The sequence below is a fragment of the Neophocaena asiaeorientalis genome, unplaced genomic scaffold, assembly GCF_003031525.2.
Source record: "Neophocaena asiaeorientalis asiaeorientalis breed wild unplaced genomic scaffold, Neophocaena_asiaeorientalis_V1.1 scaffold65, whole genome shotgun sequence".
Taxonomy (NCBI): Eukaryota; Metazoa; Chordata; class Mammalia; order Artiodactyla; family Phocoenidae; genus Neophocaena; species Neophocaena asiaeorientalis.
In genome coordinates, this window is record NW_020173215.1 from 15387096 (window position 1) to 15459184 (window position 72089).

Here is a 72089-nt window from a genome sequence, read left to right on the forward strand (position 1 = left end):
CACAGAGGACATGAAAGCCTGTTGCAGGAAACAAAGTCATGAAGTGGTGAGGCCAAAATTTGAACCCAGGTCAGTCCAGAACCTGAGAGTTTAACCACCAACCCAGACTGTCTCTTATTATTTTAAAAAGAACTATTAATGGAGTTGTTTGTTCAGAGAGGGTGCAAAAATGAGATCTCAGTTGTCTCTTAACATGGTTTAATGAGTTCAACATAAAAGATCAAAGATGATTTTGAGTTCCATCAGATTCGTTTTCATAATAAAAATGTTAAAGCAATGGTAGGACTCACCGGCGGAAACTTGTGAAGCTAGTCTGCAAGGCCTCAGTTCAATTAACCTGCACTTACCCATCAGCTATGGTGCTTTAGGGCGAATATCCCAAGAGTTCTGTGTAGTACTTGCTTTCGATAAGCATATACTCTAATCAGGAAGGGCCTGCAATCCACACATGAAACGTGAAAGGATCAAAATTGGAAACAAACATCCTAACTTTACTAAGGAATTGGCTAAAAATAGGGACGATACTAACTTCCAAAACCACCCACCCACTGATGCAAAACTCTCGGTAAATTTTTATTTCAGAAGTAGATAAACAAGGGTGGTTTCTGTTTAGGAATTCATGAGGTTCCTGGGGAGCTGATTCTACCCCAGGGACAGAGCCTCAGGCATGGTCCACACCAATCAGCACCCTCCATCCCCCTGGTCAGAATGACAGACTCAGACATGAGCAGTGGAGGCCAGGCATGTCCACCCACCGGAGTGACTCTCAGGGCTTTGCTTGGATGTCTGGGATAAATTTCTTTTCTCTTCCTCTGAAAAGTGTGGACTAAAGTCATTTTTGTTATCATGAGGAAAGCCAGAGGGAAACAGAACTTGAAAATTTTTTTAAAAACAAAACAAAAAACATAGCTAGTGTCCCGTTGATTACGTGATGATGATGACATCTTTGGAGCAACCTCACGCGAAGCCCAGTTTACCCATAGACTAGTCAGTGGCATGGGCCAATAACACTTTTTATCATTTAAAAGAATTTGAGGAAATTTCTGTGGCCTGAAATCAAGACCTTCTCTGGAAATTTCATGAGAGTGTTAGTACTTGATTGGACCTGAAGGGCAAATGGGAATTTGATGATCTGTCGGGGATGAGGACACTCCAGAAAAGAAAAGTGATCTGAGCCAGGGCAGGAATGCCCCTGCAGTCCTTACCTCCTGGTCACCTAGTTGCCAATTAGTCATCTTTTTTTTTTTTTCCTGGCCGCGCTGCTCGGCTTGCAGGATCTTAGTTCCCCAACCAGGGATCGAACCAGAGGCCCCGACAGTGAAAGTGCTGAGTCCTAACCACTGCACCGCCAGGGAATTCCCTAGTCATCTCTTTTTCACATTGTCTCAAGTTATTGTAATCACCTAATATTTCTCTCTTTGCTCTCCTCCATTTTTGTGGATTCTCTTCATTGCTATTCTCTCTCCAACAAATGATGGCCTCCTGCATTTCCCTCAGGAATGAATCCAGACTCTCAGCTTCAAAATATGTCAATCACTTAACATGTAAACTCTCCAAAAGGGGCCAAGTGCACCGCGCTTGCATATTCCCCACCTTTGCCTGCTCTATGGGAACCTCTTCCTTTATCTAACCAAACAATCGTAATCTAATTTATAACTAGACCGAGTCTTTTTTTTTTTTGGGCTGCTTTTGGGTCTTCATTGCTGCACGCGGGCTTTCTCTAGTTGCGGCGAGGAGGGGCTACTCTTTGTTGCAGTGTGTGGGCTTCTCATTGCGGTGGCTTCTCTTGTTGCAGAGCACGGGCTCTAGGCATGTGGGCTTCAGTAGGTGTGGCACGTGGGCTCAGTAGTTGTGGCCTGCGGGCTTAGTTGCTCCTCGGCATGTGGGATCTTCCAGGACCAGGGATTGAACCCGTGTCCCCTGCACTGGCAGGCGGATTCTTAACCACTGCACCACCGGGGAAGTCCTAGACCCAGTCTTAAAACTGGTTACAATTAACTCCATAAGTTCAATTTCATTGCAGTTTATTTTCACTGTGTACCTAACTTTCAGATTTATTCTAAACAGAAAGCAAGTCCTGGGACTTCCCTGATGGCACAGTGGTTAAGAATCTGCCTGCCAATTCAGGGGACATGGGTTCGATCCCTGGTCTGGGAATATTCCCACATGCCGTGGAGCAACTAAGCCCATGCGCCACAACTACTGAGCCTGCGCTCTAGAGCCTGAGAGCTACAACTACTGAGCCCACGTGGTACAACTACTGAAGCCCGTGCGCCTAGAGCCTGTGCTCTGCAACAAGAGAAGCCGCTGCAATGAGAAGCCCGTGGACCGCAACGAAGAGTAGCCCCAGCTCGCCGCAACGAGAGAAAGTCCGCGTGCAGCAACAAAGACCCAAAGCAGCCAAAAGGAAAGAAAGAAAAGAAAAGAACAGAAAAGAAAAGAAAAGAAAGAAAGAAAGGTCCTATTCCAGACGGTCTGGCAAATTTGCCTTTAAGACCTTTAAGCTGGTACTGATTAAGCAGGAAAATTCATTCAGCTCATTAAAGAAGAAGTTCAGTTTTTGAGAGGTTGATGGAACAGAGAAGGAAGAAAAGAGGGATATAGTTTTGAGTGTTATCTATTACTGTGTAACGAAACTACCACAAACTTAGTAGCTTAAAAAAAAAAAGAACATACATTTGTTATCTCACATTTTCTGTGGCTCAGGAGTATGAGAACAGCTGAGCTGGGTCTTCTGCTTAGGGTCTCAGAAGGCTACAATCACGGTGTTGATTGGGGCTACAGTCTCATCTGAGACTCAGCTGGGAAAGGATCTGCTTTCAATCTCACTTATGTTATTGGCAAAATGCAACTCCTTGTGGTTGTAGGACTGTGGACTTCTGTTTTTTGCTGGATGTCGGTTGAAGGTAGCCCTCAGATTCTACACGCTGTCTGCATCTCCTTACCACATGGGGTTTCCCTACATGGATTCTTGCTTTTTCAAAGACAGCAAAGGAAAAAGAGAGACTCCAGCAAGATGGGAGTTACAATCCTATGTAACACAATCATGTAATCACATACACATAATCTCATACATCCTGTCACCTCTGCCATATTGTATTGGTTAGAAGAAAGTCACAGGTCCTGCCCACACTCAAGAGAAGAGAGTCATAGGGTCTGAACGCTAGGAGGTGGAGGTTATGGAGGGACCACCTTGAGAGTCTGTCTGCCACAAGGTGAGAGAAGACTTCATCTAAAATTAAAACCAAAAAAAAGTCTCCTTCTGGAGGGAAACCTGCAGTGACGGAGGTGGGGCAGAGCAAAGGAGAGGGGTAACTTGGCAGGTCACGCCCTTTGCCCCGAATTTTCTACATCTGTGAAGCGTGAGCTCCAGGAGTGTGGGTATCCCCAGGACCTAGAGCAGGGCTGGTGTTCGATAAATGTTGAGGGACGGAATGAAAAACAAATAAGTCTCCTTCTAAATATTCCAGCTTACTTAGTCTTGTGAATTGAGACATCTACTTTCCCATCAAGCTCCTAACTGAAATCAAATAATAACAGTATCAGTTCAATAACCCACCTTCACCAGATGCATCAATGTTTAACTCACCACAATCACGACTTTCAACATCTCAGCACTCATTGCAGTGGTAAGAAATGGGATTTGTTTGCAGGCATAGGGGAGAGAGTGGCTTTTTCTCCTGAGCACACTCACAGGGGATGCATTTCTGTGTGTCCCTGTGTGGTACACTCCAAGGCCTGGTAGCAGAGATGATGGATCCCCACTGAAGAAAAATGACAGTCAGAATAAGCAGACGGGGCTTCCCTGGTGGCGCAGTGGTTAAGAATCCGCCTGCCAACGCAGGGGACACGGGTTCAAGCCCCGATCTGGGAAGATCCCACATGCCTCAGAGCAACTAAGCCCGCGAGCCACAACTACTGAGCCCACGTGCCACAACTACTGAAGCCCACAAGCCTAGAACCCATGCTCCACAAGAGAAGCCACCGCAATGAGAAGCCCACGCACCGCACTGCAACGAAGAGTAGCCCCCGCTCGCCGCAACTAGAGAAAGCCCGCGCGCAGCAACAAAGACCCCAGGCGGCCAAAAAAAATAATAAAATAATGTTTTTTTAAAAACACCAAAAAAAAAAGAATAAGAAGACGAGGCCAATGTGTCACTTCATACAAAGTCTGTGTTGCAACAACAGTCTGGCACGGGGATTGATTACAAACAAGATGACACTTCCCTGTGGGCTGCCTCACGCGTTATTGTAAATAAATACCATGCGTTTTAGCATCTGCATGACTGCGAAGGGCAGATTAAAGCGCCTAGGTAGACAGTATATATCCCGGGGAGTACAACGGCCCTTCTCGCCCTGCGACAGGCGTTTTGCCTCCTGTGACACCGTTTCATAAATAAAACAGGGCTAGAGCACAGCCCGTGAGAACAGAGAAGGAGCGCAGAGCTTGGCTGATATCCGCCATTAAAGTATGCCCTGCATGGAAACGACCTAGGGCCCCTCGGCAGCTGGGCGGCGTTTTTGATTGTTTGCTGGTGGTGAGGCCCCAGCGAAGCACTCGATTCCCGGGAGCGTTTCCTGCAAATCAGAGCTGGGTTTTCAGGATGGAAATAGATCTGTTGGATTTTTCAAATCTCTCCTGACCCTTACCCTGTCGGTTCCAAATCTGCCGTCCTAGGGTTTTCAGATAAAGAAGGGACTTTAACCAAGGAATATAGAACAACTGTTTTCTCTTTATTTCCTTAGGCCTAGCTTCATACAGGGTTGAATTTGATCTCCCTGAGAAAAATTCGTTTTTTTCATTTCCGTGCCCATCCTCTCGTTTTCTATCTTCCTCTGCGCCTCTTCTTAACATTTTCCTATCTCTTGCATCTTTCTCGCCTTCGTAAACACACGACAGGCACCGGGAGGAGGGGGCGGGGTGGGGGAGGGGTGGTACCGACTCCCTTTTGATGTAACGCGAGCGCCCTCTGCTGTCCAGAGTGTGAACAACTCAGCATCCGGACAGGTTCAGACCTGATGAGCAGTTGGTTAGAAAACATACAGACGTTCTCCCCTCTCTGGGCAAACACTGGAAGTATTGTTGAAATGAATAATTTAGTAAACCACGATTGTTTATTGACTGCCCTTTCATTATTTGCTTTTCAGTTATTAAACACACGCGGCGGAGTGGCTGGTGTCAGCCCTTAGCCGACTGGCGGCTTCCTTCTGAGCCAGTGATGTTCCCAGCCCCCTCGCTCCTCTCCACACCAGACATTTTCGATCTCTTTTGTCAGGCCAGGGTCAAACTACAGTTGTTCTGTGATGACTTTATCAATTCTCGGTTGATGGACTCTAAATGAAAAACTGCCTACTGCTGCCTCGTCGCTGCTTAAGAAGGAGAGTTATTTGTGTAACGTTCTGTCAGTCCGTCAGGGTCTGTGACAGACACAAGGAGTCGAGTGAAATAAGGAAAAAGATGTATTGAATGCCTTTCATTAGTCTCCCTTCCTTCTATCAGGGAGCAGATGACATCCATCCTAGGCTGTCCTTCTAAACCCAAACAGGCAAGGGAGCAAACGTCTCCCATCCCATTCTGAATTGAGATAATAAGCCAGAGCTGCTTTAAGAAGGCATGCTAATGACTGCCCCTCACCTTGAGGCGATTCAAAGTCAAAAGCACCGGCTGCAGGTGGGAGGGAACCCTTTCCCCAAAAAGAAAATTCTCTGACTCTATTTGAAGGGACGCCTCGGTGTGTGCCTAGAGGAGCCCCTGCTTTGGAAGGGCAAACAGTTCCACCATCCAGAATTTCAGGAATATATGCCGTAACCCCTAAATAAACGAATCACTAAATAAGGCCCAAGGCAAAGAAGGAAGCAGAAACTCCCCAAAATGAATGGGAGATTTTATTCTAAAACACAAATTTTAAACATTTGATTGATATCGCTCCAGCACACAAGCACAAGAAACCCTCACACCTCCTCCCCACTTCACCTTCTTCTCTGTCCTCCTGAAATAAGGCAATGGTTTCCTTTCCAAATAACTCAGTAGAGATGTATGTTTGAATGCAGAGAGGCCTATTACCAGATGTGGGGGAGGGGCGGAAACCCTACCTGTAAATAATTAGAAATTTCATCAAATTATTCCTTTCCTCAAACTAAATACGACTTGCAAGGAAGACTCACATCTTGATACTTTGCCTCCCAACACTAGTATTTGCAGGCTTAAAATCTGAAGGTTATGAGGAGGGCCCGGCAGTAGAGGGGGAGGGGTCAGGGAGGGACCCTACCAGCAGGTTTGCATAAACCAAAGCACTGGGACACTTAGTCTGTAAGGTACAGTAGGTTTACTAGTTAGTTGCGTGAAATGTGAAGCGGCTCTGCCCTTCTGACCTGGGTCCCAGTGGCGGCTCTGCCGGCTAACTGGCTGTGCGACTTGAACATGTCTCATAAGCTGCCTCAGTTTCAGTTTCCCTGTTTGTAAAATAAAGCGACGCTGCCTCCTTCATGAAATTAAATACGAGCATTCATATGTGCCATGTACGTAAGTACTTAGCCCAGTTAGGGTGCAAGAAACATGCGATGTGTATAGGGGACCCTTAGCCTCCTATTTGCATTCCCTTATTTCCATTCCGAACACCAGTCAGGAGAAGGGTTGTCCCATTTTTAAGCTTCCTAAATCCTGCCTGCCTTCATTTATCCAGCAAACGTTTATTGAGCCCTTACTGTGTTCCCAGTACTATGCTAGGCTCTAGCTACTCAAATGTGAAAAGCAGAGTCTTCACCCTCTAGGAAGAGAACACATAAGTTAATTACCTATATAATAAAATTTGGTCTCTATTTGTAATGTCGAATAATCATCAGTATCAAGGCTGCAAAGATCAAAGAGCTTTATGTGCAGTCTTAAGAACTGCAATTTGGGCTTCACTGGTGGCGCAGTGGTTGGGAGTCCGCCTGCCGATGCAGGGGACACAGGTTCGTGACCCGGTCCGGGAAGATCCCACATGCCGCAGAGCGGCTGGGCCCGTCAGCCATAGCCGCTGGGCCTGCGCGTCCGGAGCCTGTGCTCCGCAATGGGAGAGGCCACAACAGTGAGAGGCCCGCGTACCGCAAAAAAAAAGAATTGCAATTTGGCAAACACAGATTTCGGTAAAACCGAAAGAGGTTCCAGGGAAGAGAAAGAGTCAGCAGCTTACAAAGGCAAAAGTCATGAGGTTGTACGCTGACACAAGAAAAGAAATATTTGTCCTTAAGGGGTGGTTGTCATGAGTTATTTTAGCAGAAGGGTCGGATAAGTATCTTGAGTTTCTGGCATTAAAAGATCAGATTCCATCCAGGCTGAGACGTGCATGAGTCACGCATTCTCAGTGGCCTCTCAGCTTCATTTTCAAGAGTTCTCTTAGCAACACCAACTCCATTTTCATTTTCCTTTCACAATTACTGGCACCAAGATAGTTGGTGTCATATATGGCAATGTGACATAGATAAAATCCACTTTGGGGGATTTAGGACTAGGAAGGAACAACATTTTTTTTTAATATATGCAAAGTAATATATCACATAATTCACTCAGAGTAACACAGAATGCTAAAAGTTTAAATTTATAAATCTATGTATTTTGAATGTTGCCACAATTTTACAAAAGGTATAGAAGCCCCAAAATGTTCATACATTTTTTTTGCAATCGTCCATTTTAATTTTCCTGTTTTCCCCCCTGTGCATTCATGTAAGAAAACATGCTAGGGAGGAAAAAAAAATGTCATCTTGAATATAAATAAACTTAGATCCTCACCAGCAAGAGCTTTTATGAAAATTTGAGAATTTTGAGAGTCCAAAAGTCCGAGTCTATCTTTTTCTCCGTTGTGTCCCCAATTCCTAGTTCAAAATCTGGCATGGAGTAGGTGCTCAATAGATCTTTTCTGACAGAAAGAGGTAACAACATGAGGAATGATCAAGGCTCTTTTGGGAAGTATCCACAAGGATGCGCGTTTAGCCTAGGCAAGAGAACCAGGGGCTCTTCTGAGCGCCCAAAGATGGGCAGCATCCCTGCCCAGTAGCTGAAACCCAGTGCAAGCAAACACCCAGGGGGGAACCCAAGGGATATACCTGGAGGCACCTGAAGAGACATGCCATGCATGCCACAGGGAGAAAACGCAAATAGAATTTCAAATGAGCCCCAAATTGATTATTGTAAATTTAAGATTTGTCCAAGGTCTGAAATTCATCTCAATGGTCAAGCCCTAAAATACAAAAGCTATAGTGTGTTCCAGTGATAAAGTCAGAACCAACTCTGACCTTACTGTCCAGAACCCAGGCATTTAAAAAAATAGCAACAGAGCCTAACGGTACATTTTTAAAAGGTGCAGACGAGAGAAAGCAGTAATTAGCCCTGGGATCCAGAGAGTCCCTCAAATTACCTCCATTTGTTTCCAAATGTCTGCAACGACCAAGTGTATTCTCTCTATACCAGCAAAGCAGGCACTCAGATTTGCACTCACTGATTTTTTGATCAAATCGCTTCCTACAGGGGTCTCCCCTTCCAATACAGATTTCTATGTGTTCTGGCCAACCTGAATGAAAAATGTAGCATGCAAGGAAGCTTTATTACTAAGTTGGAAATTATTATAGCTCTGAATTAATTACTATAATTTTAGAAAATGACTGCAACTGAAATATTTATTTCTAATCGTTCCATTAAACTTTAACAAAGATTAATAATTGCACTGGTAATGCCAGGTAATACAGTTACCAAAAAAAAAAGACAAATGCAGTGGTTGAGCTACATAAAGGTTATTATGGAAGAAGCAAAGAGAATCCCTAGGGCAGTTTGAGTTGGGGGGGGTGGGGAGAAGGAAGAGAGGTAGGTTTCTCGGAAGACTTAGCTGAGCCTGTAAAGTTTCCCTTCCCTCCACTGCAGCTCCACTCTCCTTTCCATTTGTATCTGGACACACACATATATGACCATTTTGAAAGGAATGAATAAATCTGGACCCTGAATACGCCCAAAGCCAAGGAAAGGACTTGGTAATTGAGACCTTCCAAACACTTCGAAAGACTGCTCTGTTGTCACATGGAAGCAAACTGAATGATTAAATCATCAATTTTCAAAAGATTTTTCTATTGTGAAATATTTCAAAATATTTTCAAAGCAAAACGAGAAAAAAGTTACTCAGCCATAAAAATAGAATGAAATAATGCCACTTGTAGCAATATGGATGGACCTAGAGATTGTCATACTGAGTAAAGTTAAGTCAGACAGAGAAAGACAAATATCATATGATATCACTTATATGTGGAATCTAAAAAAAAAAGGTACAAATTAACTTATTTACCAAACAGAAATAGGGTCACAGATGTAGAAAACAAATTTATGGTTACCGGGGGGCAAAGCTGGGGTCAGGGGAAGGGATAAATTGGAAGACTGGGATCGACATATACATACTACTATATATAAAACAGGTAACTAATAAGGACCTACTGTATAGCACAGGGAACTCTTCTCAATTCTCTGAAATGACCTGTATAGGAAAAGAATCTTAAAAAAGAGTGGATAGGGGACTTCCCTGGTGGCACAGTGGTTAAGAATCCGCCTGCCAATGCAGGGGACACGGGTTCAAGCCCTGGTCTGGGAAGATCCCACATGCCACGGAGCAACTAAGCCAGTGCGCCACAACTACTGAGCCTGCACTCTAGAGCCCACGGGCCACAACTACTGAGCCCACGCACCACAACTACTGAAGCCCGCGCGCCTAGAGCCCGTGCTCTGCAACAAGAGAAGCCACCGCAATGAGAACCCCGCGCACCACAACGAAGAGTAGCCCCCGCTCGCCGCAACTAGAGAAAGCCCGAGTGCAGCAACGAAGACCCAACGCAGCCAAAAATTAATTTATTTATTTATTTATTTCTTTTTTTAAAAAAAGAGTGGATATATGTATATTTATAACTGATTCAACTTGCTCTACAGCAGAAACTAACACAACTATACTTCAATTTAAAAAATATTTTTAAAGCATAGGAACAGAAAATTTTAAAAAAGGGGGGGAAGGGAGGGAGAGGGAGAAGAAGGAGACAATGAAGTCCTGCAGCAGAAAGGAGCTGGAAATATTTCTTTATTTTGATACAAAGAAACTTTCTTCCGATAAATGGATCTGTCCACCCTGATCAGAATTTACAGAGAGCCTATCATCCTAAACCCAAGCACTTTTCATTATTTTTATCAGAGAAATGGAGGATATTTACACTGGTAAGTGCTTCAAAATTTCCTGAGCAGTGATGCTAAGTGCAAGAAGGTGTTATTACGTCTCCGGCCTCCCTCCCTGATCCATAAGGGCTCTCAGGAGAATCGTGAACGTTGAGCACGGATCAGAATGATGTGAGGTCAAGGAAAATGGTGGCTGAATGTTGGTAAGAGATCTACAAACAAGACCCATGTCATACTTTCAAAAATACGGTTCACTCTAGCAAGCAGAATGCTTGATGAGCTGGGAGAGAGTGAAGGAATACGATTGTCTGACAATAGCCTGAGCTTTCTTCGGCACCTTCTATAGGGATCTATTAAAGAAACAGGAAATGGAATGAGATGTGTGATGAATGTCAGTTACTATTACTTTTCGTGAAGTTCTGACGAAAGGCCTTGGGTATAGACTGGTATGTAACAAGGTAAATCCATAAATAAACAAGGTAAATCCATAAATAAACAATCACCTGCATTCCGGGGTTATTTGCTTCAGCTCTTGTTGTGAACTTGAGACTTGGTGAGGTTACAAGAGAGGTTCTCGACAGACAGTAATATCAACTTGTCGCTGTGCCAATATGCTGAACAGAACAAAAAAGATTTTTGGTTTCTGCCTGGGAGATCTGATGGATGAGGCTATTAGAGTCTTGACTTGTTGGTAGGGGAAAAACAGAATACTCAAATCCCCCTTGCCTCAGTGTTTGCGTCTCAGCACTTTTATGGATGGTTTCGTTCTGATGTGGAAAGTCAGTGAGACTAGGAACCTCTGTAGGCAAGTGATGGGGTAGGAGAGGCCACACATGGCCTTGCTTATAATAAGCCATGCTGATCTATATGTCACCAGGGGAGAATGTTTGGTAACAAAACACAGACTTTGAAACAAGTGATAATAGTACCTGATGCTTGCATGGTGTCTTTTTTCTCTGGATGCTTCTTCAAGCATTTTACAAAACTTGTATAAAGGGTCCCTCACCAGTCATTGGAATGCAGTTGTATCTAGGGTAGAATAAAGACAGCCGCCCTGCCAGAAAGTGAGTATGTTTTCGGGAAGAAAGTTTATTTTGTCGGTGTGCTGATGAAATTCTCTACTTTTTCTTTTTCTCAGGGCATTTCTGTGGGCTTGCGGGTATGGGACTCAGCCCTATTCCTGTGGGAACAAGCCTGGGCACATGACCTGCTGCCCACATCCCTCACCGCCCCCTACAGACACTGCTCAAATGAGTGACAATGCATTAAGTTAGATATCCTAGGCAGTTGGAAATGTGTGTGCATGTTGTGGTGGGGGGGTGGGGGGGAGCTGGGCTGCAGAGGGGGGCTAGGTTCTTTGGAGATATGAGACCATGTCATGGGTTAATTAGAAGGGTCTCGGGTCTTTCTTACCAGCAGCTGGTAAAGTCAGAGTTCCTTTCTTCTCCCCGGCAGCCTTGACCCCTAAACCATGGCCCAGGCCCAGCCTCCAGCAGAAATTAGTATGGGGTCCCCAAAGTCACACAGAAACCCCCAACTCAAAAGTGCCTCGCACTTGATTTTATGCTCCATCGTTGCCATCTTAAAATCCCTAACAATTTTATCTTTGAACTTGTGTTTTGTAAGTGAAATACAATGGACCGCGGAGCCTGAGGAGAGGAGAGATGTGTGCATGTGGGTTTACACCACTCCTTACCGCCCACTGGCATACACTGTTGGCAACCCTCCCTGCATAGAGTCCCTGTGTTCCCAGGATGCACAGGAATGCAACAGGACTCAGTGTTACATCACCACTGAGTTAGTGGTGCCTCGATCGCCCCCCTCACCCCACAAAAAGGAGGCCGCGTTTTCCATTCAAACCAGCTTGGCCTGAAAGAAGTCAATAGTGTTGTAAGCAACGAGAACACTCAAGAAATCCTATCATATCCTTTCCTACTTGTGTTACATCCGTGTATTAGTCAACCACACTGAAAACGATGACGGAGAGAAAGGGCGGTGCTTCTTCCCTTTCCTTCTTCATTAAGCAGAAGGAAGAGAGTGTCAGTAGAATGTGTCACAACAAGTCAGACTTTTCCATGGACTAGAAAAAGCTGATCTGAGTTCCTAATTGTGTCAGACTTTTAGAACTTCTGCACGTTTTGTTCAAAGCACCCAACATGTAAACACAGTTGACAAACTGAAAAATATTTACAGCATTTATGACAGAAAAATAACAATTTCCTTGACTTTTTTTTTTTTTTTTTGCAGTACGCGGGCCTCTCACTGTTGTGGCCTCTCCCGTTGCAGAGCACAGGCTCCGGACGCGCAGGCTCAGCGGCCATGGCTCACGGGCCCAGCCACTCCGCGGCATGTGGGATCTTCCCGGACCGGGTCACGAACCTGTGTCCCCTGCATCGGCAGGCGGACTCTCAACCACTGCGTCACCAGGGAAGCCCTCCTTGACATTTTAGAAGCTCTTATGAAACAATAAGAGAAAGATAAACAACCCAATAAACCATGAGATTAGGATACAAATAAGCACATCATGAAAGAACTTCACATGACCAACAGTAAGTATTGTAAAATGTTCTAAAATTCATTAACAAAAGAAATGCAAATAAAAATAACAATGATATGGAAGTTTCCACCCAGAAGTTTGGAAAAGATAAAAATGAAAATATCAGCAGCTACTACAGGCTTGAGGTGGAACGTAAGTGGAGGACGGTTAACTACACAAATCAATATTAAATAAGAATGGGGACTTTCCTGGTGGCACAGTGGTTAAGAGTCCGCCTGCCCATGCAGGGGACACGGGTTCAAGCCCTGGTCCGGGAAGATCCCACATGCTGCAGAGCAACTAAGCCCATGTGTCACGACTACTGAGCCCGCGCTCTAGAGCCCGCGAGCCACAACTACTGAAGGCTGCATGCCTAGACCCTGTGCTCTGCAACAAGAGAAGCCACTGCAATGAGAAGCCCACGCACTGAAACAAAGAGTAGCCCCTGCTCACCACAACTAGAGAAAGCCCACACGCAGCAATGAAGACCCAACACAGACAAAAATTAATTAATTAATTTTTTAAAAAAGAATGCCTTTGATTCAGCAATAGCATTGTTAGGGATCTACAAAAGAGATAATAGGACATTTATAAATATGAATATGCAAGATTGTTCACTACAGCATTGTTTAGACTACCTAAAAATTAAAATAATCTAAATATCCATCTATAGGGTATAAGTTTAATCAATTATGGTAAATCCATACTGCATATACAGATGTTAAAAAAGAGTTAGATAACTTTATCTGTATAGATGTAACATATATATATATGGAAAATATACAGTGTATTGTGAAATTTTTTAAAAAAGCAAATTATAGAACATAAAATGATTCCATTTGGGGGGGAAATGTGCGTATTAAAGTTATATATATTCTTATAAATATTTCTGGAGGAGATCATATTTTAGGATCACCCTTGGGAGGTGGAATTAATTGGAGAAGAGAGAAAATAAATGAGACTTTTACTTTACGTACTTCTGCAATTTCAGGAAAAAAACATTTCAGAAGCATATACCCTTCTTGTAATCTTTAAAAATTCAAATGTTAAGATAATAAACTAAAATCATTTACTGCACACCTCTACAACAGAATATTAAGTAGTCATTAAAAATGATGCTGTGGATCTATACATATTGACCTCAAAATATGGTCACGATGTATATTTCTATAAAAAGCAAAGAAGGTTACTGAATGCTGTATGTAGCACAATCACATTTGTATAAAATTTTGTGTCTTTTGAGAGAAGAGAGTCAGCCGTCTGGAAAGATGGTCACCAAATATTAGCAGCAGTTATCTTTGGGTAGTGGTACTTTTAATGATTTTTTTCCTTTCTTCTTTACGCTTTTCTGTGTTGTATAATTATCTTGACAATGAGTGTGTATTCTTTTTGTAAATCAGGGGATAAAAAAGCGATTTCCATTTTAATTTCTTTTAATATGAGCTAGGAAAAAGAGAATAAGAAAATTTCAAAAAGTGAAAAAAAAGGAATTTCTTCCTGATTCCCAAGAATACCCCTAAAATCAGCACAAATGAAGATTAGAACCTAAATGTTTTCTGACTTGAATATTTTGGCCCAATGTTGCCAACTTTACTGAGAACAGTAGGTCAAAGCCTCCCAGATGTAAGTTCATGACTAATCTATTCAGCAATACATTTTCTTTTTTTTTTTAATTTTTTTTTTTTTTTTTTTTTTTACATTGGGCCTTTGTTGCTGTGCGTGGCTTTCTCTAGTTGTGGCGAGCAGGGGCTACTCTTCATTGCAGTGCATGGGCTTCTCATTGCAGTAGCTTCTCTTGTTGCAGAGCACAGGCTCTAGGCACGCGGGCTTCAGTAGTTGTGGCACGTGGGCTCAGTAGTTGTGGCGCACAGGCTCTAGAACGCAGGCTCAGTAGTTGTGGCTCACGGGCTTAGTTGCTCCGTGGCATGTGGGATTTTCCCGAACCAGGGCTCGAACCGGTGTCTCCTGCACTGACAGGCAGATTCTTAACCACTGCGCCACCAGGGAAGCCCCAGCAATACATTTTCAAATGTAGCCATGTACTGACATGGTTTTATTTCTAAAAACATTTCTAAGGCAACAGTGAAAAGACCCAGGAATGTTTGTGTACCACTGGTAGAAATAAATGTAAATTGATATTTTTAAAGATAAGGTAATTTGTAACATGGAAGAACCTTAAAAATATTCATGCCTTGGACCCTAAAACTTGCACTAACAGTTTTTGTCCTAAAGAACTGATCATGAATATACATGATGTGATAGCTATGAGACTGTCCAAACATTGAGAACTGGGTTTTAAAACTGTGCAAATAACAAAACACTTTCAGGCCATTAAAAATCATGTTGTAGGCTTCCCTGGTGGCGCAGTGGTTGAGAGTCTGCCTGCCGATGCAGGGGACACGGGTTCGTGCCCCGGTCTGGGAAGATACCACATGCTGCGGAGCGAGATACTATTCAGTCATAAAAAAGAATAGAATAATGCCATTTGCAGCAACATGGATGGACCTAGAGATTATCATACTAACTAAAGTAAGTCAGAAGGAGAAAGACAAATATTATGTGATATCACTTATATGTGGAATCTAAAAAGATAGGACAAGTGAACTTATTTACAAAACAGAAACAGACTCACAGACATAGAAATCAAACTTGCGGTTACCAAAGGGGAGGGGGTGGAGGTAGAGATAAACTGGGAATATAGGATTAACAGATACACAGTACCATATATAAAATAGGTAAACAACAAGGATTTACTCTATAGCAAGGGAACGACATTCAATATCTTACAATAACCTATAATGGAAAAGAATCGAAAAAAAGCATATATATATATATATATATAACCAAATTAGTAGGCTGTACACCTGAAACTAACACAGTATTGTAAATCAACTATACTTCAATTAAAAAAAAATTGTTGTAGAAGAATATTTAATTAATTACAAGGAAAATGAGACAGAAGTAGTTAACAAAATGGTATGCACGGCATGATCACAGTTTATAGATAGATAGATGACAAATCCAGAAATACATCAACCAAATATCAATAAATCACTAAAATATGAATGTTGAAATCTCTGGATGGTAGAACTATGGGTAGGGTGTATATACTTCTGTGTGCCTATCTCTACTTTCCAAATTCCTACAGTGTATACGTACAACTTTTATAATGAGAAAAAGCTCTTTATTAAGAGACAGTAATCAGTTTCTAAATTCTCATGGAATGAATGAATCCAACTTATTTTTGTATATATTTCTCCCGCTTTGAGGAATCTCCAAATATGGAAAGCTGGAATTTGGGAAGAAAAAGTTACAGGTATAATTCAAACCCGGTCTCACCGAGGTCCGAACAAGAACACCGAGGGTTGCCTCAAAACGTCATCACACACAGACATGTACACGTGAAAATTAAGCATGTCACATTCTAACATATCAGCTAAACAAGGTCAAATTATGGTTTAGGAATAATGGTTTGGGGACAGCCACAAGTCGCCCAGTCACACCCAAGACTGAGACCTATTTGAGTATTCCATTAAATTCAAAGCACACAGACATAAAAATTTTTGGTAAAACCTCACAATTTTTTTTGTTTGTGTATGGAAATCACACCTCAATGTTCTATCAGAATGATGGCACATCACTCAAACATGCCACAAATCTTTGCTGGATGCGTTCCAGTTCCAAGTGTAGTTGACCCACAGATTTCTAGGAAGTAGAGAGCGAGTCAGTTCACACTTGAAATTTCAGGCCTATACTTTAAACTGTCACCTTTATTTTTGTCATTTGGGGAATATTGTTGTTTCGGGAATGCTGGGGGTGTGAGCTACTTTACGTTAATATCTAAAACGTGTAAATTTCTTAAAATGAAAATCAGTTCTGGAATCCCTGACCAGTTCATATGCCCAGGGTTTGCCAAAGCCAATATCGCCAGCAAACCACCAAGATGCCTCCTATTTCCCTTGGAAGTTTTGAAATTGTAAAGAAGTTTTGTAATTTATGAACATCTGTGGTGTAAAGATCATGAGAGAATTTAGACAAAGCAATACCACACTAACGGGCCTTGTTCGAGAGAATTCCTCTTCAGTCCACCTTCCGGAATAAAACCCATGAAGCACGGCCTACTGTTCCAGCCTAAACAACCCAAAAGTAAAGAACTTCCTATTGTAAGTCAATTAATTATATTTCTTCTTCCCCCCCCCCCCCCCCCACACCACACTGGCTTGTGGGATCTTAGCTCCCCGACCAGGGATTGAACCGGGGCCCAGGGCAGTGAAAGTGTGAAGTCCTAACCACTGGACCACCAGGGAATTCCGTCACTTTTTTTTTTTAAATAGGAAGGGGAAAAAAAGGAGAACTTCCTTTACGCATTGTTAATTCTTTAGGTTTCCTTCGCCTCGGTCATCCAGTTAAAAGGTCCACACATGCATTTCATGATTGAAAATGCCAGTTGAATCCAGAAAATGAAATTAAGTCAATGATGCTTCCTTCTTTCGAGAGGGTGTGGAGAGGGCTGGGTGCGGGAATTCCCTGCATCTCTAGGAACAGATTCAAATGCCAACATCCGTCTACAGGGCTGTCCTTTTCTGGGGAAATCATTTCAGAGGCAAGTCCGATTTCAACCCAGCTATGGTTGGAAAAAGAAGACTCCCACCGATTTTACTCTTTCCTCCAATGAGTTTTGAAGGGTTTCTTTTTACCAAAGAAATAATGAACGCCTCTTGCAGACAGTGGGGGGGAAATGTCCTATTTGAAAGTATGAATTGAAATTGAAAATATGTTTTGCAGCCACTTACAAACTCTTTTCCAAAGAGCTTTCTTTGGAAAGCCTCTTTCTTTGGAAAGCCTCTTTCAGAGGCTTAGCTCTGAAATTCACCAGGTAGAGAGTGACATCTAGTGGGTAATAAAAGTCGTTGCCTAAGACCTAGGTTTGTAACCATAACTTTTTTTTTTTTTTTTTTTTTTTTCTTTTTTGGCCTCGCCCTGTGGCATGTGGGATCTTAGTTCCCCGACCAGGGATGGGACCCGTGCCCCCTGCAGTGGAAGCGTGGAGTCCTAACCACTGGACCACCAGGGAAGTCCCAGACCATAACTTTTAAACGCTTCCATTCTAATACAATAATAACTGCAAGAGGGAAATAAAAGGCTGGTATCATGGAAGTTTCAAGAAGATTTGAAATGAAGAGAGAGATTCTTTTCTCTTTGGATATTTAGAAAAGCTGGGATGTTTTAAGGCACATTTTGTCTAAAGAAACATGCTGGTCCTAAAAGCAATTTGTATGGGACAAGGTAGGGTCATAACACCTTAGAGATGAAATAGGGCTTTTCCCTGAGGTCGGAGAAGTAATTTTCACTTTAAAGCTAAAGCGAAAGAGATCAGTGATAACCAGCCGCCCCTGAGTACTAGTAGCTTGTCGTCATGGGAATTTTTCCAGGCTGGGCAGGTAGACAGTTCAAACCTAATGCAGAAGGAAGCAGTCACTGCCAATGTCACTGACCTATGCAGATGCCTCACGTGGGCCATGTCTGTGTTGCAGTGACACGGGTGGACAGGCAAGGCCTTACTTGAGATGTAATCAGGTGCTAATGTAGCGATTCAACAAAGCAGGCAATCCTATAGAAGGAATAGAAGGAACAGAAACGATTTGGTTGAGCTGATCAAGTTATGAAGAAAATGTTTGACACATGCAAACAGGAAGAAAGGGCATGCCAGGCCAAGGTAATTCCATGAACAAAATCACAGATCATGAGCCGTCCTGAGCATAGCTGTTTGGTTTTTTTTTTTTTAATATTTATTATTTATTTGGCCGTGCCGGGTCTTAGTTGTTGCATGCATGATCTTCGTTGCGGCGTGTGGGATCTTTTAGTTGCGGCATGCAGGATCTAGTTCCCTGACCGGGCATTGAACACGGGCCTCTTGCATTGGGAGTGCAGAGTCTCAGCCACTGGACCCCAGGGAAGTCCTGCACACCTCTGCTTGTACTGAACAGCAAGCAGTACATTCTGACCCCAATGCAAGGTAAATACAGAGGAGAAACAGAAGATGATGTTAATTGGTGTCGTCTTGGACAGACCCCCACATGCCAATGGACGAATGTCTACAGTATCCCTGGTGTCCTGTATCACTGCTATCTACCAGGGATGCATGCCTGTGTTCTCGGATCCACAAAGCCCACAGAGGGAGCATGAAGCAAAGCAGAAAAGCGGATAGACAGTCACCTGTGACAATTAAAAGAGGTAAGGCCAGCTACATTACTGTCAAGGTCATTGCAGAGCCCAGGCATCCATCAGATGCGAGTGGGCAACATGCAGGGGAGTTTCTCCCCATGCCCACTCCCCACCTTTAGATTTAAAGAAAAAGATATTCGTTTCGATATTCCACAGCAGGAACCTGACTATTTCGTCACAGAGGAGATTATCATCTTTGACCTTATCTGTTCCACCAGTGAGACAAAAATCTTTCTAAATAGATACACATCGATAGCCAGACCATATCCGCTTGCTCAAGTGGGGATTACACCATTAAAAATAGTTCCCCAGGGCTGCCCTGGTAGCGCAGCAGGGGACGCGGGTGCGTGCCCCGGTTGGGGAAGATCCCACATGCCGCGGAGCGGCTGGGCCCGTGAGCCATGGCCGCTGAGCCTGCGCGTCCGGAGCCTGCGCTCCGCAACGGGAGAGGCCACGGCAGTGAGAGGCCCGCGTACCGCAAAAAAAAAAAAAAAAAAAAAAAAAAAAAAAAGAGATAAACCTTGTAAAGTTCTTAGAACAGTGCCAGGCATACTACAAGTGCTTAATTATTAGCTATCATCATTCTTATTAGTTGCTATGAGACTTGAGGACGAGTAAGATTAGTCCAGGACACGAAGGACATTCTACGCAACTGAAACAATAAGAGCAAAGGCACAGAGGCATGAAAACAGCTGTCACATCGGGAGGAGAGTAATTAATACAGCGCAGCCAGGGCGTGGAGGGTGGTGAGCCAAGATTAGACGTGAAGGGTTGGTTACAGTCAGCCTCGAGAAGGTGAGAAGCCTTGAATATTACGGTAAAGAGCTTGCACTTTATCCTGGCAGCAAGAGGAGACAGAAAGGTTTTTCTTATGCACGATAATGATAAAATAAGTCTGTGAATGGAACGCCCAGGCTTCATTTGCCTAAGAGTATAAGTGAGGCCATATTTGAATAATTATCCCAGGTCTCAATACTCTGACGGTTCACTGCTTGAGTAACAGGAAGTCCAGTCTTTTCCTAGGGTTCCTCTTCCTGTGTATTTCCAAAAACCCTCCAGGGTTGCTTACATGAGTTTTTCAATCAATCCTGGTGGCAACTTCCTACCACCATGGCTGGTGGTGAAGGAGCCCACACATATCCTTCAAGGGAGGACTCCATGCCCATTGAAACTACCACCACCTCAGTCCGGGATGCTAGAACTAGGAAGTCCCCTTCGAAGAGACAGACGGAGCACATTGCAAGGTTGTCCAATGGCAAAATCATCCATAACCCAAGGCATTATAACTCTAAATATTCACATATACTCCGTGTATCAGAGTTGTCCCCCGAAGTCCATTCTCTCCATCTGCCATAATTATGGAGTTATAGATGGGTGTGTAGCCACCTAGCTAGGGATTAGATTTCCCAGCCTCCCTTGTAGGTAGATGAGGCCATATGACTTCTCACCAATGGAAAACGGGCATAAATGATACATGCCACTTCTAGGCCCAGGCCTTAGAATATTATACACGTGCTCCCTCCACTCACACTAGAATATTGACCAATTGTGACAGAGTTCCAACCATGTAATCGGAACCCAGGATTTAGGAGATAGAAAACTGGGTACCTGAGTCCCTGAATGACTTCATGGAGCAGAGCTCACCTTGGACTGTGGCTAACAAAGAAAGAACCTTCTGTCTTCTTTAAGCTCTGTGATTATTGTGAGTCTCTTTATTACAATGGTCTAGTTTTACCCTAAATAATACAGTCGGCTCTCTCTCCCAGGACTCATACATGTAGTCAGGTAAAGCTTGCAGGTGGAACCATTATCCCCAACAAATGCTTAGTCCTTGATCTCAGGTTGGCTCACTGTACCAGATTTCCTATCATGAATTCCAAATCAGTGTGTGTGTGTGTGTGTGTATGTGTGTGCGTGTGTTTATATGCACTAGTACATTTCCTACAATCTGGTTCATGTCAGAATCTCCTGACAAGGATGGACAAGGTTCAGTTTTTTGTTTTGGGGGGTTTTTTTCTTGTGGGAATTTTTCCAGCCCTGGAGCAAATAAATGAATGCCTGGTTAGGGAAAATGTCTAATACGCACCTCTTCCCAGAAGCACCTCAGTCCTGCTCTGCTCAGCCACAACTCCCGAGACGCAAGGCTCCTAAGATGCCTGAGAAACTGGCCAATCACTGTAAGGAGAGCAGGCTGGGATGACAAGGACAAGGCTAGATGCCGGGAGAATGCTGCGATTATCCAGACAAGGGACGGCGAGACCCCAGCCAGGACAGTGTCAGTGTGGATGAAAAGAGTCCAATTCAAGAGACATGGCAGGGCTTCCCTGGTGGCGCAGTGGTTGAGAGTCCGCCTGCCGATGCAGGGGACGCGGGTTCGTGCCCCGGTCTGGGAAGATCCCACATGCCGCGGAGCGGCTAGGCCCGTGAGCCATGGCCGCTGAGCCTGCGCGCCCGGAGCCTGTGCTCCGCAACAGGAGAGGCCACAACAATGAGAGTCCCGCGTACCCCCCCCCCCAAAAAAAAGGAGACATGGCAGAAAAAAGAACAGTAGGACCTGATGACACCACAGTAATCACAGGCACACTTATGTACTTTTGGTGATAATGTTGACAATGATAATGGTGGCGATGATAGCGATACTGCAGAATGACCGGATTTACATACATCTGCTTGGTCCTCAACGATGTTGTGGGAAAACAATTTTTTTTAAAAAACCCACAATGCGGGACTTCCCTGGTGGCACAGTGGTTAAGAATCCTCCTGCCAGTGCAAGGGACTTGGGTTTGATCCCTGGTCCAGGAAGATCGTACATGCCGCGGACAAACTAAGCCCGTACGCCACAACTACTGAGACTGCGCTCTAGAGCCCACGTGCCACAACTACTGAAGCCCGCATGCTTAGAGCCCATGCTCTGCAACAAGAGAAGCCACCTCATTGAGAAGCCCACGCACCACGACGAAGAGTAGCACCCGCTCGCCACAACTAGAGAAAGCCTGTGCGTAGCAACAGGCCCAACACAGCCAAAAATTAATTAATTGTTTATTTTAAAAAACCCACAATGCTACATAACAATTAGGTCTTGTAAGAGTTTCTTTTATGATTGAAAAAGCAAGGAGTGGTGAGAAATTCAAATGTAATAAAGTGATAGAAGGTAAGTGACAGAGAAAAGCTTAGGGCATTCCGGAAGGAGATAAGAAATACAGGTTTTTAAGAAACTGTCAGGGGACTTCCCGGGCGGTCCAGTGGTTAAGACTCCACCCTTCCACTGCAGGGGGCAAGGGTTCGATCTCTCCTTAGGGAACTAAGATCCCACTTGCCACCCCACGGCCAAGAAAAAGAAAAAGAGAAACTGTCGGGCATTGCAAAATACCCCTTATTCTCTGCTAGAAAGCCCTGATTCACAAAACTTTTTTTTTTTTTTTAAGAAAACCAGGTAGAATTTTAAAAAGGAAAATGGTGACCTAGGACTCAATTACATTAATTCCAGCTCTCTTATCTTAGGTTCGTTTTTTGTTTGCATTCTATATGGTTCAGGGTGCTCGGTTACAAACAACATAATCTACTTTACCTGATTTAAGCAGTGTTATGGACTGAATGTTTGTGTCCCCTCAAAATCCATGTGTTGAAGCCCTAACCCACCAGCATGGCTGTATTAGGAGAAAGGGCTTCTAAGGAAGTAATTAAGGGTAAGTGAGGACCTAAGGGTGGGGTCCTGATCCCATAGGATTAGTGTCCTTTGTAAAAAGAGACTGGATTTCCAGAATCCAGAACTGTGAGAAATAAACTACTGTTATTTAGGCCACCCAGCCTATGGTATCTCGTTATGGCAGCCCAAGCAGACCAAAACCCATGATATGGTGTTTGTTTTCATTAAAGCTACGATGCCACCATTTGTAAGGCTCACTATTATTATATAAACCGCTAAGAAAGATATAACACTAGGAATTAAACTATGTCATTGATTGTAAGAAGCATCCCAATTTCGAAGACAAAAAAAGTGGGAATATGTGCACCTTGGAATTGATGAAATAGATAAAATATAGTAGGAACCTGACAGACTTCCCAGAAAGACCAGGGAAATGGGTTTAGGTGCTACTCAAGCAGAAACAAAGCATCCTGGGAAAATGTCCAACCACTCAACAGGGCTGACACAGCAGAAATAGCACTGCCACCACTGCCTATCACTCAACACCTATAACACATCCAAAACTGCCACATCTGACCTGGAAATTTAATGCTTCTGCCCAGGGACTTGCCAATCAAAGCCACCCACCTCAAGTCCTCAAGTCCCAGTGAGGACCATGAGAGTGAAGGCGGCACTCTGTTGATTTATTTTTAATTTTTTGGTCATGCTGCGTGGCATATGGGATCTTAGTTCCCTGACCAGGGATCGAACCTGCGCCCCTTGCAGTGGAAGCGCGGGGTCTTAACCACTGGACCACCAGGGGAGTCCCAGGGGGCACTTTTAATAATTATGCCCTGACAATAGACATAACCCAGCTGCCCCAGGAAAACCAGCCATGTGGTTGTGCTTGGTGGAACCTAAAACCCCAGTTACAAGAGAGTCTGGGAAATATTTTTAGCTTTCCTGCCTCTGTAGGAAAGGAAGACAGGATAGATGGGGGTTGCAGCGGGTGTTGAGTAAATATTAGAGAGTTCGTGGATAAATATATTCCAAAAAGGTTATCAAGTAAGTATTATAATAATTATGTTACAAGCCAAGAAGAGCCTCTGTGTAAACTGGAAATTGTTCCGAGCCGGCTTTGTTGCCGAGGCTCTTCTGTTTCTATACTACAGAGCGCACCCCCAGCAGGGAAAAATAAAAGCCTCAGGAAGACAGCATTCCATCAGGGGCGATTCTCATCCATTTTTGCCACTCTGAGCGCAAGAATCCTTTTTAAAATTATGTTAAATTAGTTTTTTACATTGAGGTACAGCTGATGTACAATATCATGTAAGTTTCAGGTACACGATATGGCAATTCACAATTTTTAAAGTTTATACTCCATATATAGTTATCATACAATATCAGCTAGATTCCCTGTGCTGGACCACAGAGCCTTGTAGCTTATTTATTTTATACGTAATAGTCTGTACTCTTAACCCCCTGCCCCTATCTTGCCGCTCCCCTCTTCCCTCTCCCCACTGGTAACCATCAAAATCTTGATGCTAGGGCTTCCCTGGTGGCGCAGTGGTTGAGAGTCCACCTGCCGATGCAGGGAACGCGGATTCGTGCCCCGGTCCGGGAAGATCCCACATGCCGCAGAGCAGTTGGGAACTCACCCTGTCCAAGCAGGTTTATGTTACAATACCTGAATGTTTTCTTTAAGTTGGAATTTTATGAGGATGACAAATGGATTTGCACTATAATGAAAACTGGGTACATAGTTACGCAACGATCTGTAAGGGTTACAGGGAAGTTTCTAGACTCAATCCCCAGTCCCTTCTCATGGAGGAGTTGGTTATGACCCTTGACCTCACTGGCTGAGAGACTCATTCTGCTTCATCCTATATCTTACTTTTTAGTATTTTCCACTGTTCCTGCCCCATACTCGTATCTTCTGGGAGATATCTTGTTCATGCTCCAGAGCCACTGATCACGGAGACTTTGAGTCCTTTGTTTTGTAAGGAGGTAATATTTTGCAAATAGTATACCTCTACATGTAACTACCTTCTTTAGCTTTTTTTTTTTTTGGGGGGCGATACGCAGGCCTCTCACTGTTCTTCTTTAAATTATATGCTCTAGAAGCTCTAGAAGCTTCCCAACCCCACGAAACTTCACTGAGACTTAAGGCCCCAGAGCAAGAGAAAAGAGGGATTTGGCCTCTTTAGCAAGACTCTGAGCTTGAAAAACAAGTCTAGGCAATCCTGTTCGAGCTATCAATGGGTCACCACTTGCATTTTAAGTGGGACAATGATTCATTGTGGGGACTGTCACGGGCATTTCCCCACCTCGCTAAATGCCAGGGGCACACTTCGGGTAAGGTTGCAATTAAAAAATGCTCCTGGGACTTCCCTGGTGGCTCAGTGGTTAAGAATCTGCCTGTCAATGAAGGGGACACGGATTTGAGTCCCGGTCCAGGAAGATCCCACATGCCACGGAGCAACTAAGCCTGTGTGCCACAACTACTGAGCCTGCGTGCCACAACTACTGAAGCCCACGCCTACAGCCCGTGCTCCACAACAAGAGAAGCCACCACAATGAGAAGCCCACGCACTAAAACGAAGAGTAGCCCCGGCTCGCCACAACTAGGGATAGCCCACACGCAGCAACGAAGACCCAATGCAGCCATAAATAAATAAATAAATAAAATGCTCCCAATCTTTTCCAAATGCCCCTGAGGGAGAATTTAAAAAAGAGTTCCGAGGGACTTCCCTGGTGGCACAGTGGTTAAGACTCCGCGCTCCCAATGCAGGGGGCCCAGGCTCGATTCCTGGTCAGGAAACTAGATCCCACATGCATGCCTCAACTAAGAGTTCACATGCCACAGCTAAAGAGCACACAAGCCGCAACTAAGAAGCCTGCCTGCCACAACTAAGACCCGGCACAACCAAAAAAAAAAAAATTACTTTTTTTTAAAAAAAGGGTTCTGGGGCTTCCCTGGTGGCTCAGTGGTTGAGAATCCGCCTGCCGATGCAGGGGACGCGGGTTCGTGCCCCGGTCCGGGAAGATCCCACGTGCCGCGGAGCGGCTGGGCCCGTGAGCCATGGCCGCTGAGCCTGCACGTCAGGAGCCTGTGCTCCGCAACGGGAGAGGCCACAGCAGTGAGAGGCCCGCGTACCGCAAAAAAAAAAAAAAAAGGTTCTGATTACAAGAAAAAAAATTTTCTAACTATGTGTGGTGACATGTTATTAGACTTACTGTGGTGATCACATCACAATACATACAAATATCAAATCATTAGGTTGTATACCTGAAACTAATATAATGTTATATGTCGATTATACCTCAACGTATTAAAAAAATATATTGCCAAACCAAAACCTAAACAATTTCACTGATCTCCCAAAGGTCACACTTTGAGGGTCAGAACACAACATATGAAGTTGGTAGGGACATAACCCTCCTCTCTGGACTTGGCATTCTTTCCTGTGCCCTCAGGTCCTTGGGTCCATCTTCCCTGAAGACTACAGAGCCCAAAAGAATCTTTAAGGTAGCACCATCGTAACTCATTGATTCAGTGCCTATCTCCAGGGGCTACTCTTAGGTGCTGATGGGAGGTCGAGACAAGCTCTCTTTAAGGGAAATCTAGAACAGCAGTTCTCAAAGTTTTTAGAAAAGGTATGAGCATATTAGTAGTACTATGAAAATAATTTTGCCCTCATGACTCCCTGAAAGGGTCTCGGGGAATCCTGGGTGTCCCTGGACATTCTTAAACAACAATTGCCTAAAACCCCCTCTGTGGAAGATGGCTTCACCTTTGGTTGTTCTTACCTGCTACTCCTCCCTGGCCAGTCCTGGCCTTCCCCATGAGGCCGGAGGGACTCCTTAGCCCACCCCAACCCCAACCCAGCACAGAAACACAGAGCAAGGCCCACTTTTTATAAGCTCTGCTCACAGGCCCTGGGTCTCAGGAGACAGTACAAGGCAGGAATAGACATGAATAGACATTAAACCAAGACCAGAATGCCTCCCGGCTCCATCCTCCATAGTGAGATCACTTCATCCTAGTATTTCCACAGGTGAGTCAACAACTCTGCACATTAGGTAAATGATAGTATACAGGCCTCTATCCATTAGGATTAAGTTTAGCTGAATACAAAACAAAAAAAACAAGTTTTTACATTGGCTTAAGACAGAAACGTATTGCTCTTTCATAGAAAAGAAATTTGGGGGTAGGCAGCCCAAGACCAGTATGGTGGCTCCACAAAATTGGCAGGGACCAGCATACTTTCTAGCTCACCGTCAGCTTTCTCTAAATTGAGGTGCTCATCCTCGAGGTACAAGGTGGCTGCTGAGTGCCAGCCCTAGCGATCATATTCCACCCAGGAGAAATGGAAAAGCAATGCTTCTCAGGAGTTGTGTACACTTCTGTTCACATCTCACGGGCCAAAGCTGAGTCACATATTCACACAGGAAATTAGGACTGTCTTCTTTTAGTTGGATGACAATACATCTAACCGATGAAGAAGGGGAGAATGTGTATTGGGAGGCACTAAACAGTGCTGACCACAGATCAACAGGCAGACGGTTGCTCTTCGCATGCAGAGAACAACAGAGCCAAACTGAGATGCAGGCACCCAGTAGCCGCTATGTGAGTCACAAGCCAGTTGACTCATTCCTACCCACCAACCTGTCAGCAAAATTGTGTTTCTACAAGTCACGGATCGCTAAAATGTTCACAGCTCTGAATGTTAAATTCTTAAATGCAGAGTCGATATTAAACACTGAAGGAAAATAAACATTAACCTAAAAGTCTATAGAGATTATTTCTGAGACATAAAATTACAGGACGTTTTTCTTTGGATTTTTTTTCCCATTCTTTTCTGTAGATATAAATGTTCTTCTAATGTATATACATTGCTTCTATCATTAGATAAAACAGTAATTTCTTTTCAAGAGCCCAGACCTCTAGCCCTGTCATTCATTAGTTGAGGGATTTATTCATCTACAACCCAGAGTAGCAGAACCAAGGATAATTTAGGAAATCGATTTTTGAGGTAGTGCTTTACCCCTGATGACTTAATAATCATTGGCTGGATATTTTCGGCCAAGCCCAGAACCTCGATATTCCACATTCCAGGGTCTACTAAGTCTTCTATTTTATTTAGCTTCATTTCTTGCCACGGTCCTTGAGTTAAATATAAAACTTACATCATGACCTTTCTTATTATTTCAAACTAATTATTTCTCATTACTTACAGCTTGTGGTTTAAATAGAACCTAAAAATAAGTGTAACCCACGAACAACATTTCTGAAGAACAGCCATCGAGTTCTGCTCTGCTATTACAATTAAACATGAGTCAGACGATGGGGAGGGTTCCACAGTTCAGACTTTGTAAGGACAAAGGGATGCGTTTTCTTCCGCAGAAACTCCCCCAGAGGAATTCCCCTTCTGCATTTTTGACTTTGTCATTTTCCAGGGAACTCTTTGCAACAGAAAGTGAATCCAGAAGATTTGGAAGCAGTTGACTCCCAGGTTGCTGATCTCTGCAGACCGTCACGGGGCCACCGGGGGACTCCAGGAGAGGAGGGTGGGCAGCGCTGGGCGGGGTAGCTGAGGCCCCCAAAGATGCGCAGGACAGGTCCCTGGCTTCCAGAGGGAGCCCGTTAATTACTCCACACCCCACCCGGCACTGCTTTTTCTCCAAAAAAGGCACTAACTGAAAAACTAAAAGACCAAAGAAAAATTCTCGGTTTTTACATTTGTGTTGATTGTCCCTACCCTAGAGCCAAAAGGATGACAATCAACCAATTTAAACACACCAACCATGGGGATTCCGTGGCGGTCCAGCGGACTCCGCGCTTTCACTGCCAGGGCCCGGGTTCAATCCCCAGTTGGGGAACTAAGATCCCTACAAGCTGCGTGGCAAGGCCACAGACAAACAAACAAAAAAAACACCAACCTTGCTAGGAAAACAAAACACTCAAAGGCACATGTATAAAAGCATTAACTTTACACACTCAGAGTAGCCCAGCTATATTTACTGAAGTCTTAGTGCACTGGGATACAGAGATAAAATGGGTCTACACTGGACAGAAAGCTCAGTGTCTGTTTTCACAGCATTATATTTTTATGTGTCAGAGACACTAATCCTCTTGTATACTATTAGAATTAAAATTAATAAACCTATATTGTAGACAAGATAAAAAAGAGGAAGCTGATTATTATATTGACTTGAATCTAATCCATATCTAGCCATTAATAAGCACAGGAGGGCTTCCCTGGTGGTGCAGTGGTTAAAAGTCCGCCTGCCGATGCAGGGGACGCGGGTTCGTGCCCCGGTCCGGGAGGATCCCACATGCCGCAGAGCGGCTGGGCCCGTGAGCCATGGCTGCAGAGCCTGCGCGTCCGTAGCCTGTGCTCCGCAACGCGAGAGGCCACCACAGTGAGAGGCCCGCATACCACAAAAAAAAAAAAAAAAAGAGAGAAAACAAACAAACTGAAAATATGGAATACGTGGGTCACAAAAAATGTAAATAAATAAGCACAGGAAAGACGGTGGATCCTACAATCCACATTGTACTACGACATACAGTAAAACCTTCCCCAGCACAGCCCCAGCTGTCATTATGTGCAAAGCACACAGGAACGTCAGAAAAAATATAGAATAAGCAGAAGCAGATTCTCACAGAAGCTAAGGAAGTTTAAGCTTCAGGAACCCTCACTTTCACAGTCCCTTCCCGTTCTCATTCTAAATAAATAGTTGCTTTTCCACCTTATTTTCTATTTGTAATTTTTTTTCTATAAAGGGGTTCCTAAGTTCTGTCAGCTTCAGGCTCCACAAAATCTAGATTCTCCCCTACAGCAGATAAAACAATGGATCATATGCTCTTACATTTTTTAATCTTTTGTTGTTGCTAGAGCCACATGGCTTGCAGGATCTCAGTTCTCTGACCAGGGATTGAACCCAGGCCCCAGCAGTAAAAGCACCAAGTCCTAACCACTGGACTGCCAGGGAATTCCCTTTTTAATCTTTTTAAATTTTTAATTATGGTAAAAAATACATAACATAAAAGGTACCATTTAAACCAATTTTTAGTGTACAGTTCAGGGGTATTAGGTACATTCACATTGTTATGCAATCATCTCCAACATCTCCAGAACTTTTTCACCCTGCAAAGCTGAGACTCTGTAAACTGTTCAACGAAGGCTCCCATTTTCCTCTGCTCCGCCTCCAGCCCCTGGCAACCACGATTCTGCTTTCTGTCTCTATGAGTTTGACTTCTCTAGGTAACTCATCTAAGTGGAATCATACAGTGTTTGTCTTCTTTTGTAAAAGCCTCATTTCACTTAGCACAGTGTCCTCAAGGTTCATCCATATTGTAGCACGTGACAGGAATTTCCAAATTAAGGCTGAGTAATATTTCACTGAATGTATATACCACGTTTTGTTTGTTCATCTGTCAATGGACACTGGTAAATTTTTTATTTTAAGATAGATGCATGTAACCGTTTGGAATGCCATGCTCTTGCTTTAGAATTAGTTTGTTCTCTAGAGTGTGCAGTAGTGGTTCCTCGTCAAGATTTGGTGACTTTTCGCTGTCCGAGATCAATGAGAAATCTTAAAAGGACAGTTATCTTTTCATTGCCAGCTTGTGAATAGCCCCCTAACAAGCAACATAGCCTGCATTTCTGCCCGGACATCCCATACTGTTTCCTGTATCTCTTACCTATTCTGATACTCTTTAATCAACTAATAAAAATGTATTGAGATAAATTATTTCATTTTATTTTCAAATATTATTTAGCACCTTCGATGTTCTGGGGTAACACTCCACTTTGGAAGGCAAAAAGAAAAAAAAACGAATAAAAGTAAGACTGAAGGGACTTCCCTGGTGGCGCAGTGTTTAAGAATCCACCTGCCAATGCAGGGGACACGAGTTCGAGCCCTGGTCCGGGAAGATCGCACACGCTGCAAAGCAACGAAGCCCCTGCGCCACAACTACTGAGCCTGCGCTCTAGAGCCCGTGAGCCACAACTACTGAACCTGCGCCCTACAGCCCGTGAGCCACAACTACTGAAGCCCACACGCCTAGAGCCCGTGCTCCGCAACAAGAGAAGCCACCGCAATGAGACGTCCATGCACTGCAACAAAGAGTAGCCCCCGCTCGCCACAACTAGAGAAAGCCCACACGCAGCAACGAAGACCCGAGGCAGCCAAAAATAAAATAAAAATAAATAAATTTATTAAAAAAAAATAAAGACTGAAGAAGTTCCCATTCCAGAGGAGGGAACAGACTGACAAATTCTGATACAGTGTAATAAATGCAGTAATAGAGGTATATGTACAAGGTGCTAAGAGAGTACATTAAGGGAGGATTAGTTCAGCGTGAATGAATCAAGCAAAATTAAGCAGAGAGGGCTTCCCTGGTGGTGCAGTGGTTGAGAGTCCGCCTGCCGATGCAGGGGACACGGGTTCGTGCCCCAGTCCGGGAAGATCCCACATGCCGCGGAGCGGCTGGGCCCGTGAGCCATGGCCGCTGAGCCTGCGCGTCCAGAGCCTGTGCTCCGCAACGGGAGAGGCTAGAGCAGTGAGAGGCCCGCGGACCGCAAAAAAATGAAAAAAAAAAAAAAAAGCAGAGAAGGCAACATTTAAACTGGGTATTGCAAAGGATATTTGCTTGGTGATGAAAGTTGCAAAGGGTGCTCCATGTAGAGGAAGTAGACTGAACCAAAGGCTTGAAAGCATTCGTTATACTCAAGAAAAAGTAAATACTCTGGTGTCTAGAGGGCAGAATGCATTAGTAAAAGCAGTTAAGAGGTGAGATTCAAGGGAGATTGGGACCAGACTATGAAGGTCTTAAGAGGATTTCTAAGGAATTCAGGACTTTGGTGGGCAATGGGAGCCACTGAAGGTCTTACACCGAGAGAGGTGGGGAGGGAGCATGTGATGGAGTCTGTTTTTGTTTTGTTTGGCCACTCAGCGTGCATGCGGGATCTTAGTTCACCAACCAGGGATCAACCCACGCCCCCTGCATTGGAAGCACAGAGTCTTAACCACTGGACCAGGGAAGTCCCTGGAGTCTGTGTTTTGCAGAGACCATCCCTTCACCAATCCAGCCGTGGGCGGAATCTGGAAGGATGGGCCAAGGGCAAGAGAAAAGCACGAGGAGATCCCTAAATTTGAGTGAATGTTTAACCAAAAGACAATATTTTTCCTCCATCAGAAGTGAGAGCTGACGGAGCAGGTCGGATTCAATCGTTAAAAAATTACATTTCTACTCGCCTGAGTTTTAAAATTGCTACACATGTGTATGTATGTGTATACAATGTTATATAAGAAAATGCTCATTTCCCTGCTACCTTTGGACAGGCGAATTAAGGGCAATTTTTATTTTCTTTATTTTCAAATGCTCTATTCTTAAATGTATTTCTTTTAACAATAGGAAAACAATAGTTTTTTAATTGAAGTATGGTTAATATACAATGTTGTGTTAGTTTCAAGTGTACAGCAAAGTGATAGGAAAACAATATTTTTAAAAGGCTGTTTCATTTCTTGTCATCCTTAGCTCTTCAATGTATTGGAAGTTATCATTTGATTGTGTGGGGAGTAGGGAAGCGGATCAGGGATCCTTCAAAACCCAGTTCCATTCGTCCCCCACCCCCAAAATAAATTCACGTGAGTAGCAGGAAAGGGGAGAGGAATATACATACAAGAAAACGTGACACTTTCATCTTTGCGCACGCACTGCATATTCTGTGAAAAGTAAGTGAGGCAGACAATGAAGAAATGGGAGTCAGAGAAAGGAATCTTGAGGTGATCTGGGTGCTCAGTGAAGATGGTGGGATTTGTACTAGTTTATCTTCGAAGGAGAGGAAACGTGAAGGCTAGGAAAATCATATTCCAAGCTGGCAGAATTATGTGAGCAAACAGCAATGCGGGGGAGGGTTTGGCAGAAGACAAGGAAACCTAGCAACTGGGAACAAAGGATTCATGCAGGACTCGGGGTTGGAAAGGTGGGTTTGAGACCAAGAATCCTTCTGGCAGCGGGGAATCACTGAGAGTTCTGAGTAACTGTTCTGACGCAAGAAACACGGGACTTGAGGAAGATCAGTTTGGGGGCGGTAGGCAGGAGACATTGCCAGGAAGGAAATGCGGTTCACATGTGGCTTCCCGATTGCCACACATAGCTAAATGCCAAAGCTGTCTTTCACTGATTCCTTCCAAACGGGCTGTTTCTTCCTTCAAAACAGAAACGACTTTGTCGAGATACAATTCACAGACCATACAATTTACCCATTTGAAGCATGGAATTAAGTGTTTTTGAGTACAGTCACATGGTTGTAGAAACATCACCATAATTTAATTTGAGAACATTTTTGTAAAAGAACCTCAAACCCATGAGCAGTCATTCCCCATTCGCCCCTAACCCTCTGGCCCTGAACAATCACTGGTCGGATTTCTCTCTCTATGGATTTGCCTCTTCTGAACATTTCATATAAATGGAATCAGACAACAGTGACATTTTGTCTGGCTTCTTCCACTTACCATAACGTGTTCAAGGTTCATCCACACAGTAGCATGCGTCAGTACTTCATTCCTTTTTATTGCTGAATAATATTCATTGCGTGGATGACCGCAGTTTGCTTATCCAGTCCTCAGCTGACAGATATCTGGGTCATTTCCTCTTTGGGGCTCTATTATCAATAACGCTGCCACGAACATCCACGTACAAGTTTTGGTGCGGTTATAGGTTTTCACCTCTCATGGGCATCTTCCTAGGAGTGGAATTGCTGGACCGTACAGTAACTAGACTCTCTGTTTCTGACCTATGTGTGCTCTCTGATGAATCTTACTGTTTATTTGTTTGTTTTTGAAGCTGGCTTCTGTCTCACCCAGTATAACTGAATTCTCACCAAGTAGAGTCGTTCTAACTTAACTCAGCCCTACTTGTGATTTTTTCGAAGCCAAGAAGGAAGTAGGTGATGTGTCAGAGCCTTCTGCTCTGATCCAGAAAGCAGACCTGATCACAGAGCACGTCACAGCAGTCCACATCTGGGCAGCCCTTGTGCCTCTTACACTTTCATGGGAAAGGAAACCAAATGTCAATCTCTCTCTCTCTCTCTCCAAAGTTTGGGTACATCAGAAGCATCTTCTATGGAAACAGGAGATTTCAGCCCAATCAAGGCTCATCTTCTAGAACTCTCTTCCTTGTTTACTGAGACATGGATTCCTTAAGGAGGAATCTCAGGATCTCAAAATCGATAACAGTTGGAGCAAAGGTGGGAGCCCAATGCTTTAGAAATGTGTGTACAATTAGAAATACCAAGAGGGGACTTTCCTGGCGGCACAGTGGTTAAGAATCCACCTGCCAATGCAGGGTACATGGGATCGAGCCCTGGTCGGGGGAGACCCCACATGCCGCAGAGCAACTAAGCCCGTGCGCCACAACTACTGAGCCTGTGCTCTAGAGCCCACGAGCCACAACTACTGAGCCCGCGTGCCACAACTACTGAAGCCCGCGCGCCTAGAGCCCGTGCTCCGCAACAAGAGAAGCCACCACAATGAGAAGCCCGCACACCGCAACGAAGAGTAGCCCCTGCTCGCCGCAACTAGAGAAAGCCCGCGTGCAGCAACAAAGACCCAACACAGCCAAAAATTAATTAAATAATTAATTAATTAATTTTTAAAAAAGAAATATCAAGAGGTTTGAGGGTTTCTTAGTAGTTTAAACAAGAACACCTGAGAGAGTCAAAATGAAAGAAAAAAGAAATACATTGGACCCCCTAGGTCACAGTGACATCATTTGAAATAAAAAACAATTTTTTTTTTTATGCAGTCACAGGTGAGATAAGAGAGAGTTTTGAAACACCTTGTAGCTTCAGATTCCAGAACACCTCCTCCCCTAGGAGCTGATGTAATAGTAACCAACATCACGTACAGTACTAAAAATGCTGGGGTGGCCAAAACCAGCTAATTGACCTACGATCGATACCAAAGGCCATCAATGTACAGTTGAGTGGTAGCAAATGATTGACCTGTACTGAAGACTTGACAATGGAGGGAGGAAGATTTATACCTCAGTAATGTTCTAACAATATTTCAACATCTCTGCCAGCCCTGTGGGATTATAAATAGATTCTGCCAAGAATAATAAACTGAATCCTGGAATCCTATATGGATGGGAAATAGGGTGCCCGGGGAGCAGACACACTGAGACAGCAGTGTTATAAAGCTCGAGTTAGGAAAGAGATGAATGTTCTAGTGTTATAGAACAAAACTGTCCAAGGAACACAAGACGATGGCCTGTCTCCCCGTTATTGGGAGCTTGTAACCTACAAAGAAACATAAGAAAGAACAAGAAACTCGACATTGGAAACTGTGAACCACCTGCCTTAAGAAAGTAAGGATTTCACTCTTGTACAAAAGTATTGTATAAACTGGCTTGCTAATGATCAGGAAAGTGTTCTGTCCTTCGGGAAGAGACAGATGTCCTCCTTTCGTGTTTCAGAACTCTCTAATTCTGACAAGCCAAAAGGCCTTCTGGAGAAATAATTCAAAATGTCTCTTGTGAAATGTTCTCAGGAAAGAATCCTTCTGGGGGATCTGTAAGCATGGGGTTTCTGCCACTCCCCTGATTCGAGGTGTCATTTTGAGCCTGTTGCCATATGCCAGCTCTGCTTCACAGCCCACTCTCTGAAGCTTAGCCTTTGACCAGCTGGACACCCCCAGTGGGCTCTCAGCCAGGTCCTTAGCCGGGTGCTTTCTCTCTGACCTAGTCCCAGATTCTTCTGTTTACCTCCTGGCTGGCTGACTTGATTGAAGTTGGTACAGCATGCGCCTAAGGGTACTTAGAAATCCAAGGATAGCCAGTACATTGTGAGACCAGCCTCTGACGGGTCCATATCCATGTCATTGCATTACTTCAATTTCCCTGCCCTTCTTTCCTGGCCTGCCCAAGGCCAGAAATATTGAAAAGGGGAAGAAAGGGAGGGAGGGAGGGAGGGAGGGAGGGAGGAGAAAAAATGGAAGGCAAGAGAGATTCAACCTCCGGTGTTGGAAAGTTCACAATAGTCCATCATACTCAACAACAGACTTCGACCCCTAGCAAGGCCTTAAAAAGTTTTATTTTTCATACTTACTTTCCAATAAGAAAAACGTTGCATTTAATTGAGTTCTGCTTATACTCAAATTTCCTTTTCAGGAGCCAGGGTTGAAGGCAGCTTTGGCAAGTCAGTAGCCAATTTTGTTAATTGACATTTAAGGAAAATAAATATGTTATCAGTGAGAAAACAACTCCCCTGCCTATGATGGAAACAATATTTTTTTCAGCCTGAGGGATTAAAAAGTCCTAAATAATTTCATGTACCTTGGTTGCATCCTAATGTCTGCTTAAGAAAACAACAGCAATGATCTCTACACTCTAGAAACATTTCCCTCTTCTAGCAATTAATTTTTTACACTACAAATATGCATTTGCTGTTAAAAAAATTCTAACATTGCAAAGGTATAGAGAGTAAAAAGTCAAAATCTCTATTCATCTCTCCTTAAACCCCACAGGGGTGGGACTCACATCATACTTCCTCAGGTGGGGACGGGAAACTGTTTGCAGTATGTTCTTCCAGACTTTCTTCTATGTATATGTGTCTATTTACACACACAGGTGTTGTGAGTTTTATTTGCTTACACGTATTGGGTTGTAGTAAACATATCGTTCTGGAACTTGCTTAACGTTGAGTCAGAAACTCCTTCCATGTCAGAACAGCTAGAGCTACCTCACTCTCTTTCACAGATGTAGAGTTATCAGTGTACCATAAAGTATTCGACTATTCCCCAATTTGACCGTGTAGGTTTTCATTAATGCAAACAAGGCTGCAATAAATATTTACGTGCACTGTGCATATACTGCTGAATCGGAGTGTATGAGCATTACTGGGTTTTTTTTAATTTTTAAAAATATGTATTTACTTTGGCTGTGCCAGGTCTTAGTTGCAGCACGCGGGATCTTTAGTTGAGGCATGCAAACTCTTAGTTGCGGCATGTGGGATCTATTTCCCTGACCAGGGATCGAACCCGGGCCCCCTGTATTGGCAGCGCAGAGTGTTAACCACTGGACTGCCAGGGAAGTCCCAGAGAATTACTGTTTTGATAGATGTTGCCAAATTGCTCTCCATAGAAGCTTATAACATGAACACTCCCACCAATTGAACATGAGAGTATGTATTTTCATTTATTTGGGGGGGCACTGGGGAAATGAAAATAACATATTATTGTTGTTTTTATTTGTATTTCCCAGACTCTTTTTTGGGAGGTTAAATAACTTTTCATATGTTTCTTGCCCATTTATATTTCTTTACCTATAAATTTCCTTACGTTTGCCCATTTTTCTTTTCATTTACTTTTTCTTGTAATTCGAAGGAGCTCTTTATATATTATGGTTCTCCTGTAGTTCTGTGAAAACACTTCCTCTCCCTCTGCTGCTTGACATTTAGCTTCATTGATGCATCATCATTTACTAAATAGATGTTTAAAAAGATATTTCTGAGGACAGATCTGTCAATCTTTTACTTATGTCTTTTGAGGTTTGAGACTGATTTGGAAGGACATGTTCAGCCCCAAGATTATTAAAAATAAAACAAATCAAAACAAAACCTCCTATACTCTGCTCGTATTTTTATGGAAGTTTTTTTTTTTATCGTTGGATTTTCAATTCATTTGGAATATGCTTCTGAGTGCAGTTGGAGAGCAAAATCCAAAAGAATATGATGGTGGAATTCCTATCCTGTTCCTATCTTTAATAAGCATCTCCTAATATCTCATTATTATGATATTTGCAGTGATTTCTGCCTCTATCAAAGCTTATTAGTAATAGTTTCTTTTAAAATAAGGAATGCATATTGAATTCTATCAAGTGTCTTTTCAGCAGCTAATGATGGCATCATTCAATTATTCTCCTTCAATTGATTAATATGTGAACTGCATGACTGGATTTCCTAATGTTGAAATTTCATTATCTTCCTGGGAATTCTATTTTTCAATATGTCTCAGCTTCATGATACAAAAAGAAATGGTACTTCTATCCCACAGTATTTTTAAAGATTTTCAAATGAAAATCTAATTATTCTGCTTTTTCAAAATCCAGAGCCGTGTTAGTTACACGGAAGAATATGCTTTTATTTTGTTTCTTGCTAAAAAACAAGTACTCAACTGGCTGTCGTAGCAGGTGGCCCCAACGTTAAGTTTATCCCTTTGACACTTTTGTCTCCCTGCTGCTTTCATCTGCATTTACCGGAAGGTCACCTTGTAACGCAGCATTTCTTGAGCGGCTTCCCTGGGCCAGGTTCTGGGCTTTTGCTCTCGCAAGGGATCCAGAGGGTCTAAGAACCAGTCAGTCAGCCTTCAATCCACTGAAGTAACACAGAATCAATAGGATCTCACCTTTTATCTGTAAACTCAAAGAGTAGCCATGTTTATGCTACTTAATGCATGGAAGGCACAATGTCAAATGCTTTACCAATAGCCACGATTTGCGTTGCTGTATATGCACTTCTCTGGGTACCAACTGTGCGTATTATCATGCATACTTAGGTGACTAATAAATTCTTTTTAAAACAAGTTGATGATGATGATAGGGTTAAAGAATAATGAGAACTGGCAGAAGGTTACACAAGAAGCATTACACAAGTCAAGGTACTACCACGTATGTACATAAGGTCATTTAAACCATCTTTGTACTCTTTACTAGTGACGTGTGAATGGTTTCGAAATACCCTCAATGACCTCTCAACATGATCTTAGCTCTTGTTTTACTCATCAGAATAGCATCAGGTTTTCTTTTCTGTCAAGTATTCAAATAACATCAACTGATCTGTCTTGACCTGTCAGTAACCGATGATGAAACTTCCTATATTTGCTGAAAACATATCTTAATAATTCATATTAATACATACGTTATGACTCAAATATAATTTTCTCAGACTCAATCATTTGTGAAAACTTTTTTAGCCTTTCAATAAATATAAATCAAAAAGGAATGATCTTTTGCAAAGACTTTTCCATAAGCCTGCTGGAAATTAATTGAATAATAACATTAGAATGATATTGAAGAAAATGAAATAAAGAAATTACATTTTTTAAAATAATTTCATTTCTTAGCTGCATCACCTAGTTTTTTAATAAGTATTTGTTAGAATGGCAAGAAAAGTGGAAGAATCCTCATCTTTTAAAACCGGTATATACTGCTTTTTCAAAAGCAAATATTAACAGTAACAAAGATGTGACGCGGAGCTATGCATTATTTGAGAAAACAGAATTTGCTGAAGAGAATTGTAGAAAAAAATAACTGAGGGGTCATTACCACTATTATATCAAGGAGACTTGCAATCATTTTGAAATTTTTAATGAATATATTTCTTCCAGAACTTTTTAGATGGGGGATAATTTTGTCTAGAAAAGTAAGGATATTTGCTTACAATGCAAAATCAGGTTTCAGCAGAAAAATAAAGCCTATTTTAAAGCAACATGAGCAACAACGAAAGCAAAAATTCCAAATACTTCTTCGGCAATTCTAATAAAAGGATGTATTTATTTCTTACATTTTTTTCTGTTATTTTCTTTCTCTAAAAAGGAAGACAATTAAAGAGACTCAGATACCTGAAGGAACTATTAGTGGGTTACAAAGAAATTACAATTAGAAGCAACAGTAAGAAGAAGAAAAAAGATTTCTGTTTTCTATTTTTTTTTTTTTTGGCTGTGCCGCATGGCTTGTGGGATCTTATTTCCCCAACCAGGGATCGAACCCGTGCCCCCTGCAGTGGAAGTGCAGGATCCTAACCACTGGACCACCAGGGAATTCCTATTACCTGCTTTTAACACAGGTGCTTTTGGGTTTTGAATTGGTTCTTTTTCCTGTTTATTCATTTATTTATTTGGCTGTGCCAGGTCTTAGTTGTGGCACACGAGATCTTCGTTGCCGCATGTGGGATCTTTGTTGCGGCACGTGGGAACTAGTTCCCTGACCAGGGATTGAACCGGGGTCCCCTGCATTGGGGGCACGGAGTCTTAGCCACTGGACCACCAGAAAAGTCCCTGAACTGGTTCTTTAAAAACTAGGAAAAGGACATGCTTGTCGAAAAAATAATTTTTTCATACAAATGTACACGTAGTAAAATGTGAACCTCTCGTCACCCCCTCATTCATTTTCATTCCCACTCCTCAGGACTTACCCTGCTTAACAATATTTGTATGAGTCCTTCTAGATCTTTTTCTGAGCAGTTACACAGTTTTTCATGTGAATATAAATCTATGCTTATTTTATACATTGTTCTATCGCTTTTTTTTTTTTTAATATGCCAAGTTCAGACAGCCGGCAAGACCTAGAACTGAGACGTGACTTCCGGTCTGTCTGAGCCTAGAACATACTTTGTTTCCAACACACAATCACCAAGAACACAGCACTAGTTTAGGAAGACTGGTCTGGTAGTATTGTATAGCTATACGTATAGCTAAAAGATATCAGCCGAATTCTAGATTGAGCCAAGATATTCTTGGCTAGTCTTACAGATATCCAACAACCAGGAAATAAATGGCGGTACATCAACTAAACCAATTGTGAAAAATGACAAAAACTGTGCTGCAACGTGGAAACGTGATTGTGGTGAAATCTTAAACAGAAAAAAAAAATGGTATCTTCTGGTGATTTTTAGCAAAACCAGAGAATTTTGCATCGAACCTAAATTGACATCTTTCCTTCCTGTAACAGAACCACCACCTAGTTTTAATGGGAGTTTCTCCCTTTACAAAAAATCTTAAGTCCTATCTCCCTGGGCAGAGATAATAAAAGCCTTCTAGAAACTCTAAAGTCACCAGACAACTATTGATTATTATTTTCCTACAGACCATGGGAAATCGTTATGGGTTGAACTGTGTTCTTCAAAAAGATACGGACACCAAGGGGGCTTCCCTGGTGGCGCAGTGGTTGAGAGTCCGCCTGCCGATGCAGGGGAAACGGGTTCGTGCCCCGGTCCGTGAAGGTCCGCGAAGATCCCACGTGCCGCGGAGCGGCTGGGCCCGGGAGCCAACTAACCTGGGAATGTGACCTTATTTGGAAACAGGGCCTTTGCTGATGCTAACGTTACATTTCAATTTAACTTGCCGATGCAGTCAAGTTACAATGAGGTCATTAGGATAGGCCCTAATCCAACATGACTGGTATCCTCATAGAAGAGGGAAATTTGGACACAGAGAGAATGTTGCGTCCAGACAGACACAGAGGCAAAACTGTGATGGAATGGCATTATTCTGCCACAAGCCAAGGAACATCTGAGGTTCCCAGAAGCTACAAGAGGCAGGAAAGATTCTCCTCTAGAGGCTTCAGAGGGAGCATGGCCCTGCCAACACCTTGATCTTAGACTTCTGCCCTCTAGAACAGTGAGGATAAATTTCTGTCGTCTACCTGATCTGTGGTACTTTGTTACGGCAGTCCTAGGAAACTAATACAGAAATCATTAAAGATTGCTTAAAGGCGGGAGGGGAAGACTAACATTTACTGACAGCCTATGACATTGCTCCAGGTTCCATGCTGGATGCTTTACATATTGTATTTAATTCCAACAACTGTGGGAAGAAGGCCTTTGACAAACAAGTTGAGGCCCAGAAGCTAAGTCAGTCATATGCTGAAGTTCCCTCAGCTGGAAAGGGCTGAGGCTAAGGTTCTGCTTCTAAAGCCCGCAATGCTTCCAATGCACCGTTGCCAAGGACACAGCATTGGCCCGAGAAGACTGATTCAGCAGAATTGCATACACGGGTGTTAAACCATCAGTTACCATGCAACCTTTATCCAGGTGAACCAAACCTTCATGGGCTCCCTGGAAGATATGTCAACATCTCTTTTTTTTTTTTTTTAATTTATTTATTTTGGTTGCTCTGGGTCTTAGTTGCAGCTCACGGGCTCCTTAGTTGCAGCATGCATGTGGGATCTAGTCCCCTGACCCAGGGATCAAACCCCATGTCCCCTTCATTGGAAGGCAGATTCTTTTTTTTTTTTTAAACGTGAATTTTTTTTTTTAAGATTTCATTTTATTTCTTTTTGGCTGTGTTGGTTCTTCGTTGCTGGGCAGGGGCTTTCTCTAGTTGTGTCGAGAGGGGACTACTCTTCATTGCGGTGAGCAGCTTCTTACTGTGGTGGCTTCTCTTGTTGCGGAGCATGGGCTCTAGGTGCACAGGCTTCAGTAGTTGTGGCACGCAGGCTCAGTAGTTGTGGCTCACGGGCTTAGTTCTCCGTGGCATGTTAGATCTTCCTGGACCAGGGATCGAACCCGTGTCCCCTGCATTGGCAGGCGGATTCTTAACCACTGGGCCACCAAGGAAGTCCCCAATATCTCTTGACTGACAAATATTGTTGCTAATTGCACTGAAGCTTCATACTTTGCCAACTAGTAGTCAAATCCTTTTTTTAACAAAAAGTTAACTATAACGCTGAGATTGTGAATAAAAAATCCTATCCGTTTACCATTAGACCTTCATATTGAATGGGAGAAGTAAAACATGGTATGGTGTACCAGGGCAAATGAGTCTTTCTCCAGCAAATACTGATCACAGACAATATCCTAGTATCAAACTTGATTTTTGGTTTGAAACTTTTTGCTTCAACCATCATATTCTCCCAGGTCTTCAATGACTGCTAGCTGCTAAACGATAAAGCTGGTTGCCAGGACACGAAAGCCCAGTACACTGCTAGTTTATAAAGTCAGTATGGTGTGTAGTTAAGAATTCAGACTCTGAGGACTTCCCTGGTGGTCCATCCGTAAAGACTCTGCGCTCCCAATGCAGGGGACCCGGGTTTGATCCCTGGTCGGGGAACTAGATCCCACATGCCACAACTAAAGATCCCGCACGCCACAACTAAGAGCCGGCACAGGCAAATAAATAAATACATTTTTTTAAAAAAAAAAAAAAAGAAGAATTCAGGCTCTGGAACCACTGGATTTCAGGCCCCCACTCACCCCTTCAGCTGGCATCCTTGTGCAGGGCACAACACGTACAACCGCGCACAGCAGCCCTGCAGGTAGGTTTTCACCTACCCTGACGACGGGTGGTAGTGTTCTCACATCATACTAACCACCCCAGACATACGAGGAAAAAGGAAGCAAAACAATCTGTGAGTTCCAAACCATTCCGTATATTTGATACTTATGATATTGCTAATGAAATCATGAATCTCCCCCCAAAAAGGAAAGTAGAAACTGTAAGTATCGCTTAAGCACCATAGCTTTCCTCAAGTGGAACCACTTTGGGAGAAAAAAAAGGACCACAGGAGGGGAGTATTGGGATTTACTCAACTTAGCCCCTCATACACTCATCAGATTCCGCTCAGGAGGCAGTAGTCGGAACATGACACCCTGGATGTGGTTCCTGATGTGTGTCTCTGGGAGGAATAATTAGCAGCTCCTAGAGAAGAAGGCAATCTCTGGTGCCCCGTTAATTACAGAGCTCCTGGCAATGCAGGAGAATGCCTCCTGCACGAAAAGGTCACATCCTGGTGTCACTAGTCAGATCTGTGCAAGATCTTTTTGCTGTTCACGGTTACTTCCCTGATAATCACTCCCTGGGGGTCACTCTGGCTACAACCTAGAATATTTGAGCTCAGTAATTTGCAAGATTTATGGAAAACAATTTTTCAGAAACGAGCTCTCCATTTTCATTGGGCAAATTCCTCTTTCTCTGATAAGTACCGGGGCATATGGAGCAGGTAAATGTTTTAATGGACAGCATAAAAGTAACATTTTTTTCTTCTGAAGTTGATGCTTTGCACTTAGGTCTCCCATTCCCATTTTTTAGCAGAGCAAGTGTTCAGCGCAAATTAAAGGGAGAGGGGAAAACTCCACTCTTTCAACCCTGCTCTCTCCACAGCTTAGCAATGAGTGCGCCATTTCACAGGCTCATAACACCCCCCTACTCCCATCCTCAGGGAGAAAACTGTTATTGAATTTCTCTACCCCAGCTGTTAGCCTCCTAACCTGTCTCTTGTGCTATATACACTGAACTCATTTTTTTCCTAAGATTTAACACAATACGATGAAAATGGCCAAAGGCGGTCTTTCTCGTCTCTGGGAAGAAAGATTAATGGTAGAAACAATCACCTAATGAAAAGTTGAGGGAAAAAATAAAGTGCAGGTAAATACCCATGTGAATGAGCAAAGCATCTGGTGCTTCTTTATTATCATAACAATTGCAACCGTTATTAACTGTTTTTTCTTTTATGACATGAAAGCAATAAAGGGGTCTTGGAATCAGCCATCGAACCATTTGAAGTTAGAATCACAGCAACACAATTCGTTTGTTCAGCCACATCCATTTATTAAACACCCACCATGTTGCACACACCTAGTTTTTATCTCCAGGTATGATCAACTACATTACTCTTCCACGTGCATTAGGTGGCCTTCCTCTAATCTCCTTTAATACCTTCTCTGTATCTCTAGCAATGGACTTAGCATGCTTTGCTGCAATTACCTGATAATATTTGTCCTCTGAGCTGACAGTGGACTGGGGTTAGCTGGTGGGGCTGCTGACACATCCTGTTCTTCCTTTGAAACTCAGCCCCTAGACCAGGCGGTAAGTAATGAATGACAACATGTGTTCAATGAAATAATGAAATCTTACATGATGGCAAAATAAACTCTATTCTCCTAAGGCCTATTCTGAGAGTCAAAGGGAAAGGTTGGACATTTATGAGGAATTATGAAGTGAATGGAACAAGCCCTTTCTCTAAAAGTGTAACATCAGAGGGCTCTTGAAAAGCTACTATTAGATTTTTTTTTTAAGCACCGGAAGGAATGGTAGAGACCACCAGGCAGATTCCACTCCTCTCTCTGCCCTCCTCCACATGTAGAGAAATGGAGGTTATGAAACCTGCTTGAACTCATGCAATTTGTTGGTGACTGAGGCATAAATAGAGTCCAGGGTATTGGATGCCCCCAGTCCATATGCCCTGAAAGTCAAAGCCGACCAACTGTGCAAGACAGACCCTTCCAGCACTAACTCCTGCTTTCACAAATGCCTTTTTTTTTTTTTTTTTTTTTGCGGTACGCGGGCCTCTCACTGTTGTGGCCACTCCAGACACGCAGGCTCAGTAGCTGTGGCTCACGGGCCATGGCTCACGGGTCCAGCCACTCCACGGCACGTGGGTTCTTCCTGGACCAGGGCACGAACCCGCGTCCCCTGCATCGGCAGGCGGACTCTCAACCGCTGCGCCACCAGGGAAGCCCGCAACTCTGCATTTTAAAATGCAAATCAGAGAAGAAACATCCTGTGAGTCTTCTCCTCCCCCTCCCACAGTTTGTAATTTATTTGACTTGTTCTCAGGATCTTTGCACTGCCCATCCCACCACTGCCAAGGCAAACGTGGCATCCCCAGGGAAGCCTTTTCTTAAGATTCTCTCACCCCCAGGCCAGATCAGATTCCCCTTTATATACCAGCGGGGGTGCCCTGTATTCCCCCTTCGTGGGACTCGTCACAGTCTGAAGTTACAGATCTGTGTGATTGCTTAATTAACATCTGTGAGACTGGTTCCTCCATTAAATGCAGAGGTCATAAATTACATCTCTAGAGGGAAGAGGCATTCTAAAACACACCCTAACCCATCTTTTCTCCATCATACCAACGCAGAAAGAGCATCAGCGTGACAGTCTCAAAACTATTTCTTTGGATGTACCCCACTTCCTGGTGTGGGTTCTTCAAACTCACTTCGAGGCCACTCCCCACCCCCTCACCCTCCGGGGTGTGAGCCCCGTGTGGTCACACTTGAGACCTCTCAGCTCTCCTTGGACACCTCAGCTGCCCTTAGACTTTCAGCAATGTGCTACCAGGGCCTCTACGGATGGGCCTCAAGATGGCCTTTGTGTTACTCTGCATGATACATGGGTCCCCATCACAGAGATTTTAGTCAAACCATTCTCTCCAGTTTTCCTCCCAGGCCCTCCTCCCTTAGGACTCAAGACTGGAGTCCTTCGGGGTTGGCGAAAGAAAAGATAATCATCCCTCCCCTCTGAAACGGAAGAAAAAGCTCCGTGTGCTTTGACTCCTGTCTTGCAAAGCATTTGTCAGAGCCTCCTTGATGGCTCATATAAATAAACCCCAATATGGCCTACCACGTGGGCCCTCCAGTGACCACAGTCCTGTGTGCATTTAAGTTGAACAGAACTAAGTCGAAAGCTTGGATCCCTGCTATATTCAGAGAAAGCAGCAGGACATCAGTGCTGTGGGTAGACAGGAGCAGCCAGAGGAGGCTTTATCCTGGCTCAGAGCCGCCAAGGTGAAGCTCCGTTCAACACACATTCGCGCTCGTTCAACCGCCGTACCGAGGACAAGGGTTTCTGCGAAGAAACCCCGCACAGGCACGGACAGTTCCAGCCAAAGACACTTCATGACTTGTGAATCTTGGCAGTCACGGAGTCATGAGGAATATGGCCACGTGACTTTGGGAGCAGAGGCTGGGGTAGGGGGAAGCCGTCAGCTGAGGACTCTGGTGGGAGTTATTTGAATCTTGGCTCCGACACTTGCCACATCTGTGATCTTGGGCAAGCTTCTGAGCCTCTGTGAACCACGGCTCCCTCATCAGACACTGGGATAATCTCTATCTCTCAGGAATGTTATGAAAATTAAACAAAACCAGGTTGGTAAATCCCCCAATGCCGTGCTTGGGACATAGCAGATGCTCAAAACATATTCGTTCCCTTGCCTGTGACTTTTTTTTTATTATTTATTTATGTATTTATTTTTGGCCACGCGGGGCCTTAGTTGTGGCACATGGGATCTTTTAGTTGCGGCGTGTGGGATCTTTAGTTGCGGCATGTGGGATCTAGCTCCCCAACCAGGGATCGAACCCGGGCCCCCTGCATTGGGAACGTGGAGTCTTAACCACCAGACCACCAGGGAAGTCCCTCCTGTGACTTTTCATCTGTTCTGATCTTTACAATCATTCCTTCTCCAGTGGCTTTGGTTTTAAATTTTTCCATAAAAATACATATTTCATTAAGTACTAGTTAAAAATCCAGCTGTGCTCCTAGAGTTAATATTGCATCATTAAATCCAAGAAATTACACTCATTATTAATCAGCTATTTCCTGGATTTATTCCTTCTGAAGTGGAAGTGTTAGGGGAACCACTGACCGAAACCGCCCGCCCTGGTCAAGCACCTCAGTAACCACTTGCATGAGTTATCGTACAACAGGAGGTCCTGGTAAAGAATGTGGAACTAATAAGCTATCACCAACCGGAAGAATTCGGGAAAGGTCAAAAGGAGAGAGGAGATACCGGTCCATATGTCCTACCAACCTCCCAGAATCCCCCTCGCTGGAATCCCTCTTGGCTGAGTGATGCGCGCACTACCAGGAAGGACCCTGAGTCAGAGTGATTGGCCAGAGACAACCCGGAAACTAATCCCATCACCATGAAGCCCGAGGCTGCGAAACACATGGCAGAGCAGTCCTCCTGGGTTCCCTCACCCTCCGGCTCTCCACCCGGGCGCCCCTTCCCAATAAAGTCTCTTGCTTTGTCAGCACGTGTGTCTCCGTGGACAATTCATTTCCGAGTGTTAGACAAGAGCCCACTCTCGGGCCCTGGAAGGGGTCCCCCTTCCTGCAACAGGGGGACACTATTTTCCTCTACTTAGTTTTTTCCTTTTTTTTTTTTTCCTTTTTTGGCCACACCACATGGCATGTGGGATCTTAGTTCCCCGATCAGGGATGGAACCTGCGTCCCCTGCAGTGGAAGCGCGGAGTCTCAACCACTGGACCGCCAGGGAAGTCCTATTTCCCCCTACTTAGAAAATGGCTTCCAATTCAACAAGCCTATCCTAGGTGAAAAGATGGGAAACTAGTATTTATTTACTATCTATTATGTGCCAAGGTAGAATAAAGCTTCGCAGCTAATTGCTTGGGCTTCGGAACCACATGCCTAGGTTTAAATCCAGACTCCACGCCACAAGTAGCGGTGTAATCTTTGGGTGGGTAACATAAATTCTTGGTGCCTGAGTTTTTTATTTTATTTATTTATTTTTGGCTGTGTTGGGCTGCACGCGGGCTTTCTCTAGTTGCAGCGAGCAGGGGCTACTGCTCGCACGCGGGCTTTCTCTAGTTGCAGCGAGCAGGGGCTACTCTTCGTTGCGGTGCAAGGCTTCTCGTTGCGGTGGCCACCAGGGAAGCCCGGTGTCTGAGTTTTTAATCCACAAAAGGGTGGCGACTGCACCCACCTCACAGGGTGGTTGTAACAATTAAATGAGTTAATTGCAACAAAGTGTAGCACATAATAAATGCTCAATAAATATTAGCCATTATTACTTCCCCATATCATATACAGCATTGTGTATAAAGCATATACTTCATTGTCACAGCAGCCCTTCAAGGTCTATGTTTGACTAGCACACAGCACCCTAGCCCTCCTGCCGAAGGTTTTCTTAGCCCAAAGCTCTGACCTTTTCTCTACAGCCTGACACTTTCCAGGAGGCTGCAACTGGTTCTCTCCAAGGCTTAAAACAATAAACAAGACATTAATTATGAGATGGATATCACCTATGTCCTAAAAGCACAGTTGATATAAAACCTGTTCCCCTACATTTGTCTAACTCTAGGTTAAACAAGTGAGTTTCAGGGCTACTTTTGTTCCAGATTAAATTATGGCCACATTCCTGGTGACTGAACCGTGCAACCACTTGGCAGCCAGAAGACAGAATTTCGGACCAAAAGCTACATAGCTGTTTCAATAAACAAAAGGGGAGGGCTACCCTGATGGCGCAGTGGTTAAGAATCTGCCTGCCAATGCAGGGGACATGGGTTCAAGCCCTGGTCCGGGAAGATCCCACAGGCCACGGAGCAACTAAGCCCGTGCACCACGACTACTGAGCCTGCGCTCTACAGCCCGCGAGCCACAACTACTGAGCCCACACACCACAACTGCTAAAGCCCACGTGCCTTGAGCCCGTGCGCTGCAACGAGAAGCCACCACAATGAGAAGCCCGTGCACCGCAAGGAAGAGTAAGCAGCCCTGCTCGCCGCAACTAGAGAAAGCCAGCACGCAGCAACGAAGACCCAACACAGCCAAAAAATTAATTACTTACTTTTTTTTAATGGGGGGAAAGGAACTTCTGTTTATTGAGTGCCAGTACATCATGCCAAGCATTTTACATTTGCTATTTAATTCTCTCGGCAAAGCAGGTACTATTTCCCCCATTTTCTAGATGAGGAAATTAAAGCTTGGTCAGGTTAGGTAACTTCTCCAAACGTCAGACAGCCAGCACGTGACAGAGGCAGCATGACACAGATAGACACCTGGCTCCAACACCTTAGAAAGTCATCATCTCAATAAACACCTGGCATCTCTTCATGGCATCCTCTCAAACCCCTTGTTTAAATACTAGTTAAAGCTTATCAGGTGTTTACTGTGTACCAGGCTCTCTTCTAAGCACTTACGGGCACTAATTTCTTCTCACACTCCAAGGAGGTTGGTACCTTTAGGGTTTTTTTTGTTTTTATTTTTGTTTTGGTTTTTTTAGCCGCGCCACCGCGCAGCAGGCGGGATTTTAGTTCCCCGACCAGGGATCGAACCCGCGCTCCCTGCAGTGGAATCGTGGAGTCTTAACCACTGGACTGCCAGGGAAGTCCCGATACTATTTTTATTCCAGTTTACAGAGGAGGAAATGGGTCTTGAGGAGTTAATAGTCTGTTTCATGTCACACATCCTGGAGGTGGAGTCCAGCATGGAAAGTAAACCCAGTATTCTTTCCGTGGCAAAGCGCCAACCTAGGAAGAGCACCGGATTGGAGACAGTTGATCTGGGTTCTAATCCTGACTCTTGTGCTGTGCAATGTTAAGAAATTAACCACTCTAGGACTTAGTTTCCTTCTCTGTAAACAAGAAAGGTTGAACTTGAGCTTATTCCGGTGCTAGAACGCCATGCTCGACAGCCTATCAGTGTAAGTGACATGAGCAGATCCGCAGAGGAATTTCATTCGGCCGTAGAAACTCTTCCTCATCAGAGACCACTTCAGACTCCAAGGCCCTTTATTAACAGTTACCTGAGCTAGAAACCTGCTTTTTTGCCACCTTAGAGAATATAGTTAATCTATCAATTTAGGATTAACATGCCATTCATGTGAAAGTGACAGTTCAGCATATATAACATGTAGATTTTTACTGTCTGGGATAGATGGATGGTTGGATGGATAGATAGATAGGGCACTGGAGCCAGGTAGACCCTGTGTTGTTATGCTGCCTCTGACATTTACCGGTTGTCTGACCTTTGAAGGAGTCATGTAACCTGTCCAAGCTTTAATTTCCTCAACCAGAAAATGGGGGAAATGTTACCTACCTCGCCGAGAGAATTAGAAAACAAATGTAAAACGCTTAGCACAACATACTGGCACTCAATAAACGTCAGTTCCTTTTCCTTTTGCTTATGAAAACTGATGAGATAATTTTTAAAAAAGCAAACAACCCAATCAAAAAATGGGCAGAAGACCTAAACAGACATTCCACCAAAGAAGACATACAGATGGCCAAGAAGCACATGAAAAGCTGCTCAACATCACTAATCATTAGAGAAATGCAAATCAAAACTACAATGAGGTATCGCTTCACACCAGTCAGAACGGGCATCATCAGAAAATCTACAAACAACAAATGCTGGAGAGGGTGTGGAGGAAAGGGAACCCTCTTGCACTGTTGGTGGGAGTGTAAATTGATACAGCCACTATGGAGAACAGTATGGAGGTTCCTTAAAAAATAGAATTACCATATGACCCAGCAATCCCACTACTGGGCATGTACTCAGAGAAAACTATAATTCAAAAAGAGTCATGTACCACAATGTTGTTTGCAGCACTATTTACAATAGCCAGGTCATGGAAACAACCTAAATGCCCATCGACAGATGAATGGATAAAGAAGATGTGGGGGCTTCCCTGGTGGCACAGTGGTTGAGAGTCCGCCGGCCGATGCAGGGGACGCGGGCTCGTGCTCAGGTCCAGGAAGATCCCACATGCCGCGGAGCGGCTGGGCCCATAAGCCATGGCCGCTGAGCCTGTGCGTCCGGAGCCTGTGCTCCGCAACGGGAGACGCCATAACAGTGAGAGGCCCGTGTACAGAAAAAAAAAAAGAAGATGTGGTACATATATACAATGGAATATTACTCGGCCATAAAAAGGAACAAAATTGGGTCATTTGTAGAGACGTGGATGGATCTAGAGACTGTCATAAAGAGTGAAGTAAGTCAGAAATATAAAAACAAATATCTTATATTAACACATATATATGGAACCTAGGAAAATGGTACAGATGAACTGATTTGCAGGGCAGAAATAGAGACACAGATGTAGAGAACAAACGTATGGACACCAAGGGGGGCAAGTCGGGGGGGATGAATTGGGAGATTGGGATTGAAATGTACACACTAATATGTATAAAATGGATAACTAATAAGAAAAAAATTATGTGTTTAATTAAACTGATAAAAAACCTGATGAGATAGAGATAGATATACATATACACACAATCCTTAACTTTAAAAATTCAAAGACTGATAGGAAAAGAAAAACAAAAGACAGGGTCTACAAAGAAACAATCCAAGAGCAAACTGAAAAGATGAATTTTGGGGGGCAACCATCTAAACTCAGATGTAGCCTCCAGTGGAGGCAGGGAACGGGAGAAGATGGGAAAGTCACAGCATGGCTGTAAAATGCTGCTGGTCCCCGTAGAGTTGTTTTATAAACTCTTCCCCCACTCACTTCCTCCCAAGCTTTAGGGATCATAACAGTGAGTTCCAAACCCTGATATTTCTCCTCTAGGCTCCTCCCATGAGGATTCGTGTTGCAATTCACTAATGTCCCTGTTGCCAATTTTAACCACTGAAAATCACAGAAATCTGCTAAGGAAATGTTTGTGCTGCTGCCCATAGGGACTGACAAACAGCAGGCCCCTTTGACATATCTGGAGGTGTCATTGGAGACGCTTTCTAGTGAACTGACACAGTTCCTGGGGCACAGGAAAAGAACAAGAACAAGGCTTCCCAACAGCTCAAGGCAAAGGCCAGGAAACGGAGCCAGGGAACTGCGCAAGCAGATTGCGTCTTTTTAATTGAACTGTTTTTGTGAGAGCATTGTAAATTTACAGGCAGTGGTAAGAAATAATAGAGAGGGACCTCCCCGGTGGTCCAGTGGTGAAGACTCCGCGCTCCCAATGCAGGGCGCCTGGGTTCGATCCCTAGTCAAGGAACTAGATCCCGCAGGCCGCAACTAAGAGCCTGCATGCCACAACTAAAAGATCTCACATGCCTCAAGTAAAGATTTCACATGCGGCAACTAAGACCTGGCACAGCCAAATAAATAAATTAATACATAAATACCAAAAAATAAAGGAGGGAGGGAGGGAGGGAAGAAATAATACAGAGAGATCCTGTGCAGCCTTTACCCAGCTTCCCCCAGTGATAACAACTTGGAAAACTATACTACAGCATCACAACCAGGATATTGACAACGATACAGTCAGTCATCAACACCAGAACAGCTCCATCGCCACAAGGATCCCTCCTGGTGGCTTTTTATAGCCACATCTACTTCTCTCCCTCCTGGTAACCATTCATCTATAAGACTGTCGTGACAGAATGTTATATAAATGGAATTATACAGTATGTAACCTTTTTGGATCTAATTATCTAGCGATTCATCCAGTTGTTGTATCAATAGCTCTCTCTTTTTATTGCTAAGAAGTACTGCATGGTATGGAGTACATAATCATTTACCTGTCAAAGGACATCTAGGTTGTTTCCAGATTTTGACTATTACTAAAGCAGCTACTATAAACATTCATGTACAGGTTTTTGTACATGTCTTCACTTCTCTGGGATAAATGCCCAGAAGTGCAAATGCTGGGTTGTATGGTAGTTGCATGTTTAGTTTGGTAAGAAACTGTTTTCCAGAGCAGCTGTAACATTTTAAATTCCCACCAACAATGTATAAGAGATCCAGTTTCTCCCCATCCTTGCCAACATTTAGTGTTGCCACTATTTTTTTTTTTTTAGCAACTCTGACAGGCATGTAATGATATCTCCTTGTGATTTTTTTTTAAAGCTACTATTTCTTTTTTTTTTAAGGAACATTTATTTATTTATTTATTGGCTGTGTTGGGTCTTCGTTGCTGAAAAGAACAAAATATGCCTTTCCATTCATTTAGGTCTGCTTTGATTTCTTTCATCAGTTTTGTGTAGTTTTCAGCATACAAGTCCTATACGTGTTTTGTTAGATGTACAATTAGGTATTTCTCTTTTTTTGAGCAACTGTAAAGGGTACTGTATTTTTAATTTCAGTGTCTACATGTTCCTCGCTGGTATACAGAAATACAATTGAGTTTTGTATTTTTATCTTGTATCCTGTGACCTTGCTAAACTCACTTATTAGTTCTAGGAGTTTTTTTGTAGACTTCTTGGGATTTCCTAACTAGAAAATCACATTATCTGCCAATAGGGACACTCTTATTTCTTCCTTTGAATCTGTATTCCATTTATTTCCCTTTCTTGCCCTACCGCCCTGGCTGTAACTTCTAGAATTATAATTGAATTAGAGTGATGAAAGTGGCTATCTTTGCCTTGTTCCTAATCTTAGGGGGTGTTATGGGCTGAAAATTCATATCTTGACATCCTACCCCCAGTACCTCAGAATATGACTATATTTGGAGATAAAGTCTTTAAAGAGGTTAATAAGTTAAAGTGAGGTCATTAGGGTGGGCCCTAATCCAATATGGCTGGTGTCTTTATAAAAAGAGATTAGGACACAGATTTATAGAAAAAAGACCATGTGCAGACACCCGTGCAACTAGAGCCCGTGCTCCGCAACAAGAGAAGCCACCGCAATGAGAAGCCCGCGCACCGCAACGAAGAGTAGCCCCTGCTCACTGCAACTAGAGAAAGCCCGCACGCAGCAACGAAGACCCAACGCAGCCAAAAATAAATAAAATTTAAGAATAAATAAATAAATAGGATGAAAAGAGAAAAATAGGTATAGTTCTACCCAAATAAAATTGATAACTTAGATGAAATGGACCATTCCTCAAAAAACACAATCATAACTTACCCAATACGAAATAGATAATATCCTTAAAAGGAAAAAAAAAGAGAGAGAGAGAATAAAGATTACATGGCTAAAAAAAAATAAAGAAAACATGGCTAACATCCCACTTCTGTTTTCTATGCTCTAAAAAACATGGGTTCCTTAAAAGATTAAATCCATCCTTGTTTATTTTGAGATTTATAAAATAGAAAGCCATATCATGAATAAATTGGATAGAGAGTCAAGGGCACATTAGAGAAACATGAATAAATCATATCCTCATCCTAAAGACTGCTTACAACACTGCAAATTTACTTCAGAAAAGAAAGTTACTTTAAGTTCATTTATGTATCAAACTATGTTTGAGAAAATAAAATAATCTATCAAGTTTTCTGGAATGACTGAGTTTTTTAATTCCCTTTATACTTTTCTAGTTCAAAAGCCTTAGAGAGCATCTTCCTACTACTTGCTGATTTTTTTTCTTTTTTCTTTTTTCTTTTTTTTTTGGTAATTTCATCCAGTATTTTGCTATTTCATTATTCACTGTCACTTTCATTATCATGAAGTAACATTTCTTCAGTTCCTACTGGAGACTATATGACTTGGTGACACAAGTCCTGTGGCCGGATGATTGAGTCATCACCCAAGAAGCTAGGGCTTTCCTTTAGCCCAGGGAACCTCAAAGTCTGGGAAAGGAGCTCAGAGAAAAACTCATCCCACCTTTGAGGCCCCAAAACCTACGTTCTCCTGGGGTGCCTCAACTCTCTTCACACATACACGGGGCTTTTCCACAGTGCTGGGACGCAGAAAGAAAAGACGCCCATGGTTATGAGGAGTGGAATTGAAAGGGCACAGTTTCCCACTCCTGCTGTTTTGATGGGACCCATCTGTCTACAGCGAGGAGGTCATGGGGAGATAGTAGAACCTCCTTCTCCACCCAGCAGCTATTTTATGGTTTATATTTTATGTTTTTAAATGTATTTTATATTTAAGAATATAAGTCAGATGTTGTTTTTGCTTGCTCCATTAGCTCCCTCCAATAGCTTCCCATTGTTCTTAGAATAAAATTGTAAACAAAGAAGAACACAGAGCTACAGTAGAAACACAACATTGTAAAGCAACTATACTCCAATAAAAATTAATTTAAAACAAAAACAAAAACAGAGCATTGCTCACCACCCAGTTCTACAAGGATTAAGTCCTAACCCACTGCAGTCACTGACCGACAGTGCACAAAGAGGAAATTCATGATAACATGATGATAACATGATGAGTTACCCTGTACTTTGGACAAGCAGGCCCTTTAGATAGTTAGAGATATACCTTAGGAACAATTTTTTTAAATTAATTAATTAATTTTTTTTTTTTTTTTGGCTGCGTTGGGTCTTCCTTGCTGCACGCAGGCTTTCTCTAGTTGGGGCAAGTGGGGCTACTCTTCGTTGTGATGTGCAGGCTTCTCACTGCGGTGGCTACTCTGTTGCAGAGCACGGGCTCTAGGCATGCGGGCTTCAGTAGTTGTGGCACGTGGGCTCAGTAGTTGTGGCACACGGGCTTAGTTGCTCTGTGGCACGTCGGATCTTCCCAGACCAGGGCTTGAACCCGTGTCCCCTGCATTGGCAGGTGGATTCTTAACCTCTGCGCTACCAGGGAAGTCCCAGGAACAATTTTAATGAACCCAGACCCCTGCACCTTCTCATACATAGAGAAGTGCTAAAATCATTAACTGGAGAGAGCTTATTTTTCTAAACAGTAATAATCTTTTACCAAGAGGTATGCTTGACTGCACATATTTCCCAGCCAAAAATCATGTATAAACTGACTCCCGCTCTATCTTTTCTGAGCAGCTTCCTCAGAGCTACTGAGTGGCTGTCTCCCAGGCTAGAGTCCTCAGTAAGACCTGGAATAAGACTTAAACTTACAACTTTTTTCTTTTTTAAAGGGTTGAATTTTTTTTTAATTACTCAATTTTATTTATTTTTTTATACAGCAGGTTCTTCTTATTAGCTATCTATTTTATACAGATTAGTGTATACATGTTAATCCCAATCTCCCAATTCATCCCACCACCACCACCCCCTGCCACTTCCCCCCTTGGTGTTCATACCTTTGTTCTTTACATCTGTGTCTCTACTTCTTCCCTGCAAACCAGTTCATCTGTACCATTTTTCTAGGTTCCATATATACGCGTTAATATACGATATTTGTTATTCTCTTTCTGACTTACTTCACTCTGTATGACAGTCTCTAGATCCATCCATGTCTCTACAAATGACCCAATTTTGTTGCTTTTTATGGGTGAGTAATATTCCATTGTATATATGTACCATATCTTCTTTATCCATTCATTTGTTGATGGACATTTAGGTTGATTCCACGACCTGGTTATTGTAAACAGTGCTGCAATGAACATTGTGGTACATGGCTCTTTTTGAATTATGGTTTCCTCTGGGTATATGCCCAGTAGTGGGATTGCTGGGTCATAGGGTAATTCTATTTTTTAAGGAACCTCCATACTGTTCCCCATAGTGGCTGTATCAATTTACACTCCCACCAACAGTGCAAGAGGGTTCCCTTTTCTCCACACCCTCTCCAGCATTTGTTGTTCGTAGATTTTCTGATGATGCCCATTCTAAACGGTGTGAGGTGATAGCTTATTGTAGTTTTCATTTGCATTTCTATAATGATTAGTGACATTGAGCATATTTTCATGTGCTTCTTGGCCATCTGTATGTCTTCTTTGGAGAAATGTCTGTTTAGGTCTTCTGCCCATTTTTTGATTGGGTTGTTTGTTTCTTTAATATTGAGCTGCATGAGCTGTTTATATATTTTGGAGATTAATCCTTTGTCCGTTGATTCATTTGAAAATATTTTCTCCCATTCTGAGGGTTGTCTTTTCGTCTTGACTGTAGTTTCCTTTGCTTTGAAGTTCCATTAGGTCCCATTTGTTTATTTTTGTTTTTTGTTTATTTTTACTTCCATTACTCTAGGAAATGGATCAAAAAAGATCTTGCTGTGATTTATGTCAAAGAGCGTTCTTCCTATATTTTCCTCTAAGAGTTTTATAGTGTCTGGCCTTACATTTAGGTCTTTAATCCATTTTGAGTTTATTTTTGTGTATGATGTTAGGGAGTGTTCTAATTTCATTCTTTTACATGTAGTTGTCCAGTTTTCCCAGCACCACTTATTGAAGAGGCTGTCTTTTCTCCATTGTATATCCTTGCCTCCTTTGTCATAGATTAGTTGGCCACAGGTGCATAGGTTTATCTCTGGGCTTTCTATCCTGTTCCACTGATCTATATTTCTGTTTTTGTGCCACTACCATATTGTCTTGATTACTGTAGCTTTGTAGCATAGTCTGAAGTCAGGGAATCTGATTCCTCCAGCTCCATTTTTTCCCCTCAAGGTTGCTTTGGCTATTCGGGGTCTTTTTTGTCTCCATACAAATTTTAAGATTTTTTTGTTCTAGTTCTGTAAAGAAATGCCACTGGTAATTTGATAGGGATTGCACTGAATCTGTAAATTGCTTTCAGTAGTACAGTCATTTCCACAAATTGATTCTTCCAATTCAAGAACATGGTGTATCTCTTCATCTGTTTGTGTCATCTTTGATTTCTTTCATCAGTGTCTTATAGTTTTCTGAGTACAGGTCTTTTACCTCCTTAGGTAGGTTTATTCCTAGGTATTTTATTCTTTTTGTTGCAATGGTAAATGGGATTGTTTCCTTAATTTCTCTTTCTGATCTTTTGTCATTAGTGTATAGGAATGCAAGAGATTTCTGTGCATTAATTTTGTATCCTGCAACTTTACCAAATTCATTGATTAGCTCTAATAGTTTTGGTGGCATCTTTAGGATTCTCTATGTATAATATCGTGTCATCTGCAAACAATGACAGTTTTGCTTCTTTTCCAATTTGTATTCCTTTTATTTCTTTTTCTTCTCTGATTGCCATGGCTAGGACTTCCAAAACTATGCTGAATAATAGTGGTGAGAGTGGACATCCTTGTCTGTTCATGATCTTAGAGGAAATGCTTTCAGTTTTTCACCATTGAGAATGATGTTTGCTGTGGGTTTGTCGTATATGGCCTTTATTATGTTGAGGTAGGTTCCCTCTATGCCCACTTTCTGGAGAGTTTTTATCATAAATGGGTGTTGAATTTTGTCAAAAGCTTTTTCTGCATCTACTGAGATGATCATATGGTTTTTCTTCTTCAATTTGTTAATATGGTATATCACATTGATTGATTTGCATATATTGAAGAATCCTTGCATCCCTGGGATAAACCCCACTTGATCATGGTGTATACCTTTAATGTGTTGTTGGATTCTGTTTGCCTGTATTTTGTTGAGGAGTTTTGTGACAGTTTCAGTGACATTGGTCTGTAATTTTCTTTCTTTATAGTATCTTTGTCTGGTTTTGGTATCAGGGTGATGGTGGCCTCATACAATGAGTTTGGGAGTGTTCCTTCCTCTGCACTTTTTTGGAAGAGTTTGAGAGGGATGGGTGTTAGCTCTTCTCTAAATGTTTGATAGAATTCACCTGTGAAGCCATCTGGTCCTGGACTTTTGTTTGTTGGAAGATTTTTAATCACACTTTCAATTTCATTACTTGTGATTGGTCTGTTCATATTTTCTATTTCTTCCTGGTTCAGTCTTGGAAGGTTATACCTCTCTAAGAATTTGTCCATTTCTTCCAGGTTGTCCATTTTATTAGCATAGAGTTGCTTGTAATAGTCTCTTAGGATGCTTTGTATTTCTGTGGTGTCTGTTGTAACTTCTCCTTTTTCATTTCTAATTTTATTGATTTGAGTCCTCTCCCTCTTTTTCTTGATGAGTCTGGCTAATGGTTTATCAGTTTTGTTTATCTTCTCAAAAAACCAGCTTTTAGTTTTATTGATCTTTGCTATTGTTTTCTTTGTTTCTATTTCATTTATTTCTGCTCTGATCTTTATGATTTCTTTCCTTCTACTAACTTTGGGTTTTGTTTGTTCTTCTTTCTCTAGTTCCTTTAGGTGTAAGGTTAGATTGTTTATTTGAAACTCACAACTTTTTAAAATTTATTTTTGGCCGTGCCACATGGTTTGTGGGGTCTCAGTTCCCCAAACAGAGAGTGGAGCCGGGCCCTCAGTAGTCAAAGTGCGGAGTCCTAACCACTGGACCACCAAGGAATTCCCAAAACTCACAACTCTTATATTGTGCATTTTTCTTTACGTAAACAACAACAACAACAAAAAAAAACAAATCTCTTGGGCGTCCCTGGTGGCGCAGTGGTTGAGGATCCGCCTGCCAGTGCGGGGGACACGGGTTCGTGCCCTGGTCCGGGAAGATCCCCCATGCCGTCCAGGAAGATCCCACATGCCGCGAAGCGGCTGGGCCCGTGTGCCATGGCCGCTGAGCCTGCGCGTCCGGAGCCTGTGCTGCGCAACGGGAGAGGCCACCACAGTGAGAGGCCCGCGTACCGCAAAAAAAAAAAAACAAAAAACCCAAATCTCTTTATACGACAGCTGTGATCTGACTCCTGTCACATTGGCTCCTTTTGTACCTGAACGTCATCAAATGATTTTCCCACCTCAAGGCAATTACCCTGGCAGTTCCCTGCCCCCGCCCTTCCCACGGTGGGGTGCCCATCCTCATCCTTCAGTCTCAATTCAGATATTACTACTCTCTATCACATCGTTTTATTTACTTCCTTCATAGCATTGATCACACTGTGTAATTACCCTATTTATGTTGCTGGCCTATTATCTGTCTTCTCTCTCAGCTAGAATGTTAAGTTCCATAACAGTACCCTTGTCTGTCTCATTCGCTGTTGTATGCCTGTAAGTAGATAGGGTAGGGGGGGTCCTGGGAGAAAGAGCACAAGGTATGGTTTTCTTGACATAAGAGAAGCCATTTGTGGCCTAAGTCATTTTGCGATCTAAGCCTGGCGCAATGCTTGCCCTGGAACAGGTCTCAGTAACCAAAGATCTTTTAATAATGATCTTAAGGGAACAAAAGAACAAACTGTTAACAGGCAAGAGAAGTAAGGATAGCAAAGATACCAAATCAGTTGTAAAGGCTCCCAGTTGTGTTTCCGTTGTAAAGATTAGCCTGAAGCGCTTTCTTGAGCTGTTGTGCAGAATTCAAACCCCCCTCCAGCACTCAACCACCCGATCAACTAGAACTTAAGGGATGGTGATGGTGACCTTTTCTGACCCTTCTGACTTCAATCCACTAAAGCTTGTACTCTATTGACCTTTGCCCCAATTCTATGCTGAATTCTCCTCTGCTCAAGCCCCTTCATGAATATGCATGTATCCTTAGCTTAAAAATTCTTCAGTTTTGCAGTTTGGGGCAACTGCTTTGGGAAAGATCCACGGTGTTCTCCTTATTTGCTACAAATAATCAATCTTTCCTTCTCCTAATCTTTGGCTTGGTTGTATCTTTTGGCTCCACACCCACCAAGAGGCAAACCCAGTTTTTTGGGTAACACGCCCAGCACCTACATCTATGCCTGGATTATGGAGGTGCTCGATATAAACGTTCATGGAATGGACAAGATTCCTCTAAAGAGGTAGTGGCCATGAAACTGAGCTCCCCAATATATACCATCTTGTGGGAAAAACAGCATCTTGCAATCCAAGAATTTATGGTTTAATGTTCACTCCTAAAGAGAAAGGCAAATACTCAATGTGCTAAGAATTACACAGTTAAGGTATCTCTGTCCTACCCCCAGAATCAAAAAAAAAAAAAAAAAAAAAAAAAAAAAAACTAGGATGAATTTACCATTTGGAAACAGAACACATAACTTGTACCCACATCTTTCAGGTGCTACGGAAAAGACCAGGTGTTTGCTAAGTCTCCACCTAGAGTGTATCCTCAGGAATCTAGGATATAACTGGAATGCAGAGATGCTAAGAAATTTAAACTTCTTTGGAGCTGTACCCAGGGAGCTGTGGTTAAACCCCGTCTAGAAATAATGAGTATTAGGAGGAATTCACCTATGTTTCTCAAACACTGTATACTCTAGGGGAAAGAATGTTTATAACTAACCATCATAATAAACATGACTGTTCCCCCCAAGCAGGAAAGCGATCCTTTCATAGCTAGAAGCCTAGGGCTCGTCCGCTCTCAGGCACCTCCTCTCCCTTCTGTTGGGCCAGCCCAGGCGATGCAGCTCAAGTTCCTCCCAGGGCCCTTAGGTAGGCTCCTTTCAAGGAAACTATTAGGAAGAGTTAGCTGGAAGGAATGTTACCCGAAAACTGGTTGTGCCTCTTGGTGGGTGTCGAGCCAATATATAAAACCAAGCCACACATCGGGAGAAGGAAGCATTTATTATTATTTACAGCAAATAAGGAGAACACCGGGGGATCTTCCCCAAAGCAGCGTCACCCTGGACAGCAAAATTGAGGATGTTTTTTTTGTTTTGTTTTGTTTTTTGCGGTATGCGGGCCTCTCACTGTTGTGGTCTCTCCCGTTGAAGCCCAAAACCGAGGAAGTTTTAAGCTAAGGGTACACGCATATTCATGAGCTTGAGCAGAGGAGAATTCAGCATAGAATTGGGGCAAAGGTCAACAGAGTCCAAGGTTGAGTTGATTGAGGTCAGGAGGGTCAACATCCTCCTTCCACCCTCCACCTGGGTGAGGACCTTAGTTCCTGCTGAACTCAGAGATCTATTATTATGTATAATCCCTCCAGGAGGAACTAGGACTCTGCTTTATCACCGCGCTAGTGTTTGGCTGCCTTTTCTCTGTTCCTTCATTCCTTTGTTCCCTTGAGATCACTGATTACTGAGACCTTTTCAAGGGCAAGCATGTGGCCGGGCTTAGATCACAAAATGACTTAGGGCAAAAATGGTTTCTCTTCTGTCAAGAAAGTCATGCCTGGTTCTCTTTCTCTGGGGACCCACCCCCCAAACCTATGTGCTTACAGGAGGGGCTGAAAGTGAGGCTGGTCTTCCGCTGTTTGAATGATTTAATGTCTTAAAGTGAGACTGTATTCATGTATTACTTATGATAAAAAGAGAAAACAATATTACTTTTAAAACAACACTTATCTTCTGTCAGGGAGGAGGAAATTTTCCTTTACGCTTTTAGGTTCTTCTGGCTGATCTAAAAATTAAATTGGAATGACACACATTAACAGTAGAAAACTCAAACAAAAATTTTAATAACATGGGAGAGACCCAGGAAAACTGAGTCACTCGCCAAGATGGCTGAAGCTCCCACCTTAAATACCATTCTCAGTAAAGACCACAGAGGAGGTCTTACCTGGTGGCGCAGTCGTTGAGAGTCCGCCTGCCGATGCAGGGGACACGGGTTCGTGCCCCGTTCCGGGAAGATCCCACATGCCGCGGAGCGGGGACATGGGTTCGTGCCCCGGTCCAGGAAGATCCCACATGCCGCGGAGCGGCTGGGCCCGTGAGCCATGGTCGCTGAGCCTGCGCCCCGTGAGCCATGGTCGCTGAGCCTGCGCGTCCGGAGCCTGTGCTCCGCAACGGGAGAGGCCCGCGTACCGCAAAAAAAAAAAAAAAAAGACCACAGAGGACATTGAGGATGGGGAGAGTCAGTTACAGGGGTTACAGGCAAAGGCACAGTAAACAAGGGTGAGGTTGTTATGCAGATTTAAGTCATTGCCTTCTCCATTCATGAGAGTTTCTAGAGATTTGGTCAACCTCCCCTCCCAGGTATAGTGAGGGAACCGCCCTTACAATTGGAGATTTCCCTTACAAATGTAAATATTTCTTACAAAAGGGTAACTCCTACTTGATTTTCAGAGTTTTTCCCGGATCTGCTATTTCTTAGAAATCAACCAGCTTAAAATATTCAAAAGAGGCACATTTTGGGGCAGCAAATTCTGTTCCGCTACAGTCCCCCCTTTGAAACTTCCCAGGGAAGTTTCACCATCCAGAAGCTAGGTTGATACATGACTCCATGTCCTGTTCGGAAGTTAGTCCTGAGAATAGGTCAGTTCAGAGAAATGGCTGTGTCTCATTTCAGGAGGTGGTGATAGGGCTGGGCTCTCAAAGTTAGTATGGTACTCTACGTGAAATCAGGTATTTAATAAGAGGCATTTCTACTGCGACAGAAGAAAAACAAAGCTTAGTAGTTGGAACAAATTATAAACCCACTGTCTGAGTCCTGGGAGTTGCCAGTTGAAGAGACATTCATTCATTGATTCATTGATTTTTGGCTGCGTTGGGTCTTCGTTCCTGTGCGCGGGCTTTCTCCAGTTGCGGCGAGCGGGGGCTACTCTTCATTGCAGTGCGCGGGCTTCTCACTGCGGTGGCTTCTCTTGTTGCGGAGCACGTGCTCTAGGCACGCAGGCTTCAGTAGTTGTGGCGTGCGGACTCACTAGTTGTGGCATGCGGACTCACTAGTTGTGGCATGCAGACTCACTAGTTGTGGCACGCGGGCTCTAGAGCACAGGCTCCGTAGTTGTGGTGCACAGGCTTAGTTGCTTCGCAGCATGCGGAGGGATATACGTAACAATATCTTTGAGCTCCTTACAGAACTAAAATCCCCAACAAGTGGAAGATGTTAGCATTCTTCATTCCAGATTAAAGGAACTGGAGAAGCTCTTCAAGAAACCACCTCAGGCCAGATTAAAGGAGTGCAGGCCCTGCACATACCCTAATCCTTATCGGCAACCCTGCCCTTGAACCATTGCTATAAAACTGCTCAACAAATCCTTGCAGGTTGGAACAAACAGTTATTGAGGGGCATGAACTTCTTGTGTTCCCCCTTTGCCTGGCAAAGCAATAAAGCTGTTCTTTTCTACTTCACCCCAAACTGTGTCTCTGAGATTCAATTCGGCACCTGTGCACAGAGGCCGAGCTTTCAGCACCAACTGCAAGTTGGCAAGGGCTCTGATTCACAGTCATTCAGGGATCCAGGCTAACTGAGTCTCCGCCATCATTAGTACATTGCTTTCCAAGTCACTCTGGCCATCACTGTAAAGGCCAATTCAGCTCCTGAGAGGAGGGAAAACGGAACATGAAGGAAAGCACATGGGATACTTTTTGGACAAGGCTTGGAAGTAGCACACATCCTTCTGGCTCATACTCCATTGGAAAACTTAGTCACTTGGCTCTATCTACCTCCTGGGGAGACTGAGAAATGCTATGCAGCTGGGAACTCAAATGGTAGTGAAACAGGAGGGAAGGGGGCAGGGCACAACCTTTAAAAGAATGACATAGCCTTAGAACACGACACAAATGGTTAGAACCAATTAGGCCCAAGATGGCGGATAGAACTTCCACTAGACCTTGAGCCTCAGTATACGCTCATGGTAGCACATCAACACGCTAAATGACATACCCACAGGCGCCATGACAGTTCCAAGGCCGACCATAAAAGGTCAACAAGTGGGCAGTAGCCCAATTCCTGGAACTCCCCACCCTGTCCCCCAAATAGCTGGAATATTCCTCCCACCCATTAGCCTATGCAATTACCCACCCCTATAAAAACTGACAACCCCATATCCTGGTGCCTCTCTTGCCTTCTGAGATGGCCCACACTCTGTGAAGTGTGTTTCTCTCTAAATAAATCCACTTCTTACCTATCACTTTGTCTCTCACTGAATTCTTTCTGCAATGAGACATCAAGAAAGTGAGTTTCATTAAGTCCTGAGACCAGGTGTGCGATCTCAGTTAAAAGAACCTGGGTTCCACATCTTCTTTATTTGTTCATCTGTCGATGGACACTTAGGTTGCTTCCATGTCCTGGCTATTGTAAATAGTGCTGCAATGAACATTGTGGTACATGACTCTTTTTGAATTTTGGTTTTCTCAGGGTATATGCCCAGTAGTGGGATTTCTGGGTCATATGGTAGTTTTATTTTTAGTTTTCTAAGGAACCTCCATACTGTTCTCCATAGTGGCTGTATCAATTTACATTCCCACCAACAGTGCAGGAGGGTTCCCTTTTCACCACACCCTTTCCAGCATTTATTGTTTCTAGAGTTTTTGATGATGGCCATTCTGACTGGCTTGAGGTGATACCTCATTGTGGTTTTGACTTGCATTTCTCTAATAATTAGTGATGTTGAGCACCTTTTCATGTGCTTCTTGGCCATCTGTATGTCTTCCTTGGTGAAATGTCTGTTTAGGTTTTCCACCCATTTTTTAATTGGATTGTTTGCTTTTTTGATGTAGACATAGGGAACGGACTGGAGGACATGGGGTGGGAGGGGGAAGCTGGGGTGAAGTGAGAGTAGCATCAACATATATACACTACTGAATGTAACATAGATAGCTAGTGGGAAGCAGCCGCATAGCACAGGGAGATCAGCTCGGTGCTTTGTGACCACCTAGAGGGGTGGGATAGGGAGGGCAGGAGGGAGGCTCAAGAGGGAGGGTATATGGGGACACGTGTACACATATGGCTGATTCCCTTTGTTGCACAACAGAAATTAACACAGTACTGTGAAGCAATTACACTCCAATAAAGATCTATTAAAAAAAAAAAAAAAGAACCTGGGTTCAAGTCCCAATGTGAGTTGCCGGGTTTCGGCACCACGCCTTGCCAAAACTCAGGGTTCTGTTGCTTAAGAAGGAGGGGAGAATGCATAGCCATTCTGAGACAGGCATTGTTAAAACCATTCCATAGTTGAGGAAACTGAAGCTCAGGCTGGTTAAATAACTGCCCAATTTCATGCAGCTTCTACATGTTAGAGCTGGAACTCCACCTCTGCTGTCTCATTCCAGAGCCCGTGTACTGTCCAGAGCCCACACTAACCTGGCTCACTCAGCACGCGAGTCTGATCCTCAGCAACGTGCCAGGAGATTCTTTGAAGCCACACAATAAATTCAGCACATCTTTTATGGGTACACATTTCACTCCATGATTTAGGAATAAAACAAGTTTCCTTAAGACAAACATTATGGTGTAGAGGGCCAAACTGCACTGATTTCTATGATAAAACAGGAGACTTGAAAGAAATTTTACATGTTAGTCCCTGTAGATGAAGCAAAGCTTGGGAAGCCCCTCATGGCCCTGCACTATCCCCGTCACTCCTCTGCTCCTTGTTATGTGGTGACTGTACTCATTGCTGTTTTCTGGTCTTATCACCAATCGCAGGCTTTAACTCTACTTGGAACCTATAGCCTTCTAGACCCCAGCAGTACTCACTTTTTTTTTCATGAATTTTTATTGGAGGATAGTTACTTTACAATGTTCTGTTAGCTTCTACTGCATAGCAAAACGAATCAGCCATACGTAAGGACTCATTTCTTTAAATTTATTTATTTATTTATTTGTGGCCGCACTGGGTCTTCGTTGTTGGGTCTTCGTTGCTGTGCACGGGCTTTCTCTAGTTGCAGCGAGCGGGGGCTACTCTTCGTTGCGGCGCGCAGGCTTCTCATTGCGGTGGCTTCTCTTGTTGTGGAGCACGGGCTCTAGGCACGCGGGCTTCAGTAGCTGCAGCATGCGGGCTCAGTAGTTGCGACACGTGGACTCAGCAGTTGTGGCACACGGGCTTAGTTGCTCCGCGGCATGTGGGATCTTCCCAGCCTGGGTATCGAACGCACATCCCCTGCATTGGCAGGCAGATTCTCAACCACTGCGCCACCGGGGAAGCCCCAGTACTCACTTCTTATAGTATAGTATCAATATCACAGGCTGCCAATTGATTTAAAAACAACAGCAACAAAAAAACCTTTGATTTTTAATAGAAATGTTCTGATACTTTTAAAAGTTTGAAAATGGCTGGTGATCCCATTTTGGATAGAGTCCCTATGTAATAATATTATATTTGCTCCTACAAACTATAATCTCCCAGTCAGTTCACACAGGTTTAAGGATATCTGCTGATTTGCGAGAAAGGGTCTCAATTCTGATATAAATAATTCTATGTGGCCCTGAGGGCACACAGTCTTAACTCATAATGATGTTTATAGCCTAGCAGTTCCTTTGATGCTAAACTTCCAGACAGTTTCCTGAAGAGAGATCTTTCTTTTCATTGTGGAGCTCCATGTGGCTGGTAAGATCCTATTATGGTATCTGCCGGAAGGCTGTGGTTCCATCTTAAATAAAGCTTTGGTAGAATTACCAGTTTTGGTGTGTTCTCCCTACAGCTATTATACCAGTTAATGAAAAGTTTAAGGATACAATTTGCTTATATGGACACCAAAGGGGGAGAGCAGGGGGCGGGGAGGATGAATTGGGAAAATGGGATTGACAGGTATACACTAATATGTATAAAATAGATAACAAGAACCTGCTGTATAAAAAATCGAATCAAATCAAATTCCAAAAAAAATAAAACAACTTAAAAAAAAAGGAATACAATTTGGAGGACTATCAAATTGTTTCCAGACATCTGAGGGGTGGGTATGCAAATGAGTAGAAGATTTAGATACACACAAAAAAGATGGTTCCTTTTTTTTAAGGTATAGATGCAGAAGGCCTTATCAAACTATACCACAGTTTGATCATGACATAAATTGGTTATTATTTACATGGACAAGTAGCTCAGAGATTGACTCTCTAATGTGAACAAAAAATCAAGTTGTTTAGTTTGCCCAAGTGCTAACACACAGCTTTGTTAGGTGACTAAATGGGGAAAAAGGAGAGGGAGAATCTGAAATATTAGATGGGGAATTTAATTTTCTAATAGTTTGGTCTCTAATAAACAGATGATATTTAAGCCAAACAAAAAAGTAAGATTGGGGCCATCACATTTTCTAAGGACAGAATATTTAGACATTGGGGAAAAAATGTCTACGAACATCCTAAAAGTCAAAGAACTTGTATCCTTGGGCACCTGGGGCTCAGATTCCATGAGGACCCTGTTACTAACACAGCACAGGCTAACTCAGCCGACCAGGATTTAGCAGAGGACAGGAAAATCATGAATTGCTTAGGACAGGTGAAGAAAAGCAGATCTCAAAAAGGGGTTAAGAAAGGACCGGTTATCATTTACACATCTGATGACTGTAAGTAGTGAATTTCATTGAATTTAAGAGACCATCTCCATTTCCAAGGTGTTAACATGCATGTAGGTGAGGGCTGGACTGAGGAAACACATTTCCTTAACTGGGAAAGAAGCCAGAAAGAATTGTATGCAAAAACATGATGACAATTGTTTCAGGTTGGCAAAAATGTTGCTGGGCCAAGTTTCAGAATTGAATAGGCTTAGTTCAGCACAAACTGGAGGCCAGGTTCCTTAGGAGCTCTGAGTGGGAGAATTGCTATTAGACAAGAGTCCATTAAGAAGAGGCTCTGTATCGTATCTCTGTTCTAATTAAACTCCAGATTTCATTTAAAAAAAGAAAAAGAGGAGGACCTGTATCAGTACCTGGGCCCTGTGAAGTCTATAATATAATTGGAATAGGTTGTACTGAAACATTCACACCTACCTCTAAGCCCAGGGCATTAGTGCTACAGAGATATCCAAGGGAAAACTTTTTAACTGGTTTCTTATTCCAAAAAAATATCTTCAGGGAAGTGTGGAATCCACATGGTCATTAAACCAATTGGTATGTTGTAGGGTTTTTTGTTTGTTTGTTTTGTTTTGTTTTTGGCTGTGTTGGGTCTTCACTGCCGCACACGGGTTTTCTCTAGTTGTGGTGAGCGGGGCTACTTTTCTTTGCAGTGCGCGGGCTTCTCATCGTTGTGGCTTCTCTTGCTGTGGAGCACGGGCTCTAGGCACGTGGGTTTCAGCAGTTGTGGCTCGCAGGCTTCAGTAGTTGTGGCACACGGGCTTAGTTGCTCCAGGCATGTGGGCATCTTCCTGGATCAGGGATCGAACCCATGTCCCCTGCAATGGCAGGTGGATTCTTAACCACTGCACCACCAGGGAAGTCCCTGTTGTAGGTTTTTAAATTTTTATCTTATTTTATTTTTTATTGTCAAGGGTTTCACAGATGGACATTGGAGATTTAAATCAATTTTGGTTGCCATGGTAGGCTTTGGATCCTGTCAGCTGGAGACCGATAACTCTAGTCAAAAGGATTCTATTCTATCATGTTTATATTCATAATTACAGCATAATATTTTCTCTGCTTATTTATTTACATTCTGAATGACTGGCTTTGGACTAGTGGCTTTTCTTTTTAATTGAATGAAATATTCTTTAAATTCTATAGTGCTTTAAAATGTTCAAAAGTTTCACACACATGATTTCATATAATCCCATAATAATGAATGGACTATTTGTTTTAACATTTTACATTTTCAATCCTGTCAGTTACCTGTATGACCAAGACAGACTATATTTTGCTACTTCACTATCAATAAAGAGGACCTCTGCTTAACAACAGAGCCATGCAACCTGAAGCCTGGAGGATAGAATGTTCTTGATTATACAGCCTGCTTTGTTGTGAGGGTAAAGGAATAGATACCTGTGACAGCAAGACCAGGATGGCATCCCAGCTCTCTCTCCCTGCTATACAACATAGAATCTCTGGTCCAGGGCTTCCCTGGTGGTGCAGTGGTTAAGAATCCAGCTGTCAATTCAGGGGACACGGGTTCGAGCCTTGGTCCGGGAAGATCCTACATGCCACGGAGCAACTAAGCCCGTGCGCCACAACTACTGAGCCTGCGCTCTAGAGCCTGCGACCCACAAATACTGAGCCCACGTGCTGCAACTACTGAAGCCTGCGTGCCTAGCCCGAGCTTTGCAACAAGAGAAGCCACCGCAATGAGAAGCCCGCGCACCGCAATGAGAAGCCCGCGCACCGCAATGAAGAGTAGCCCCCGCTCGCCTCAACTAGAGAAAGCCCGCGTGCAGCAACGAAGACCCAACGCAGCCAAAAATAAATAAATAAAATACATTTATAAAAAAAAAAGAAAAAGAATCTCTCGTCCAATTTCTATAGAGAGAAGAAGACCCTGAAGAGAATGTTGACTGGGTAGGATAAGACCTGGAAATTTAAGGAAGTTTGGCCTCTATAGACAAAGTAACAGGGTGAAACTGTGGGTTATTCAACAGAGTATAATATAATTAAAAAATAAATAAATAAAATAAAATAAAAGGGGACTTCCCTGGTGGTCCAGTGGTTAAGACTCTGCGCTTCCACTTCAGGGGGTATGGGTTCGATTCCTGGTCGGGGAACTAAGATCCCACATGCTGCACATGGCACGGCCAAAAAAAGAAAAAGTATAATATAATTGGAAATAGGATTTCGGGAAATTGGTCTGGCTGTCACGGTATAGAAAATGGACAGGAGTGAATAGGGAGCTTACTGTTTAAAAACAGGTCCACACAAAAACAAAACAGCAACATAGATCAATCAGAAAGTATGCTATGAGAGGATGTAATGCTAAAAGGAATTTCCCAAAAGGAGTAACATTGCTGAACACCTACCATGTGGTAGTCTCTATCACTGAGTGTACTTCCAGTATCTCATCTAACCCTAACAATTGTTAACAAGTGCAATTAGGTATGGCAGCTCCCATTATACAGATGAAAAAAGTAGTTTGGTGAGATGACGTACCTTTCCCATTGTCATTCAGTTTCTGAGTAGTAAAATTGGGATTCAAATCCAGACCTGACTAATTCCAAGGCCATTGTTCTTTCCAAAATACCAAACTGTCATACTCTAAAAACTACAAAATACTGTTGAAAGAAATTAAAGAATACCTAAACAAGTGGAAAGATATCCCATGTTCATTGATCAGAAAACTTAATATTGTTAAAAGGTCAATCCTACCCAAAGTGATCTATAGATTCAACATGTTTCCTATCAAAACCCCAGCTGGCTTTTTGGCAGAAATTGATAAGTTGATCTTAAAATTCATATAGAAATTCAAGGGACCTAGAATACACTCTTTTTTAAGTTCAACACTCACACTCCTCCCCTCCCCACTGGGGTCAAGGGAGTGACCCCCCCCACCCACTATATAGGCACATATCCAGGTCCAGACTGGATAACTGATTTTATAGTAATGCCCTTGGGCACAAGGGAATTTCAGATATTTGCTGGTTTTGACTGACACCTTCTCTGGTTGGATGGAGACATTCCCCACCCAAATCAAGACTGCCCTGGAGTTCTCTAAGGCCCTGCTCAAAGAAATAATCCTTCCGTTTGGGCTCCCTAAATCCATCCAGAGTCACAATGGGTCCACCTTTGTTTCCCAAATTACTAAAGGACTCTCTAGAGCCCTAGGGATTAAATGGGGTTTACGCTCTACTTGGAGACCACAGTCCTCAGGAAAAGTAAAACAAATCAAACTCTCAGAAGAAATTTAGCCAAACTATGTCAAGACACTCATCAACCCTGGATCGCCCTTCTCCCCATAGCACTTCTGAGAATGCGAATAGCCCTTAAAGGAAAGCTCAGGTTGAGTCCATGTGAGCTCGTGTATGGGAGGCCCATTCCTGAAGGACCCAGCTCGAAGACCAACCTTAGGAATGTGGACCAACAGAAATATATCTTACAGAGAGGGGAAATAATCAAAGCTTTACACACCTACAGGGATCCGGAACTGCCTTCCCCTTCTGACATCACTTTACATCCTTCCTCCCCTGGGGATTGGGTTTATTTGAAAATCTGGAAGACTGGAAATCCACACGTCCAGTTAGACCCCAAGTGGACAGGCCACAACCTAGTAATCTTGACCACTCATTCTGCCTGAAAATTACAGGACTTAAGTCCGTGGGCCACCATACCAGGGTGAAGGCGTGCCTGAGGAAGAAGTTACTGAGCCAGCCACTCCTTATACCTGTGAAGCTGTCATAGACCTTAAGTTACTTTTCAAAAGGACAAACTTACCAATAGATATGTGATGTGGTGGACAGGCTTAGTAGTTGGCTTAGTCACTACTCTGGCCTCACCTGGCTTCTGCTGTTCTGCGAAAGCCCCTCCTTCTGGCAAGCATCTCTGTCCATGCTGGGTATGGGGGATATTAATACTGGAAGCACCATGAGTGGCCACTATTGTCTATTCTTTCTTGTCTTTTCTGCTCTCTTACAACCATCCACGTGGAATGGAAATTCAATGCAATAGTAAATTTCTCAAGCATTAGAGCCCGTGGACAAAATCTATCCCGGTGCTACATCTGTCACCCCCGCCCACAAAGTGGTACCTATGGATTAAACATATTACATTTTACCCCTAAGAGTGACAACCTCACTCTCACTTTGGCTAACAGGTCTGCTAAAGCTACCCCTCTTGAAGTTCACATCCCGTCCCTAACACAGCTCCCCTGCTTGGACCTCGCCCCTTGCATTAACATCTCTAATGAATACAAAGCACTCACTCTGAAGTGCGGTCTTGCTGCCACTGTCCCTGTCAACGACCCCTACAAAAGGGAGGAGGTTGTGATGCCGAAAGCTCAACCTCTCTGCCCCAGTGCCGAATCGAGAATCTCGGAGACAAGAGTTTTGGGTGAAGTAGAAAACGAGAGCTTTATTGCTTTGCCAGGCAAAGGGGGACACTGCAGCCTCCTGCCTTGAAAAACTATGTGTCCCTGGAATACAATATTGAAAAGGAAGGACATATTTAAAGGACTCACACTTTCCAA